Source organism: Haliotis cracherodii, unplaced genomic scaffold (genome assembly GCF_022045235.1).
Source record: "Haliotis cracherodii isolate W230 unplaced genomic scaffold, xgHalCrac1.p SCAF_2, whole genome shotgun sequence".
Classification (NCBI taxonomy): Eukaryota; Metazoa; Mollusca; class Gastropoda; order Lepetellida; family Haliotidae; genus Haliotis; species Haliotis cracherodii.
Window position 1 is genome coordinate 59,567,546 of NW_027266275.1, and position 72,089 is coordinate 59,639,634.

At 37.9% G+C, this 72,089-nt stretch overlaps 2 protein-coding genes across 2 annotated transcripts; both read left to right on the top strand.

Moving 5' to 3' along the window:
- The first annotated feature begins 7,301 nt into the window (after positions 1–7,301).
- Positions 7,302–51,526, top strand: LOC139469332 (tachykinin-like peptides receptor 99D). The gene is made up of 6 exons (XM_071251471.1): positions 7,302–7,382; positions 7,558–8,297; positions 37,383–37,598; positions 40,597–40,747; positions 46,780–46,976; positions 49,943–51,526. Exons 2-6 carry the CDS (start codon positions 7,819–7,821, stop codon positions 50,196–50,198), a joined length of 1,299 nt encoding a protein of 432 aa, XP_071107572.1. The 5' UTR covers positions 7,302–7,382; positions 7,558–7,818; the 3' UTR covers positions 50,199–51,526.
- A 10,991-nt stretch (positions 51,527–62,517) lies between these two features.
- On the top strand, positions 62,518–66,444 carry LOC139467708 (P2X purinoceptor 7-like). Its single transcript, XM_071249219.1, has 3 exons — positions 62,518–62,603; positions 65,324–65,551; positions 66,285–66,444. Exons 1-3 carry the CDS (start codon positions 62,518–62,520, stop codon positions 66,442–66,444), a joined length of 474 nt encoding a protein of 157 aa, XP_071105320.1.
- Positions 66,445–72,089: the final 5,645 nt, after the last annotated feature.

Consider the following 72,089-nt stretch of genomic DNA (forward strand, 5'->3'; position numbering starts at 1 on the left):
CCTGCAAACCTAAACCCGGTATGGCATAAATAACGGTAGATAAGAATGTGTGGAATCATGTCCTGCTATTGGCAGATCACACTGCTGCGTAATCTTGCAGTTCCGTAATTACCATGGCCCTAGGTCAAATCAGTGGGATGTGCTATCTGTCATTCCAATACGAGTCATGTTCAAGCTCGGTTGTTATGCAAAGGGTTTTGACGCTATTATTTACAGCAGAATCGACCATCTCAGTCTTTACTTGTGGTTGGGACTTTGTTGGTTACAACATAAACTGAGGAGTAAAAGAGACTATACCCCTAAGTTGATTTTATCGCTTGTTTGGTTTTCTTAAGTTAGCGATATTATATAAAAGATATATACACTGCCAGGGCGTTTAGTCAGCACTCAAAGAATATCTCTACATTATTTTAAAATGAAATTTGATTTAAAACTTAAAATAGAAAACAAAAAACAAAACAAAAACAACCCAAAGTCGCATAATACCCAACTGCTGATGGGTATCTTAGATATCTTATCATTGAAAATCAATGAATTTGCTTTTTCGGCACAAATTTACATTTCAAACTTGGCAGGGATCATGTTTGAAATTGCAAAGGTTGCAAGGTCATTTCTTACCCCCAGTCTTTATTGAACCAATTTATTTTTTCACAAAATTACCCAGCCACAGATTACTTTTTACACAACTGTTGCAGGAATGAGCGATGGTTAAATAGACATAATCAAATTTAACAACAGTTCTTTCAATTTCCAATTACATAAAATACAAATTCTGTATACTTTCTCCTGCCCTTCAGTTTATACAACGGATATTGGACCTTTTGTCATTGACTGACGACTTTGAAAGTTAAACACAGTGAACAGTGAATATAAAAATCAATTAGGGAATAATCATATTTATTAAACTAAATCGACTTTTACTGACTTTCTCTGTTTATCATACGTGATTAGATCATCAACAACCATATCAAGGGTAATGTTGCTACAGACTCAACATCTGAAACTTGATCCTTATTGAAGGCATTATATAATTACATCTATTTTTACAGGATATTCATGTGGCTTATGCAACCAGAAAGAAAGGAAGCAAAACAAAATGGTGAAAGAATAACCATATTGTCATGACTACGCATTGGCATTTGCACATGCTTTAATGGATTTCCCATTTCTGATTAAAACATAATCCGGTCTTTTTCGATTTAAACCCTTCTGAAAACATATTTTGGAAAAAGTGCGTGCCAAATGCCACATGTACATTTATCTAATACTCGAGCAATGTTTATACAAGTCAATGACTCTTGTTTCTATCATTCTTTGCTTGCCTTAAAGACGGTAGTTCGTTTATGTACCACCCCCTCCCTTTCACTCCCCGCCCCTCCAATGAATCCACATCATGATCACTCCACCTTTTACTCTTGTATTCCCATCAATGAACCCAGCCTTTATCTGGTGGAAATTAACCTTATCTTATGGTTGATGTTCACTGTGAAACGGCTCCCATCTAAATCTACTACACAAGGTATTTCCATCTTCTGAGGGGGGACACGGATGGCCCTGTCGTTTTAGGTGCCGCAATTCGCCGGAGTAAAATCTAAAATGGGGAAATTTAGGAATGGCTGCGAAAACCCACTGGCCCATTAGGTTCAAAATGACTCATATGATGATGGTAATCGCTTAGGGGGCTTACCTTGTCTATCGAACCCGTTATATCTATTCTTTCTACCGTACTGTATATAATAACTACATTACAGATGGGGGCTGTTGTCTAATAGAAGATCGCTGTGGTCGTACATGGCTTACAATTTTTCCAGATAAATATACTGCAGACACTTGATTTAAAGGACTTCATGCTGCGTGGTCATTTCAACTAAACAATGTATATTTAATTGAGCTTGTGGAAATTATTTTGCCACTTTAATTAGACTCGTGACAGTAATTCATCCGTATATGAAAGTATTGCCACACAGCAGTATGCGGTACCTTCACATCGTTTGCAGTATCCATATGTAGAGCAACCTTTATCTGTTACTTGGAGATCTTATACATATATCTATGTATATGTAGTCCTAATTTGATCTTAATATCTCTACTTGAAACATCGACCGGGTTAGAATAGGTCTTCAGCAACCCATGCTTGCCGTAAGAGGCGACTATGCCTGCCCTAGGAGGCGACTAACGGGATCGGTGGTCAGGCTCCAATTTGCGTAGATCAATACGCATGATGTCACTCACTGGATTGTCTGGTCCAGACTCGAATATGTACAGGCCGTGGTCGTGGCTATGGGTTTCACCAAAGCGTCAAATGTCTAAGACCTGGATCAAGTCGGGCTTTTCTCCTTAATCAAGCTTCATGTAACAAGCCGTAATATAACTGAAAACGTTTTCGCAGTGGCGTTAAACCGAACTAAGTCTCACTCAAACATATGCACACATAGCCCATAGAACAAAAAAAGCGAGAATATCGACGTCCTCGTAATATATAGAATTCTGTTTTTCTAAAAGTTATATCTTGACAATGATAACATATGACAGGTAGTGGTTCACAATGATTATAATATTAACTATTTGAAAATTAAATTACTATTCTATGCCTAAACTTTTTTTATTTTCTGTTGATGACAAATACAAAAAGAAGTTAAGCTTCACCCCGTCTGAATCGGATTTCCAGGCTTAGTTTATGCGTGCAGGATCATTTTACATATTTTATGATTTAGTTTTAATGACATGTTATGTAAACAGCAGGCTGTTGCATGGTGTCTGGCTATTGCAAGACAGTTGACAATTCAATGTCATTAGGGGACACGCAATAGTTTACATTAAAATTCCATATACTAAGTGCACATAAAAGGGCAAGAGCAAACGTTGTTCCCAGAAGGTACACGTGATACAAGATACAGGTACGTTGTCGAGTATAATGTTCAGACGTTACGCAGTTTATACCCTAGCCTGAAGACCGAGTCACACGTACACACTCACTCTACAGCCTATTACCCACTGAAGTGTTATATTGATGCCGAGGGTGGTACTGGGATTTCGTGTTGAATTATAATGCACCTTATGCTCCTTCATGATAGCATACCTAGTACCTTGGCAGCAGTTTGATTTGAGAGAATTGAATGGTGACATGTGTCTTCTAAGGAAAGCATCTATTTCACTCAAGATACACTTTCTTGATAACAGAGTGTATTTATGGCAACAATCAACATTGTTGTACCTGTGCCATTTTTACGAAACGCTTATAACTGAGAGCGGTCTTTTACATATATTTAAGACATATATGTCCATGAACCCTCGGTGTGTTTAGTCTACAACGAACACGCACCCAACTAACCATATCTTTAGTACTGAATGTGGAGTGTATGTAACCGTATTGTAACTACATGACCATGTGCATGTGCAATGGTATTAAAAAAGAGAGTGGTTGGTGCATCCAGTAGCGCCGGGCATACTTAGCCTTTTCACGAACACCTTAGGTCAACAATGTTTTTCACTGATCCATTCATATATTTGTCACCACTTCCTTTGCCTCTTACGTCCTATGGACTCTGTACCGGTTAGTAATCGAGACTGATTTTACTCTAGCGTTGACGTTTTGTACTAAAAGTCTAGATGTTTCATTCTGAATAAAGTGATGTTAAGATAAGTTTGAAATATGTGTTTGGCACACCAAACGGTGAGTTACACATGTTAACGGACATACATGGATATGATTAGGACAGACTGCTCGATGAAATACACATGCTGACTGATATATGTATAGATGATTAGGACAGACTTCGCAATGAAATACACATGCTGACAGATATATACGTATATGATTAAGACAGACTGCTCAATGAAATACACATATTCAGTGACATACATGTATATGATTAGGACAGGCTGCTCAATTAGATAAACATGTTCAGTGACGTACATGTATATGATTAGGACAGACTGCTAAATGAGATAAACATGCTGACTGACATACATGCATATGATTAGGACAGACTGCTCAATGAAATGCACATGCTGACTGACATATGTATATATGATTAGGACAGACTTCGCAATAAAATACACATGCTGACTGATATATACGTATATGATTAAGACGAATGCTCAATGAAATACACATATTCAGTGACATACATGTATATGATTAGGACAGGCTGCTAAATGAGATAAACATGCTGAGTGACATACATGTATATGATTAGGACTGTTTGATGAAATACACTTGTTCAGTGACATACATGTATATGATTAGGACAGACTGCGCAATGGGATAAAAATGCTGTCTGACAAACATGTATATGATTATGACAGGCTGCGCAATGAAATACACATGCTGACTGACATACATGTATATGATTAAGACAGGCTGCGCAATGAAATACACATGTTCAGTGACGTACATGTATATGATTAGGACAGACTGCTAAATGAGATAAACATGCTGAGTGACATACATGCATATGATTAGGACTGCTTGATGAAATACACATGTTCAGTGGCATACATGTATATGATTAGGACAGACTGCTAAATGAGATAAACATGCTGAGTGACATACATGTATATGATTATGACAGACTGCGCAATGAAATACACATATTCAATGACATACATGTATATGATCAGGACAGACTGCTCAATGAAATACACTTGTTCAGTGACATACATGTATATGATTAGGACAGACTGCGCAATGAGATAAACATGCTGACTGACATACATGTATATGATTAAGACAGACTGCGCAATGAAATACACATGCTGACTGACAAACATGTATATGATTAGGACAGGCTGCGCAATGAAATATACATGCTGACTGACATACATGTATATGATTAAGACAGGCTGCGCAATGAAATACACATGTTCAGTGACATACATGTATATGATTAGGACAGACTGCGCAATGAGATAAACATGCTGACTGACATACATGTATATGATTAAGACAGACTGCGCAATGAAATACACATGCTGACTGACAAACATGTATATGATTAGGACAGGCTGCGCAATGAAATATACATGCTGACTGACATACATGTATATGATTAAGACAGGCTGCGCAATGAAATACACATGTTCAGTGACATACATGTATATGATTAAGACAGACTGCGCAATGTAATACACATGCTCAGTGACATACATGTATATGATTAGGACACACAACTAAATGAGATAAACATGCTGAGTGACATACATATATTTGATTAGGACAGGCTGCGCAATGAAATACACATGCTGACTGAGATACATGTGCATGATTCGGACAGACCGCTCAATGAGATAAATATATTCAGTGACATACATGTATATGACTAGGACAGACTGCACGATGAAATAAACATGCTGACTGGCATACATGTATATGGTTAGGACAGACTGCTTCATGAAATACACATGTTCAGTGACATACATGTACTTAGTATATGGTTAGGACAGACTGCTAATTGAGATAAACATGCTGACTGACATACATGTATATGATTAGGACAGACTGCTCAATGAAATGCACATGCTGACTGACATATGTATATATGATTAGGACAGACTTCGCAATGAAATACACATGCTGACTGATACATACGTACATCATTAAGACAAACTGCTCAATGAAATACACATATTCACTGACATACATGTATATGATAAGGACAGACTGCTTTCTGAGATAAACATGCTGACTGACATATATGTATATGATTAGGACAGACTGCACAATGAAAGAAACATGTTCAGTGACATACATGTATATGATCAGGACAGGCTGCCCAATGAGATAATCATGTTCAGTGACATACATGTTTATGATTAGGACAGACTGCTTACTGAGATATAAATGCTGACTAATATACATGCATATGATTCGGGCAGGCTGCTCAATGAGATAAACATGTTCAGTGACATACAAGTATTTGATTAGGATGAAATAAACATACTGACTGACATATATGTATATGATTAAGACAGACTGCTCAATGAAATAAACATGTTAGCAGAGATACATGCACATGACTATCCAACTCTCTTTAATACACGTTCATCTGAAGAAAGCCTGGGAAGAGATCACTCGTTTAATTAACATGCAGCTGTATTACACATTGTGTAATACCTAAGCGCGTGCATGTATACTGCAGGAACACTTTTCTCGAACAAATGTTGAAAACTCTCATCATCCGTGGGTTTATTCAACGACATTGCGTGAAGAGATGATAGATCACTGAGAGGAGCTTATGCACACTTGATGAGCCCAGCAACCCTGTTGCTAGGCTGCCGTCATATGACATTGTTTCGCCGGTAGATCTTGCAACAAAAAGCCACAAATTACGTCATAGGGTTTATATTGTGGCGTGATTGTAAACATTGTGGTGCAGGGTCCCGTTCCACAAGGCGATCGCAGGGCAACGACTGTCCTAAGTCTGTCTATATATATGGGAGTTATGGATAACCATAACGTCACGATAGCTTTTGTGAAACGGACCCCTGAATTATAAAGGTGGGCCGTTGTTGGGTATCATATTAATAACTATCAACTTTTGACGTGTTTGAAGTATCATTATGTTAACGCAATTAGAATAAGCTTTGGATCGCGTAGATGCCTACCTATCCACACACGTCAGTGACATTCTTAAAATGTTATAAACGGAAAGTAATATTCGGGATACTGAACTCGCTTTCGTGTGATGCCAATTTTATTACACGTTTTCGCTCGTCAGATATCAGAACTATTTCATAAAATTGGTATTTTACGGGATCTCGTTTTGTGTTCTATATATATTTACCCCTCTAGGCTATTATTTTCAGTGTTTCAATGTCAACATTGTACAAAAAGCTGACATATAAGCAACCCCTTAATAACCAAACAACTAAAACAGCCATTAATCTCAATCTAATCAACCCTTTGGATGTTTATCGTCAGTCAGAACGTAAATTCATATATCTGACAAAATCTAACTCCACTGCTTCAAAACGCAATACGATATCTGTAGAGATGTGTCAGCTACAAAATGATAAATCGTTGCAGTAACTCAGTTATATTACGCTAGATAGCTAATTCGCAAATGAAGCTGTGTTTAACGTGATGCTTTACCCAATGCTTACAGGGTGTATTGAGCCTTTCTGTGAGATAACTGCATGTACACTGTACGCGATGCTCAATGCCGAACCGTCAACATTACCCCTCCAGCTTTCTGGGAGCTGCTGCCAGTGATTAATCCGCGGAGATCGGAGGTAGCAGACTGGATCAGAGAGCTTTGTGATTCCACCAGCGTTAGACAGGCTGTTTAGTAGCTGGTAAAGGCGCCGTGGGCCTTAAGCGCGTTTTGTTAGTAAACTATGAGAGCCTTGAAGAGTCACTGTCCAGAGGGAAAATTCTTAAGGTAAACGTTTTGTGAAGTAGGCATTTGCAGGCATCTAACGCTGAAGGAAGGTTATGTGTGTTGTGTACACGTTAATATTATGAGCAGATTTGAACTCTTCTTTCTCTTATGTATTAGTGTGATTCATAGACTCTACCATAATCCAATCATTTGAAACTATTCTTTAACATTTCAGACTACCTATTGCATATGAAGTTCGGTTTTGACTGGATACCTTACAAGCCCAAACGACTTTACTTTGGATATCTCTGCATCGCACGTTCAGCAGGCAGATCTGATTTTCCTTCAAGACTTCATTCTTGTCTTTGGAACTGGAAGGTTAATACAAAGTTCACTCCATTTACTGGAAATTCCATCAACTGCGCAATGCTCAACAGTTAGATATTGTTGAGAACTGATATTGTGGCCGGACACCTTCCGATTATTCAACTTCAAAATGGCAGAGTTAACTACTACTATCACGGAATTTAAATCACTGAACACTTCAGTGATTAACGCAGCACTCCCTATTTATTTACCCACGACAATATCGCCGACAAATACTACTAATGCTACCATGGACCTGAACGGGACAACTGAGGTGTTGTACGACAATAACTTTAACTTACCTTGGTGGCAACAACTTCTGTTCATAACAATGTTTGTGGCAATGTTCGTTGTGGCTGCTGGTGGCAATATTATCGTAATATGGATCGTTCTTGCTCATAAACGCATGAGGACAGTGACAAATTACTTCCTTGTCAACTTAGCTGTTGCTGATGTCCTGATATCATTGTTAAACACACCGTTCAATTTTGTGTACAATATGTACCAGGACTGGTGGTTCGGAGCTCACTACTGTAGGTTTTCTATGTTCATATCCCCCTGTGCCATTTCTGTTAGTGTTCTGACATTCACCGCCATTGCCATCGACAGGTAAGTGATCATATCTTTCATTTTTTCACTAAATAAGCATATTTGTATTATTTTGTAAGAGTTTTGCTTTAAGGAATTATTACAAATGATCTCTTGAGCATAATGATGGTCATATTTTGTGGGGTTGTTAAATTTCAGCATATCTAACGCCGTTTCATGGATATATATAATGATTTTTTTATACAATTCGTTTTCACAGAGCATGTCATTTTTAGTTTTGGATTTGATACCCGTGTTGTATTTATTACATGTAGGATCCCAACATTCTATTGTAGCATAACGCTTTTTAAAACAAAACCCCCATACCATAATGGACAGTTAAAGACACCTATTCTTACAACATATAACGAATATAGTAAATGGAAATTTGACCAAACAAAAATATTATACAAAAGCGACTATCTGTTAATATAAACCAACTGTGTATGACACCAACACACTGAATATATTTATTGGCTTGGCTCGTTGAAATGTCACTCAATATTATACAGATGATGTATGGTCTAATGCATACGTAAGGTATCTAGTTTATTTGGTTCCTTTTGAGCTTAATTAAAAACGAATGGCAAAGTAATGTAACAATCAGAATGATTAGATTTCTATATATTGCAAGCGATCGTATTCCCGTAGAATGGTAACAGGTGTCTCTGTGAAAGGCATCAACATTTTTTCCTGATGCTTTTGTTTGCGTATCATTGAAACACTGCGAAATGATCAGTATAAATTTACCATCATGTCATTTTCAAGCTGACACGCCACTCGAACTAATTTCATAGGCCAGCTGACGCAATTTTATAGCACAGAGTGTATAAATGTGTAAGGTTTATATGTATTGCTTCTGATGCGGATGTACAGAGTTCTGATGGTATGCTTACACTGTTAGACACTTAGCATCAAAGTCATCCAGCCGGAGTAGGCGCTTCTTTTGGACAATAAATGTGTCAGAAAAAACATCTAGACAAAAAATCCGCTGTATAATCCTGTAGATTGGCTGTTTTATACCACTGTATCTGATAGTGATGGCATAAATAGAACCATGTATATCTTTGCTTACACATCGTGGGGAACTGTTTATTGTAATCCCTCATGTTATCTTTCTGAGAAACAGCCCATATTATGATCTGAATAATAAGCCTGTGTTAACTGTCAAGTCGAAACAGCCTTATACTTCTAACCTTGTACCCACTTTTTCCCCGGAAAGGTGATTTGACCCTTTGAAGAGAAACTCCGTTCAACGGTCTGGTACTCAATTTCACCCTATATGTGTAGGTCTAGACATTGTAATTAGTAGACTGCGAAACTGGGTTATCATATCTCTGTAATTAGGATCATCATTAACTGCTAGATTGATATACATAATACATTTTTTGAGTTAGTATGCAAAACAAGTTCACTTGTCTGGAATCATGCTCGGACTGCCAATTTACGTGAGCCTAGTCCCTCTTTCAAGATAACGGCTTAAAACGCATTCCTACTTTTTATAGTTGGCGGTAAATACCTGTAAAAATAGTTTTTAAGCCTTTTAGTCTTTCTCGGGTTTTTTTTCTTAGGTAACCAATTCTATACACAATCTTATATGGGCGGCTGGGTATCTCGGTGGTTAATTCTCCTTCACGTCTGGCCAAGGCCAGGGTTCGTTTCCCGGGAATATTGCTAAAAGCGGCGTAGAATCGTACTCACTCACTCATTAAAACTTAAATTATGTATTAGGCTGTGAAGACTGAAGGTAACTCCTCTAAAATATATTTAGATACCTACATATGTGAGTAGTTAGAATTTCCTAATTGACAATGTCTTTGTTAAAGTATAGGGTGGAATATTTAGAGTGAGTGAGTATGGTTTTACGCCGCTTTTAGCAATATTCCAGCAATATCATGGCGGGGGACACCAGAAATGGGTTTCACACATTGTACCCATGTCTGGAATCGAACCCAGGTCTTCGGCGTGACGAGCGAACGCTTTAAGCACTAGGCTACCCGACCGCCCCCGGAATATATTTAGACAAGTAGTAGGAACCCCATATGTACTTTTCGTGCACTTCTGCTAGCTGATCTGTTTCATTTTGCGTCCGAATCGTACTTTTTACTTAAGTAAAATCCAAGAAAGGACACTTTTCCAACAGGTTTAACCTCAGTTTTAGATATACACATAGCCTCATTTCTTTCAACAACGTCAAAATATCTCCTTAATATCTGTCCATCGAGTTGGAAATCGAATAAACAACTAAGAAACCATACCAAGTGTCTTATCTGGAACTGTGCACAGAAATTATTAATAAGTTATGGGAGCCTTTGCAGTAAACTGTAAAAGAGGAATGATTTCGATTTTCAAGTCACTTCTGTGCCTAAAGTACACCATCAGCGTCATCTGATAGCCTCTGCATTTCTCAATTGCTTATGTAATAGCTTAATTAGACGATGTCTTACAGTACATTTTATTCAAATGTCACGGAAACACACATTTCGCTTACATTTTGCTTTTCTATCAATGTTTCACCATCATCGGTCAGATTAAGTCTTTCCTGAGAGTTTGTGGTAGACACTCAGTAGGATTCGCAGAATAAGTCACGTCTCTTGTCAGCATGATGCTATCGAATTTACATGGAGGTTTCATATCTCCTTAACCCCCTGCACTTGCTACCGGTAGAGCAGGACATACCTTCACTTTTTGCGAACACCTGATGTCATCACTGCCTGTTTTGTCATTTACGCCCTATGGAATCTGTTTCGGCAGATAGTCGACTGATTATTTTTCCGGCGTTGGCGTTTTGAATTAAAAGAAGCAATTACTCTTCTATACGTATATATTTTTTTTGTGAGAGTGAAAACCATGTTTGATATATGCCACGATAACTTCACGTGCAGACGCACAGGAGTTGCTTATCGTAACATAAAGCAGGTTTATTATATGTGCAGTGTTTTATTTACGATAAACAACGACCACGAGTATGTATTTTATGTGAGAGTGAAAACCATTTTTGATACATACCACGACAACTTCAAGTACAGACGCAGACCTACACGCACACACATACGCAAACAGTAATTTACTCATTGGCGCAAAGGGTATGTTTTCTTTCTGAACACCTTTCCCTACTCTTCATTTGATTACAGATATGTCCATCCTAAAAAGACAGAGTTCTTACTTTTAAGCCAACAAATTGTAATATTGCTTTTTCCACCTACTATATACATCATTTAATAATACGTGCATGTCCAGGGTGGTATGTAGCCATTATAGACAATTAATGTGACACCAACAATCTTTGATAAATAAAAACTCACTTACAACCTTTCTACTAGTAATTGCTGCCCTGTACGTTCACAGGACACTAGTCTGTAACAGTCATTACTCTAAGAAGATTTATTAAGACTTGAACTCTTGAACTCTGGAATATAAACGATTTACGAAGAAAACGTCACACTTACACTCGTGGAAGTCCGGAATGAATGCTGTAGATCGGTTGTAACACAGCTCTGGTATAAGCCAAGACTTTGCAAACATAGTACATATTATTTTCTGTGCCCTCTTAACAACGCACGCTCAGCAATATACAGGTACCACATACATGTCAACCTTTTTACCTTTCGGTTACTTTCATACTCGGACCTTAGTGGATGTTTGGAACATTGTAACACTTATATACTCTTTTGTGGTGTTGTTCGTGTTCTGTTTCTTTCTGTAAACTTGATATATAATGGGTAGGTTTCTCGGCAGGATAAAGCCAACGGATAAAAACGATATCCGTTGGGGGCATATGCGGATAGAGATGCAAATATCAAAGGTCAAGTAGGGACTACTTTCACTGTTTAGTAACAAACATGGCGTCGCCCTCGTCATTCGGCGATCGAGTCAGAATTAACCATCGGGAATCTGGATAAACTACAGGGATAATTGCTATCATTATCAAAAGAACAGTCTAATATATTGAAAATCAGTGTCTAACTGTGACGTAGCTAAGGCATTTTATAAGTTTGGGCAACTTTAGAGACATAAATTTCGAAACAATTTTGCGAGGGCACGAGGCCTAGCCAAGCGGGATCAGTAGCCATATATCTGTGCTTGTAGACCTCTGCGGCTTGAAACCTTCTCCACAAATTAAAATAGTTGGATTTGGCCGAAATATGTTTGAATTGTTACCTTGTTTCGTTTTGTCGCTGTGTGTACATCTGACTACACTTCTTATCGTTATGACAGGACAGACCGACTGTCAACGACGTCTGACCGTGGCCGTGATGTCTCATAGACTAGGGTTAGAGTAGCTTCCCTTTGACAAAGGGCAGTTGCTCTAGCGGACAGACCGAAGGATTGCCGCGAAAGGCAATTAAAAACTATTGTTGTTTTGCGTTTATGTTGCTTCGCCACTGTATAAGAAACAGATTTCAGTTGGAACTATATTGGCTACTGTCCCTGTCCGACTGACACACCACTTACCCTGTGACGTAATAAATATTAATGCGCGCATTCCAGGAAAACTCGCAATGTTTCGGTAATGTATGTGAGAGAGGGAAAGCGATTTTGAAGCACAGAATTAAATAATGACATTATATGATAAAGAGGTTATCACGCTTGTGTGTTTGGGGATGGTAAATATCCTGTATTAGGAATAAACACTATGTATTTAGCTCGCCAAGGCTCGCTAAATACAATGTTTATTCCTAATGCAGGATATTAACCATCCCCAAACACCCTCGCGTGATAACCTCTCTCTCTCTCTCTCTCTCTCTCTCTCTCTCTCTCTCTCTCTCTCTCTCTCTCTCTCTATATATATATATATATATATATATATATATATACTGACGATAGTGTTTTCCTTTACGTGATGTGAAAAGGTATCCTTTAAGCGAGGTCGTTTAAGTGAGTTTCATTCACGAATGGAATATTCTCAATATGAAGGGACTATAACACTAAAACACATTCCATAATAACAGGGCAGTGGGTTAGCCTAGTGGTTAAAGCGTGAAGTAAACACGATTCAAGATGTTCCCGAAAAAGTGAGCGTATCCTGGCACACCGGTAGTACCCGTCAGAAACGCTTGCAAAGGCTCGTCAGTTATTCTTGTGAACCAACACTGGAACTTATGTTACACGTCAAAATAGGGACTTCATTTCAGTCACAGTTGTGTTAAATTTTGAAATACTCTGACATGCCAACCATCAAACGTTTTGAACACTTTACTTTAGACATAAACGAAGAGTGGGAGTTGTTTATCGTAACATAAAGCAGGTTTATTCTACGTGCAGTGTTTTATTTCATGCACAGGTTGGTATTTCCCTAACATTCTCACAATCCTCACGTTGATTTTGACCTGTACCTTTTCCCCCAATAACGGTTGTCATATCTCTCCCGCTATTTGGATGCGATCGTTCGGCCATTCTGTTGATATACGTTGCCCGGCTACATCTATGGGTAACAACTCACGACGTCATAAAGTTGTAAGCGCATGTTCCAATCTCCAGAAATGACGTCACGATAGAACAATGTTTTATCGTGAAATAAACCACACTTCTTTGTTCACTGTGATTTATCGCGTAGCTTTTAAGTCCTAGAATGCTGTTACCCTGTTTAAACAACCTTTGAGAAAGAGTCGTATGACTCTGTCTTTGAACTCGTCTTAGAAAGAGCGTGTTCGAACCATAAAAAGATGTGAAATGTAGATACCAAAGACTGCTGGAATAATGTTCAATATAAAGGGAAAGTTGAAAGTTGACTACTGGAAAGCTGGTGTCTAGCGATTAGTTTTTTGACACTCTGAATCAATATGCAAAGACTAAAATATGATACAAATTCCACTGGTCTCTGTTTTTCTCTCAGGGGTGTAAATCAGCGAAAGGGAATTGGCTGTGTGACAATAATTTAACGATGTCAGACCATCGATATTCCTGAAACGTCTTGGCCAAATTCCCGTGTTTATATTTTGCCAACCAAAGAAGAAATTCCGACTAATATGCGTAAAGAAAGTTGGTGGACAGTTGGAGCACATATCAGAGGGGTACACAAAGTACGTGATCTAGACTACCAGTTGTTGTGCTTTCATTTTTGTGGAAGACTCGGTGGCTGAGTGGGTTAGATCGCTGACTTTGAGTGCTGGCGATTAGGTACCTCACTCTGGCAGTGTGTGTTCGAATCCCGAACGGGACTAAAAAAAGAATTACGAGAATCTGTACTTTACTCAGAAAGTGCTATTCCAAATATAACATTTATTACACATGATTATGCTACATTCGGAAAGGATAATTTCTCTGGACTCAAATACTTTCTGTGAATAATTATAAAGACAGTTCCTGTTTGTAATAATGATTGTAGTTACTCTCTGTGATAGGGATTTGGTGGTCCATTTTCCTGGACCCTGCAAAATATCTCTCCCTTTGTATGAAGCTTTGAATCCAGTACAAAAGAGGAATGGACAATTCATCAGGTCACGCCACAAGTTGATAGTATTGATGGGTGTCTTTGTCGACTTTAGGAAACTTAAGGGCAGTAGTTTAGATAAGACATTTGACAGATCATACAATGAAATGCATAACAGACGTGCAATATATGAGGACATTCTTTCACCTAATGTTCTAAAACTAGAAAGTATGTACGTAAAAACTTCCGGGAACAAAATTAGGTGTAAAGAATTTGGATAAGTATAAATGGCATTATCGATTAAAAACGCATATTTCTTCAATGGACTAAAATAGATGTAATGTGATCTTGGCTTCCAAATCCCTTTCTTCGTACTCGGTTCTTCACGAATAACATAACATAAAAAGACAAATTACCTTTCTATTAGTTCCTTTTCTTGGCGTACATAGCCATTCAAAAGTACTTTACTTTTAAATTGCTCTCCCTTGATATAAACTCGTAGCAATTGTTTTAAAAATGCACATTAATACTGACATACAGATGAGCCAACGTTTATGAAGTACACATAATCATACCCAATTATCCGTAATCTGTGCCATGTTTGCTATCGCATCTCTCTGAAGTCGGACAGCAGGTTGTCTAGTATTATATCTCAACAGCCTGCAAGGTGCCAATCGCTTGCTTTGAAAGCATGAAATTTCAGGAAAGCATCTTTGTTTCCGATCGGCAGAGCGAAGGGATCTCTTTTCTATCCCCAGTTAACCATAAACTGCATGAAATTTATAGTTATGTCAAAACTCTTTCATGTGTTGTGTATTCATCCTTTTAGATTGATGTCTCGCTTTGCCAAAAAACATATTGATTTCATTGTTATATCAGAGACTCGGAACCATTCTGAAGATACCAAGCAGAAATGATAATCAGTGGTTAAGGGGAGTTGAGGTGGTGACGAATTACTCCTCTAAATCAGGAAACTAAACTGGTCAGTCATAATGATATGGGGCTGATTGCATCGTAAACTGCCTCTTGAAGCAATTCCCAGGGGGGGTGTTAAGCCCCGGGTTTGTAACAAGATAACACAGATCTTGAATAACTACACTGGAATAACATGGATAAATTCTCTTTGATGCAATACTTTGATATTTGTACCATACCTATTTCAAAAACAAAACAAAAGGAGCATCTTCCAAACTTTTAATCGTGATGTACTAAGTAGATAAATAGTATCCCTGTATCCAGTATGAGCTTAAAACAAACATCGCAAGATATCCTTAATACATGTATACGTGTGTATTCTCTGCCGCAATACTGTTCAGGCGGTGTTAACCCACACTCGGTCGTCCTTCTTAAACAAAGGAAGATGATGTACACATATGTACATATGGTTATGTCAGCATCTTATATGTATGTGGGGATCTAGGTGCCAGAAAGGAGTGTCTGTAATAGATTTTACCCATAATCCTAACACGGGCGAGATAACATTCATCACCTTGAGTTTTACGAACTTAAGTAGAGTATGTACAACTTTTAAACATCTTTATCATGTAACCAACGCATATGTAAATGTGAGACTTGGTCACTTGGTATTCGTTATTGATGTTAGACCTTATACCTAATCTACCGTTACCCTACATACCTCTCCACCTTCAACATTGTCCCCCCTCTCATAGTTCAAGCCTCTAGACACCCTCGCATTTTTATCTTATCTGTGCATTGGAACAGATATAGTAATAGACACATTAATTCTGTATGAATAAAACTAGAGGATATCTGACCAGAGACGTCTGGGGATGCGGCTGCCGTATGTGAGGTCGTCGTTACTTCGACCTCGTCTGCAGATGGTAATTGATTAATCACTTGAAGTAAGGCTCATGATAAGAAGTGAACTAGAAAACGCACTTCACTTACACGAGTTCTTTCACTAATGTCATGAGAGTTGTTGTTGACAGAAGCTGTGACTCAAAAGGAGAGTTGGTACAAATGGCATACAGCACGTAGTAGCATTACTGGAAGTATGCACAGCAAGCCCCGGCACATGTAGGCTAGCCTGTTGTAGTTATTTTGAGGTATTTGGCAAGCTGTAGAGTAAATCTTCCTGGTTTCACATTTATACGTCTAGATTATATCATAATGTTCATAAATCTAGATGGTATCATAGCCATTGCCTGGCGTGATCCATCATGCTTGGCGGTCTTAAAGTTCTTTACGAAACGTGGTTAGATGGTCTCCTACTTGTACTTGTGAAATGAACTACATGTGCAAATTGCCTTCACTCAAGTGAAATGTGATGGGATCAGTAGAAATGGGACATTTAAAAACTTAGCTCAAGAATTGAGACGATAATACATAATTCTATTGGATTACTACAATTTAACATGAGTAAAGGAAATGAATTGGGCATTAAGTAGGTGATGAAAATTCTTTAAAATAATTATAAGTATAATGGGTGTAGTTAGATTCGAGTAGGCATTTACCATGTCGTTTACAAAGGTCAATATGGTATAGCATTGTTTTATCTACCAAAGACATTCAAATAACTGCACCTCTGTTTACCGCTTGATATGACGTCTTATTACTTCGTCAAATTATGGCTAAACGTAACAATCCACATTTTGTTGTTTTGTAATAGTAGCTCCAAATACACCGGACTCGTGATCACTGGACTAAAAATTATAATGGAGAGTCAAATGGTCACATTGATGTCTGAAGAGCTTATTCCCAACATATAAATACCCCCACTTCCGTTATCAGATGAGTAAAGAGTAGACATTTGTTAAGCAAAACATAGGTAACACTCGCAAACATATACTACTATATATTACGTTTTAAAAGAGAACAAGTTCTTTCTTTTCGAAAATATCTAAACATATATCCTACTAAACGGACGACGTTTTAAAAAAATAGAGCAGAGACTAAGCGTGTCGATGTATAATGCTATTAGAAAAAGTATGTGTTATCTCTGACACAACAAGCAGACTTTGACAAAGGATAATGCGAATTGGAATAGAGTGAAGTTAGCACTGATGCACGACTTCCTTTGGTGTTAATCTAGCTTCATTCAAAGATAGATCGTGAAAGCGATAACAGTCACGAAATGATCTGTAATGTTGGAACAGAAAATGTCCTTGTCAGACTTGTAGAATCTCGCTGTGATGCATGTATGTATTTGCATACCGTTCGTTAGTGTCTTCTTAATATACGTATTTCCAACATTTTCGTTTCACAAAAACGTGGATGTACTCGATACCACTGAATGTGAGACAGTTACAGTTACACGTACGTTTGTGTGTGTGTGTGTGTGTGTGTGTGTGTGTGTGTGTGTGTGTGTGTGTGGCTGCTTCTACTAGACGATTTTATAGTGTTAGCCCACTGAGATACCTCGCCGCAGTATTCTGACTCCGAGCCGACCAGTCCTTGTTTATCCCAATAATGCCGAGCGCCAGACGGGCCAACAATGAATACCATCTTTTAACGTCTTTTGGTATGACGCGACCGGGGATCAAACCCCCGACCTTCCGCTCTCCGGGGAGATGCTCTACAACAAGAACACGGAGGCGGTCTCAGTACCATGGAAGTACATTATATGTGATAGTGAACTGTATGTGCTATGTGTAAGCCTTTTTGATCTGTTTGAAGTGTTGCTGTAACATTTAATAAAACATAACATAGAAAACGAGTACACACGACAGTTTCGAGTTTCGAGGAAATGACCCTACCAAAACATCTTCCCAATCAGACATTCATTGGCTGTGCGCAGATGCGACCACTCGTGAAACAAGCTTACCGTGGTGTACTTATGCTAAGAGTAATCAGTAACATAACAGCTCTGGTGCTGTAGCTGATCTGCCATATGCCAATTCTGAGGAAACACACACACAAGAATAATTGTTTGTTTCTCAGCTGATTACCACTGAATCGTATTTCCGTATATTTACCCTTAGCATACTTTTGTAAAAGAGATGCGATACTTAGAAGGTGCTGGATACACGGACAAAGGCCCAACGGGATATACACAGGATGTGTTAACATATGTCGATGCTATGTCAACAGCACTCGGAGATGTGATTGAACATCTAGACATTTGCATACTTGTTTTCATAGTGTATCCATGTGTACTTGGGTATTACTTTCGTTACGCATAGATGACTAACGTCTCACTTATCTGACACTCGATTACCTATCACGTATGTTAAGACCTTTGACTTTGTATCTCTGTGTATATTGTTGTTTAACGCCATACTCAGCAGTATTCCAGCCAAATGACGGCGGCTTTGAATCAATTGGACCAGACAATCTAATGGTTGACATATGAGCTAAAGTGTACATATAACATGTAATTAAACAAGTCACCGAGCCTGACTTCCCGATTCTTTAAAACGCCTCTTTCGACCAGCATAGTTTGGTGGGGTCCTATTCTAAATAGACTCCTCATGGGCCTTTTGAAATGGTAGAAATGTGAATGTTACGGTGTTGCAGTGTGTAATATTGGCATTGTAAAGGAGTAAGGGTATTCGTTAACATTTTGAAAAAGACCGATGCAATTTAATGTGCAACTAAACGAGCCTAACCAATTACCATTTAGTTTAGATTTCTAATCTTTTAGATTTCTCAAAAATGCCAAATATGCTCACAATAGCAGACATCAATTAACCTGTAATTTACGAGAAGCAGATGCACCGCCGCCCTTTTGACACTGACACTACACCCGTATATGCCTATCAAAGATATATTCAGCCCTATAAACGAACACTTTATTATCAACACACTATTTTAATGTAGGTCGAAAATTAAAAGATAAAACACTGTAGAGCGTGCAGTTATCAAATGTAATAAAACTATGCCCTCCTGTGGAGTGACATTAGAACTGACGGCCATCTGTTGAGATAAAACTGGGCAAAATAGTAGACCTAGTGCAATATCCATGCTTCAAAGGATACCGATCTTCCTAAGTAAATATGTAGGTGCATGCATGTGCCAAGTTTGTGTATTTGAGTTTTATGAATTTCAAACAAACAAGATAGATTCACATATATGGAATGGTGCACGTTAAAACTAAGAATCACGGAAGGTCTTTTAAGTTCAATAAAAATATACAGTTCACACCAGGCACAGCTTTGGTGTATTACAGTGAAGCGATCAGATCAAATCAGTTCGGGCACAGCCACTCTGTGGGAGGTATTATGTAACTTCATGATTAAACCCTTTGCACGTGTTACACGGCGCAATTGCGTCCCTAATGTGATTTGTGTGTTCATTAAAGTGAAACAAATCTCGTTTAGAACAGAGATGGATCTCTCCTGTTTCTAAAGATAGAATTTGGGTGCCCGCGTCAAATATTTCAGGCCGGGTGTTCTTTCACATAGCCAAAGTTTGAAGTTCGTGAGAGGGTCAAGCGTCAAAGTATATCATGGCCAAGGAGTATGTATAGCCCCCCCTCCTCCCCCCACAAACACACACACACACAGACACACACACCCTCAATTCCACACTGCCAGGTAACGTATTGAACAAATAACCACCCATGTATACACTACAGATACATGTATGTAGTTTCCAAGGTTAGTTTTCCTATCAGGCCCACATTAAAAAATCCTAAATGTACGATTTATGTTTAATATGGGAAATGTGTCAAAATTTAGCCATTTGGGTCTGACATCTACAAGGCCATACTAACGTTCTACCTAACTGACAGTGCAGAACTTCCCCTGCTGTAGCTACAATTATCCATCGTTCATCAATAAATGTTAAAAGTTCCTCAGTGATTGCTTAAGGTTGGTTCTTCAACCTACATCTATATAATACCGACAAAATAATCAAGCCGCCAACGTGGGAACCTTGAAATTATATCGCTGTCTAAACGAAAAAATCGATTAATTAATCTACATATGCTGATACACTGGAAAAATCGGACGCGAAAGGACACAGATTCAAACAACAGCGAGGAACATATGTATAAATGCCAAATGTACTGATAAATATACCGAGTACAAGTGCTTCTTGTTTAAATGCAAACATTTTGATATGTGCTACATATTATACAGCTGTTGCAAATGTAATTTATAAAATTAAATTAAAATAATAAATTAAAAGTGAGAAGATTTTAACAATTAAGGTTATCATGTTACGTGGAAAGATATATACAAATTTCACACTTTACATGCAGGTTATTTTTTACTTCACGCTTCCAAGTGAACAAATAACAAACATCCTTCAAAGCGTTGTTATCGAATCGTAGGTTAAACGTTGAGACAGTGAAAGGATTGTATTATTAAGTAACACTTTTACATACTTTAAAAACTTCAAAATTTGAAAATATTTTCTCTAATTCTAGGCTGTTAGTTGGTTCATCCATGCTACTGATGATATGAGTAGTCTAAAATATAATTTTGAGTCAGCATAAATTCCACTTATAAAAAAGCAGCTGTGGCACAGTGTTTTCTAAGCAAATGAACCCCAAACCCATGTTCATCTATAAAGGCATCCAAGCTAAGAAAAAACAGTAACTTCAAGTGCAATGCCATAGTTTTCTCCGCATGGTCAAATAATCAAAGGGCACAACTCAACAACCAAATCGTAATTACCTTTCGACCTTGACTTCAAAGTCCAAATAAATGACAAAACCCACAATGACCATCAACAGCAGAAGCTTCAAATACAAAACAAAAACATAACATAAATTAGTATGTCTGGGAGCGAGTCTTTCACCAACTGATAAAACACAGCTGTATGGCTTATACGTCAGTTGGCGGGCACAAGTAGATGGTCTACAGCAACCTTTATTTGACAAACATGTTTAAAATCCAAGGTATCATGCATCCTATCTGATTCTTTTGACTGCGTTTGGAGTTTAAGCTTAGATGTCATGCTTGCGTGCCTTATCTTAACATTCGGTTCAATTCACCTTATCCCATGATTGCCGACCTTCAGTGGTTAAACCCAGGTCAAGTCGTGCACATGTACATTCATTTGTAATACTGCCAGGGAGGCGTTATAGATATTCCTGTTGGAGATAGAGAGTTTATGGCGCGAAAGAACACGTTAATTGTTTGAACTTGTACATACATCAAAACAAGCCTTATGTTTATACGCTCTTGATGATTCTACGTGTATTATTTCATCGATACTCTCTACCTCACCTAAAGTGTATTGCACCTATGTAGCGACGCGTGGTGTCGCGTTGCGTGGCGTGGACTCTCGTGTTTGTGTGTGTCTGTGTGTGTTCACGTACTTAGTGGATTCAATACATTATCATCGGTTTCGTTATTCCCGACCTTTCAAAATTTGACTGTGAGTTGTCATTTGCGTTTAAACGATGCTGTTAGATTATCTCACAATGCAATTTTGACTCTGTAACATCTTTTCAGACGCTGACGTAATATGGAAACTGAACGTTAGCATGTGTGTTTCTACTTTTGATGACATATTTTGTTCAAATCATTAGGATTTTGTCATAAGGGCTTTTTGTTGAAAAGTGTGTGACAAGAAATCAAATTTCACCAAAAGTTCCTACATTTCATTTTAAACCATCACAAGGATCATGGTGCTGATAATGGCTATGAAAAATTCAAAGTATCATGAAAAGGATGTTACTAAAGCAAAATGTTTCTCCTTTTTCTAAAAAAATACGTTGAACCAAATTTGCTGAAACTGAGAATTAAAGTGTTTTAAAAGTAACCAACAAAGCGAAAATGGTACCTGTTTTTTCGTACAATGATTTCTGTCACTTGTTTCATGTTGTCAATTAGTCATCAGTATTTATGTGAACACTCTGCCTTCATCCTCAGCAGGTGCCACTGTAAAGGCAAAACATTGGTAGTTTGCAACAATTCGGAAGTGAAGCCTGTGAACTTGTCGCTTCAAGTTTGTTTGGACTCTATTTGCTTCGTTTCAAGTGGAAGGAATTCGAGTATGAATGTCCCAATGGATTTCGTGGTTTGATTTTCAGTTCGTTTTAGTTCGATCAGGGCACAGTTAGTGTCAAACTGTGTAAACGTCAGAGCCTACCATCTGACACAAAGGGGAAGTCCATTATTTACAGATAAAGCGACCCTTGGGAAGAGCATTATCTCAAGGTTCCCAGTGAAAACTTTACAATCTCCAGGTATTATACCGAAACTATAGTGTAAGAATGTCAGTATTTGTCTGACCAGAAACGATTATTATGTACGTTATATGAAATATGGACTCCCGGGATTGCTCAGGGACGTTGACTGCAGTCTGGGAGTATTTACGAATCGTAATAGAATTCATTCCGATAATGTATTATGTCTTCATGACAGGCAATGGTGTTCATTACGCTTATGAATGTCAATGGCGGTCAGCCTTATCTGCTCCACTGGAAAAGCCGAAAATCGAATTTCATTCTCCCATAGTCATTCAGAACCTGTTAGATAGCCGTAACATAAACCGAGAACAGGAGCATTATTCAGAAATCTGTTCGAGTAAATATATTTCCGTGTAATTGAATAAAGCAATATCCTTGTTACAGCTTGCATTTTCTTTGAGTAATAAACACATTTTTTAAATTGGTTCATTTGAAATTATAACCAGGAAGCCTTGATATATTCTATGAAAAGTTGATAACCTAGTTTTGTCTCACCACAATCCGTAATTACATTCGTTAGCAGAGTCTTTTCATGTGTGGTTTCAGAAGCCATTGCGTCGACGAGGCAATCAAACCTCACAGCGCTATGAAAGGTCTGCAAATGCTTTTAACATGTTTTGGACTAAGTTATGATACGTGTTCTTCACCACACCGCATCTGTCATGAAATTACGAGGCGCAATTAAACTGTTTTATTGCCTTGGAATTATTTACGTATACAGCACACATTATCATGATACCTTCAGCAATCTAAACTAACGGTAGTTTCTGTCGAGACAAGAGCTATTTGTGGGAGATGGAATACCTCTAACAGCGACACATTTCTTTGTGTACTATGTGTTTATAAGCTGTTAAACCATATGCATTACTAATACATATAGTCTGACAAAGGTTTTAATACATTATTGCCAATATCGTTAACTACTTACATGTAATACTTTCACATCTGTATGTTCAGCACACGTATCCCCATTCACAATTATCGAGGTTATCAATCGAGTGTCTTTTGTGATGGTAATTACCCCGTATAAGGAATCAGCTACATACATAGTGTTTATTCCCAATAGAGGATATGTATCATGCCTAAAGACACAAGTCGTATATCTTCAAAATAAGTATTTTCAACTATCACAAACGGTATATAAACATGGCATGGATATATATCACGTAATAATGTCAGTGATGAGTCAGTCGGGCAGTGACACCAGTTCCAAATAAGAGAGAGAGAGAGAGAGAGAGAGAGAGAGAGAGAGAGAGAGAGAGAGAGAGAGAGAGAGTAACCTGTAGCCTTAATACAATCAAGGATGAACTAACGTTATATTCACGGAAAGTATTTGAGAGGAGTGGAAATAACACCATGTGGGTTCTAAAAATGTCAAAGGATTTGCTTGATTTGTTGCAATCTCAATAATCAAGTTCAATCATGTCAAAACATTAAATTTTTAACTAAAGTTTTAATCTCTATCCCACACGACAAACTTCGCGATAATTCATTCCTTGATCCATGATCCATGACAGTTTCATCTCTATCTTCAAAGGTTCAGATTAATTTGGTAAAACTGAAAGCAAATGACATCTGCAATTTAGGAAACAATATGTACAATGCTTGACTTCCTCATAAATGACATCAACGTGAAATGTGGGGATAACATGCATGTAGGTATGAAATAGGCATTGACACCAACTGTGTTCCACTCCTTGCTGATCTGTTTCGTGATGCTTATGAGTCAGAATATATTCGCGGATTGGTAAAATCAAAACAAGGGAATTTGGTCAAGAAGTATAACTTAAGCTTCTCGTGAATCGATGATCTCCAATAGTTCAAGAATGGTTAAATAGTCAATTTCCTTCCACCTATTTACCCTCCTAAACTAGACGTAAAATAGACCAGGGATAGCGCATCGTGTGAGATACAATTGAGCATGCTCTTTTCACGATGATTTCAAAACGTGCTATACGACCCTTTCTCAAAAGTTGTTTTATCAGGGTTACAACATTCAATGTCTTAGTACAACTTTAAAAATGCTTAATGGTAGACGTGAAGGATATTTCCAATTTGACGCATCAGGGACAAAATGATTTCCGATGCAATTTTAAATCGGACTGTATGTCCCCGTGTTTGTTCAAGTGAAGAATTGATTTGCCTCTGCATGTGATTGTGACAGTTGCCGTCGGTGGGGGAGGACACGCTCGACTGTGCGCGAACACCTGGTGTCATCACTGTTTGATAGTGATTTATAAACGCATGTTAATGATGCCGTTTGGATTCCGTTTCAGCAGATATGTTCTTATGATTATGGAAATGGTTCTATCGCTTTAAATTCTACTTCTGAAAAGGATGCCCAACGTGTACACCAACTGTGACAGTAAATGGCATATATCGTCCAGTAGAAATAACCTGTATGATGATTGTGACAGTTCATACAGTTTTGGTGCAAGCTGATCAATCTTAATTTCATCTATGTACTAACTTGTTGATTATCGTATAATCATAGTTTTAATACAACCATTTGCACAAGTATTGCGTACCATCTTCACCGACCTTTGTGTAGATGTATATACACAGTTAGCAGTTCATTCAACTGTATGTCACTGAATTCAAGCCAGGAGTCAACCTTCACAACAGCGCGTTACTTTAATAGTTTCTGTAAGACATGGACCTAACACAATTGACTTCGTGTGTAACCTGATCGCTGGGGGAGTAAGTATCGATGTTAGGGCTTTGCCCCATTTGCACCGAAGGAAATGAAATATCTTCTGTATACGTGAATCTGAACATTGGTATCTGGCACCGTGTTGTTTGGCCATGGACACTCTATTACAACCCACGGCACCTAGCTTCAGCGAAGTATAAGTTTCCCCTGAGGAAAACTGGAGATCTGTACCCTATAAATATGCATTTCGGTCACCCGAGTTGAACTTTGGTCTCAACGAAATTGCCACAAGACGCATTTGACTAAAGGGCAATAACCTGACGCCTGTCGGCGAGGAAACATTAAACTTTTATTCACAGTATTAACATATATGATAAGGTGACATCTACATGTAAAAATCGAATGAGTTATAACTTGAGTACAATTAGACAATTGAGAATAAGTTAAGAGCTACGAGATATGACTTTAAGACTCGGTATTTATAATTCACTCGGGGGATAGAAAGGTAGTTCCTGGTGTCGATGTCGCCGATACTAGTAAAAGGCATCTTCAGGTTCAAAACTATACGTGAAATGCACCACCCCAGAGATCATCATCCTGAGATTTGTTGCTGTTGTACGAATGGTAAAACCTTTGTTTACAACCTTTGGAACTTCATACTATTACATTACTTAATGTATTCTATGTACTCCCAACCTATCACTTATATATAATTAATCATGTGGCCGACAACAGCCAGTGCCTGTGTGCCTTCAATGTACATACATAAGACGCAACTTTTCACACGGTATGCAAACGCAAACAAAAAGAAGTATTATGTCGCCACAAATTGGGTTGACTGATCTGAAAGTGAATCGAGTTTCATTTAGCGGCATCTTTAACCACTTTATAAATTAAACCTGGATGTTTCCGAAGTAGTTGATTATCTTATGGTAAATTCCATACATGGCACTAAAACGTTCTTTAGAAATAATTTGACCGTTTTAATGAAAATGAAATACGTGTAGTTTATTTGTTTTCATTGTTTTTTCACCATTCTTTACTCAATGGCACTTACTTCAGAGTAGGACAGGCTTACCTTCTTTGCAAACGCCTTATGTCATCAGTGATTTTCAGTGATCCATTCATATTACGCGCATAACAATTTTGCCTTTTATTCTCAAGAGAGTCTGTTGCGGCAGATAACCGAGACTGATAATTCTCTGGCGTGGTCGGGGCTCATTACAATCAGCAAAGTGCCTGACCATCCGATCCCCATTTCACTCGGTTCATTCGACGAGCATGATATACCCATTCTGGACGGAACTCCAGGCACATAGGAAAAATAAAAAAGATGCAAAAATGCAATATTAGAGAAGATACATTTAGTCCATCTTCAAAATAAACGAGAAGGTTTTAATAATAAAGAACACGCATTGTACGATCACATTTTCTTCGAATGTTCTTGTCTTCATCGAGTTCCTGGAATGTATTCAGATTCATGTATTTCAACCGCTGTTCATTTAACCAATAAGATCAAAACATGTTTTATTACTAATCCGATTTCGTATTTCCAATAATTCAATACCAAAACAATACCAAGATACACTGAGCTAAAAATCAAACCTTGCTTGCAACTAAATATTGTTCAATTACAAGGGAGCTTTACAAAGTCGCTGTCGTTTTACATTTTTACTCATGTCTAAAAAATAATACCGAATTCATGACCATTTATTCAGTTATTAAACTGATATGTGAGTGTGTGATTGAGTTTGTATTTGAGCAGTATACCAGTTATATCACGGCGTGTAAACTTAATTCTGGAAGAAAACCCCAACGTGATGGAGGTCTCAGATGTTTACCACAGATATGGTGTTGACAAACCTAGAATCATAATCGAGTTCGGGATTCGAACTCACGATGATATGTTTCTGGCATACCCAAAGGGACGCAACTCTGCTCAGCGAATTGCGCTGTTTTAGACACCTGGGCCACTCGTGCACCTCCCCCTAAAAAAATCTAGCAAAGCAAAAAAACAACAACAAAAAAACACACAAATATAACAAAAACAATTCTATCAAACGTTAAACGTTATATATATCAAACGTTAAGATCTAACAATTAACCATTACTTATATAGTTGAACCAAATTCCAAGCTTCCAAGGTCAAATCTACTCAACGCTTTCGTTTGCAAAGGCCACTCTTTCACACGATCATCAAAAGGATGTTCTCACTGTTTGTGCGCCAGTGTATTATAACAATGTATACGCATTTGACCTCAACACGTAGACGTAAATATTACTTTAAGAGGCTGCATTAGCCTGAAGTCCCAGATATGTCTCCAATACAAAGGCAGTGCCGTGTATTAAAGGAACAATCTATTGCCACACTATTCAATATACCCCCAGTATCTTGACAGCTGTGGTGAAACATAGACGAAGAAACCGTATACAATATCGTATTAATCTTCTTATACGACCCTATAATCTGTATCTATGTTTCTTTAAGAAGAGGTCTCTAACTTCGCAATGTGATTATCGTAATATTCAGACATCGTAAGTCACTTGTGCAAAGGATATGTGTCAAAGCATTACATGTTTGACTTGTATTTGGCCTGAAAGTCAAAGCACATGGTTAGACAGAAACTCGTTGGCACCTTGGCTTCCTATGCGCGTCTTTAATATCTTTTTCATATGGCATCTTTATGTACATTTACACAATTGCAGTAATAGAATTACAATTTCTTGTCGTTGAATCTCGCCTAAAGGTGTTGTGGTTGTCCTCTGTTCCCGAAACTGGCGACAAGAATCTGTTAATGTTTACGGAATGATTTCAAACAGTGTCGAGTTCTGAAATTAGAAAATATTCAATGCTGCAAAGATTATGATTATGTTTTTTTGATGACGAAAAACATTTTGATAGAACATATGCATGTAATTGGCACTTATAGTTATACCAGTGTGACTTCTTGTAGCGATAGTCCTCAAATGTCTGTTCTGGTTTGCTATATGGTTGTTACTTTTATCTGACAAACGACATGTTTCGAGTGTTTCGTTTATTAGTGCATTTGTGATTTGTTTTTCAATTCTAATGTGACAGATATATACGAGACTTGAAGTCCGTCTAGGGAATATCTTAAGTAACTAGTGGGTTTTACAGTGTATGTTGCGTGATGTTTATGCAACGTTACCCCGTCAATGATTGAAAAGACAAGAAGAAAGAAATACCAAAATATAGCAAATGAAATTCGTCGTTTCCGAAAAACACCAATCTCCTCATAAAGTTACTTTTTGCTACAGAAACAAACAAGAACATCAAAGATTAATTGAGAAAGTGTTCAAGCCACAATCTGTATCCATGATTAAGGATCACTCTTTTACTAAGGTCAACAGATAGCACCATTTGTTATGCACATCGTCGCTACCATCAAATGGAAATCAAATCCAAACATGCCAACGTTCAGATAATCACCTTCTACATTTGAAATAAATGACACTAACCACCCAATTTCTTGCTGGTGTTTCAAGTACTCGCCTAATACTTGATATGCAAAAAGCATTAATTTGGATACAAGATCTCATTCGACCGTTAGTTGGGATAATGATCAGCCAGTAACAATCAACATAGGCCAGAGAATGTGACAGAACCGGAACAATTGAGACATACGTCTTTCTTTCACAAGAATGGGCTATATTTCTTGAATAAAGCATTCCATGATTAAGCTGTGAAGTATTATCTATATTGCTCTGTAATCTCATTTATGTCGAGTCAATGCAAAAACAGCCTTCTAAATGCCGAAATGAGATGCTTCTATAATGCCTCCTGTCACATATCTGCCAAGACGCCTTTGGTGTTTGATCGGACGGAAAGAGATTTTCGGCAATTGCACGGGGATGCCTAATCGTGTATTCATGCAGACATCTTGTAGTACAGGCAATTTAGCTGAGAGTGTTACCCTGTTTTTGTAGAATCATTTTGGCAAGGTTCATAAATGATCCAAGAATAATGCGTTAAATAGCTTCAACATGAGTATGACCTAATACTATCATGGTGAATTTAAGTTCATGACACGGATCTGATGATTCAAAATTATCAATACATAGACGTTACCTTTGTTCCACATTCAGTAGCTTTCACTGAGTGATTTTACTCTCATTGCAGGAACCTTTAACAGTCAAAAACGTATTTTCCGTCTTACAACATGAAGGGAGGATTTCACGACGGCATGTAGAAGCCTGACTCGACATTAATGAGATTACTGTGTCTGGTTATTTAATTTCCACAGTATCAATTACTTAGATGTGGTAAACCATAGAGCGCAAATTAGATGACGTGGCAGTTCATTTGTAAATAAAAAGTTAACGTGTAGTGTGCATCTACACACTCTTGTTTTGAATCAGGTGAACAAACTGTCTTGGGACTGGAAAAAATTACTGGCAACCGCACATCTGTGCAAAAACAACAACATTGACACCACTGCAACTTCTTTTATCAGTGAAATTTCAGTTTTGATCATATATCCCATGAACCAAATAGATCGTTCATTAACCAAGTATAATTTGTCACTTATAATAATAACAATTCCAAACCATTCCATCCCATTCCAAACACGGACCGAGAAGATGACATCATCATGATTCTCAAAGACATTCTCATGACATTTGCAACATATCGGTGTTTAAGTGTCGTAGAGCGAGGACTGTGGAGTAGAAGACAAAATCCCCGATATCGTCACAGTTTAACCCTTCACATTTGTACATCCTGCATGGTAATATCTGATAGTCAATGAGAGAAATCTATAAATGCGTCTCACGCATGTTATCAATTTGTTAGTCTGGATTCTCGTCAGTGAATATTTCCTCTACTGATTTATCGTCATCGACTTGGGCATATATTTTTAACTTGTCGTGATTGCTTGAGACAGAATAGTACCGCTTTGTGTGGCGCGATCACCGATGATATTGAATATGAATGTGGTGTTTTAAAAGTGCAAACGTAAGTCCTTTTGAATGAGTAATTTCTAAAGCAAAAGAACCATCGGTCTCTGCAGTTTTAGTTAATATAAACTTTACAAAAGAAAACACTTCGTTGAACATACGGTGGCTGTAAAGTTCTCACCCCATCGATATAATACCATGTTGTGATCTGACTTTTTTCATCTTTAAAGAGGCTAATTACAATATGCCATACATTATGGAACTTCTGTCAAGCCCAGGTTTTGTTTTGAGTGAGCCTGAGACACTGCCGTAGCTCACGGGTGGCCAGTCGTGTTAAGTGCCACAATTCGCTGTGCAGAGTTGTAGCCCTTAGTTGTTCCAAGGGCCGCTCCACAAAGCGGTCTTTGCGCCAAGGTGATCGGTCATCATACCAAACTTCAATATAGACATATGACAGTCGTAGCTCACGGGTAGCCAGTCGTGTTAAGTGCCACAATTCGCTGTGCAGAATTATATCCCTTAGTTGATCCAAGGGCCGCTCCACAACGCGGTCTTTCCGCCAAGGTGATCGGTCATCATACCAAACTTCAATATAGACATACGACAGTCGTAGCTCACGGATGGCCAGTCGTCTTAAGCGCCACAATTTGCTGTGCAGAGTTGTATCCCTTAGTTGTTCCAAGGGCCGCTCCACAACGCGGTCTTTGCGCCAAGGTGATCGGTCATCATACCATACTTCAATATAGACATACGACAGTCGTAGCTCACGGGTGGCCGGTCGTCTTAAGCGCCACTATTCGCTGTGCAGAGTTGTATCTCTTAGTTGTTCCAAGGGCCGCTCCACAACGCGGTCTTTGCGCCAAGGTGATCGGTCATCATACCAAACTTCAACATAGACATTCGACAGTCGTAGCTAACAAACTGATACTCCAATACGTATTCCAACTCACCTGCGTAGGTATTCCCTCCGCCATTCACTGCTATACTGGTGTGCATTAAGGCATGCCAATTGCCTAGCAAATAATGTGGGATTTAAATAAGACTTGTGCTCAAGGATTTACAATTGATTCGAACCAATCTCGTTAAATCAAGCACATTATGACTGTAGGGGTCTGTTCTGGCTTGAAATGAGCTGAAGCTAATGTTTTTTCTTCGCGTGAAAGATCAGACGGATAGTTACTTTTACCATATCTAAATTATTCAGACCCGAACGATAAGAAGTGATCACGATACTATTGAATACCCTATCAATCTTTCGCTTGTGCTTGTGCACAAAGATGATGTAAAACATAAACCATCTCGCCTGACAATGGCCGAACCGACTCATTGGCCATATCAGATTCTTTGGATATTATGCCTGAACTTCACCACTCGTAAAACTTGATAAAATAGCCAGCATGTAACCCTCGCGAAGCCAATTTCTATATTAAGTTTACAGGACAAATCATGCTTGGCACACTTTTTATCTTGTTATTTTCGAATGCCAGGTGCACAGTTTACCCTGACAGGAACTGTATGCTAATTCCAACAGACATTTAGCTACTGCCAGGAGTACTCGCTGTCTGGATTATCATATACCTGGTGGAAGGCGCTTGATTTTCGCCGGACTGATGTGCTTGCTATAACAGTGCCGCCTCGGATATTTACTTAATGCGTATTTGTTTTAATGGCTTGGCAGATAATGCTTCCAGGGCTAGGCGGGAAGTTGATCCTCAGATAGTTGTTTATTGAGGAGTAATGAAAGTGTTCCAGGAGCCGACGAAAACCAGTTCGCTCGGGAATTTCATTTATATGTTTTGAATGACAAGTACTGACCACGTAATGTGATATGCAAGCCACAGATGATTCCTAAATGTTGGCTCAACAATCGTTAGCTTCATGATCTATGCCACTGATGAATAGGTATTGCTGTTATTCATATAAAGAACAAAAATTGATAGTTTTTTTTGTCATGTTATTCATTTGCATTGGATAGTCATAACAGATACGAGGTACAATTTCCAACCAAAATATATTGCCAACACCAAAATTAAGTCTTCAAGGAGCTATGTGTTATCGATTGTGTAGACGATGGAAAGGACACATTCCACTGAGGTAATAGATGAGCCCAAAACGGCGAATTTAATGTACCAATATGTTGAATCTGAAAGTTGATTAACCTAAGTTTTATCCCGTCACTTTATACGTCAGTGCTCTTCTAGACCTGTGGCATCAAATGCGGGGAAAGAAATAACTCCATCGATCCATTGTTTTCGCCCGCCTTTCGTACAAGTGTATAAGAACGGTTGTCTTATATTGATTTCTATATGCATCATTGTGTTAAATGGAAGTCATACCGAAATATCGTATATCAAGAATACCTAAAGGTTAATACTGAAACAATCTGCTTAAGTAAACGAAGATGTATGTCGTTACGCACAACACACAGGCGCTCAAGTCCATTCAGTGGATCCAATATGACGCCCAATTCTTTAGGGCAGAAGACGTTAGCGTGATACATCACATTTAATCGCTATTAAGACCACCCTGGTATCTTCAAAGATCAGATGAAGAATGAAAAAATCAGTGCATTGCAAAGATCAAAATAAGGTGCTCTCTCGTAAACCTATGCGGGAAACTTAAATGTTTGGAATCCTCTTTGTCCCCCAGAACGAGCGGCGTGTTGTTTATGAGATGCATACCATCTTCTGAAACTTTGAAGGAGGGATCAGCTTTACAAGAGCACGCACTCCAAAGCCCTATTCGTTCTGAAGGTCTACATAGATTTCATGTCACTGACATGCACACACTTTCGCTATTCAGACTAGAATATACGTGTGGAATCATTGCACCATTGGCATCATATCACTCATGGTACAAGTGAGTTTTGTTTAACACCGTTTTGAACAGTATGTCAGTTATAACACGCTGTGTCAGCTTGATGTGGGAGGAATGCCACTATTGATCAGTTCTTAGACGTTTACCATTTTGGTGAAACACATGAGTATTGGAATGGTTCTGACCAACGGGGAAACATAACCAGAGCGAATCTTGGATTTGAACCTACATGTACGACTCAAAATATCAGGCGCGATATAGGCAATTACCTTTGTTGAACAAATAGCTTGCACTTGCATGTGGGTTGGACACGTTCACCTTTTCGAGAACACAGTCATGATATCATCACTATTTTAATGGTGATGCATGAATGAATGAGTATGGTTTTACGCCGCTTTCAGCAATATTCCCGGGACACAAACAGTAGAGACTCATGAACATACGCTTATGATATGGACGGAATGCACAATGGACAATAGAAGAGATGTCTCATGATTATGGACATGATTTTTTTTTCGCTTTTGTTTAAGAATATCTGGTGGAATAATCTGGGATTAAATGCGCAAGTCAAACTCGCGCGTATCTGGGGTCTTTTAACGAAATATATTAAGTTTGAAGCGGTGCAGCCGAGAATTTAAAGACTAAAAGTCGAATCGTGAAAGATACGGCGTGAAACATGATGAAATATCAAACACAAAGTGAATTCCGGGTAAAGGCGGCGTGCCATTTATGGCCACAAAGACTAGTAGCGTACGTACTTTCCCAAAGCTATGACGTATCATGAATATAGTGTATTTATATATTTGCTCAAAACGTAACAAGAAAAATTATTATGTTTTCTTAGAAATAACGAGCTATCCATATGTGGCTTACATATTTCCAAAAAGCAAAATACTGTTAATACTTTTAAGCAACTTAATAACTCGGTATGTATTTTCCCTAAATACCGGTACTTAGGCGCCTATAGCAATAATATGTACCAAATCCTCTTTTTCATTTGGACAAAGTAAATGCAAACTATGATATAAAATATCAAGGTTAAAATGTTAAGTCCTCTGAATACATACCAGCGGACATATATTATATGACACAATGTCCCAACAAGCCACAATGCTTATTACTTATTTTAACAAGATGCAAATCAGTAATCATTATCTTGTGTAAACACTGGGTGAGATTTGAATGGTGAAATAATAGTGTTTTAGTCACTGAATCGCACCTACATAAGGTCTGTGTTGACGTCCATCTATCTTAATATTGATTTCCCAGCATATCCATGACTACACCTTGTACATATACTGTGATAATACCTTGACGATCTGGTTCTGAAATTATACATCACTGCTTTCTCCATGAAACTGCTGTCATAAATAGCAATAAACAGCATTGGGTTTATCTTATTAACGTCAGCGGCGTATGGATATTAACGTCCCCTTGTGACGGGGTTCATGCCTGACCTCGTCCCAGGGGAAGGTCAGACGGTGATTAAAGTTCCCTGATAGGAACTCTGACACGGCACACAATATATGTAGACTTGTATTGTTACGTCATATACAGTGAGAAATTCACGCGGTGCTGGAATAAATCGTTATTCAGCTGCCTTTAATTAAATCAGCCACACTAATTATGGTTATGATGGGTGGTGATAAGTGATCGGTGGGAAAGGGAGTTGAATGCGGACGGGGATGTTGTGGTCATGGTGTGTCTGTATGTCCATGTGTGTGCTCGCGTGTTTCCCAAGGCGTTTGTGTCCGTGTTCATGTCGATGCAATATTCCAGCAACTTCAGCCAATGGTGTTACATTTCACAACTTTTGAGAAACAATCGAGCATACTCTTACTACCAAGATTTCAACGAGAGTCATACGACTCTTGTTCAGAGTGAGTGAGTGAGTGAGTGAGTGAGTGAGTGAGTGAGTGAGTTGGGTTTAACGCCGCTTTTAACAGTATTCAAGTTATATCGCGGCGTGTCAGCTTAATGTGGTAAGAGAGCCCGAAGTAATGCAGGTCTCAGACGTTTACCATTCGGTGAAACCAACGAGCATGGGTATGGTGCTGACAAACCTAGAAACATAATCGGGGCGAACCGGGATTCGAATCCACAATCATAGGTTTCTGGCGTGCCCAAGGGACGCAACTCTGCACAGCGAATCGCGGCGCCTTCGACGACTGGGCCACCCATGCCCCCTCTTGTTCAGAAGTTGGGACAGGATACGCTCATCTTTTCGCGAACACCTGGTATCATCACTATTTGATATTGATTCATAAACATATGCTCATGATATAGTCGGAATCGTACAATCGACTCTGCTTTATGAAGAAATTTCTATCAGATATGAACTGTTTTTTTATTTGAGTATCTTGTTGTTTGTGTATCCATGATCTGGTGTTCAAATGAACTGGTCCTTCTAATGGTCCTTCTTGTGCCTTACTATGCTAAGTGGGTGAATGTCAGATCGCATTTCAGAACTGACTCCCCTGTCTGTCAGGAATCGTTGGCTAAGGCGTTCGATTCCCAGATCCATGGGACAGTGAGTCTTGGTGTATGTCAGCAACAAGTGGTCGGAAATAGTGAACGTATACCAACTGTCTTTCTTCGTATTATCCTTCATTACAACTGCACGGCGTCTGAGACCACAATGTCACCTGATCACGCCGTTCCCCAAATAAAGACCATCAAAGGTCACACCTGTCTGCTGAGAAACTGAAAGAATGCCTTAAAGAATGATTTCGTTTAGACAAGTAACAAATTAATCGCCATGATACATATTGCACCTATGACGTCATGCCAGGCTACGTGGTACACTTCGATGCGGGACTTAGAGTGTTGATTAAGAGCCCACGCACTCTGACATATCCAGTACTCCATATACTGGCGGAGTCATTTCGATTCAAGACTGAGACTAATACAGTGAGCGGAAGAGTTGATAGTGTAACGCCGCATGAGCAGTTTTCATTTATTTTCGGCATTTGACGTCCAGTACATTATATATAACACAACTGTCACTCACATACTGACATCAATGTCGTCGGTTAATATCATGTACACTGAGTTGAGAGATAAGCGTTTGAAAACATTTTGAAAGGTAATCATCATTTCTTCCCACCGTTCTAAAAAAATATTATTGAGGTAAAATATCATGGTATTTGGTCTTGAGCAACGTGTGAACTTTTGACTTAGAACATATTTACTTCCTCTTTTGGGCGATACAAATCCACATGTATTGAATTTGATTCCATGTTGATGCTCGTATTAATCATTGATAATACTGTACATTTCAGCGCGTTATCTGTAGTTAGGTGTGATTTAATTGATTTGACAGAGTAGGCTACTGAGCTTCTCTGTACTGTGTGTCTGTGCCAAGGGGAATATTGGGCTTGGAAGCCGGGCCTTGGAACGATGCTCCTCCAAATTGTTGTTGATGGCCTACGAGATAAGAAGTTCCAATCAATACTATTGAACGAGATGTGTGCTTGTGTCCTGGCAGAAACAGACTAATGTGGTTATATTGAGTATAAACGTGTTAGTAGCTCGTAAGGTTTTTCACCAGATAGTCTTTTGAATAAATCAACCTGAAAACACTATTCATGGTTTATACTATTTGATAGTGATTCATATACACATGCTCATCATACATGCAGAATCGTACAATGGACACTGCTTAAAGAAGACATTTATTATGATTATGGAAATGGTTTTGTCGCTTTTTGGACATCATATATTTCTAAATTGCATTGTTCTGATATTTGTTTCTGTTTTCACTATGTACAGTGTTATATTATATGAATGATTCATAGCGTAACATAACTCATAACGTAACTCCTGTTTTATGGATGATTACTTTTAGTGTGAGTGAGTGAGTTTAGTTTTAGCAATATTCCAGCAATATCACGGCGGAAATGGACTTCACACATTGTACCCATGTCGGGAATCGAATCCGGGTTTTCGGCGTGACGGGCGAACGCTTTAACCACTAGGCTACCCGACCGCCCCGCTTACTATAGAACCTACACTCCATACACATCATGCTTTCATTTGGAAATACCTTTTTAACGTTCTTATAACGAACAATCTGCAATAAAAAATCCTGTTAGTGATCGAATCTGGACCACACAAACCAGTGGTTGAGAACTTGATCTATCAGTGTTGGGGACTGTCATTGTTAACGCATACTTCCCGTTTAAGTCCCACGGGACAGACATAGATAAATACCATAATACAATTGTTCTCTTTTCCTTTCAGATATATGGCCATCATTCACCCCCTTCGTCCACGTCTTACTGGCAGAATTGTACTGACCATCATCGTTGCAATATGGAAGGCGTCGTTCCTACTTTCCTTGCCCAATTTGCTGTATTCTTCCATTTATCTTCAACCGTTCAAAGACGGATCCTCCAGGAGTATATGCTTCCTTCAGTGGCCCGATGGCTCAAACACTCAGAGTAAATCGGATATGGGGCAAGTATTTGTATTTATCATGTACCAACAGGCAATTAGCAATCAAGCCTTTAATATTCTAGACAGGCATGTGTGTGTGTGTGTTAGTCTCTATCCCACAACACATAAAATCTTTATTTCTCAGCGCACCTAGCATGTACAATGTTCAATGTTTCATTATTGGGGAAAAAGCCGAGAAAACTGATATTTACCAAGCAGGTTCGGGAACAGGTTATGTTTTTAAATAAAACAAATACCCTTCCTCCCTACCTTGCTCAACAGCCCCGCTCTCTGGAGCTATATCAAATGATCGCCCCCTTATAACCGTTTGCATTAGTATAGCATGCAAGCGGTATCTTATCAATATGAAAATAGCACGTCTTAATTAGAAGTAGTAGGTGGTGGGAGTTATTGCATGTTTCAACCAAAAAGACATTTAACGTTGACGCCGATGCGGTAGTGAAAGGAAAGAGCTATGAAATTGATCATCATTGTTAAAGTAAACCCATCTCCTGAAAAACGAAATTCTTGTGTTTTTTAGCTGTAACAAATAACGTTCGCGTGACTAACAAATAAGAATCTTGTTAAAGCGCCCTTCGACTAAAATAAATGGTGTAAAAAGTGTCCATCAGTTCATTATAGTGTAGTGACATAGTAATGCGTCACCACATCGAAGACTGTTACCCGTTACCGTGCAAATGTCGGCCACATTCCTCTGTGAATTGGGGATATAATCGTAGCTCGATGCATGTGGGGAACACAGGTGACGTTCCTCACAAGTAGCAATGAAATACCAGTGGGTGCAGTTTATCATGATACATAGCTTATTTGATAAGTTTAGCATCTACACGTATCTGGATACTCCATGTTACCTGGCAGAGGGGAAATCATAAGATAAATGATCTTTACTCTCCTCTGAGTAGCAGGTGTAGCCAGGTGTGGTCTATTGCCACAGGTGCAGCCTGTAAATCCACAAAGAGACTCCTCCACTACGCGTGTAGGTATATGTTCAATATCAACACGCAACACTTCGCCAATGACAGGGCTGGGGTTAGTCGGTATCTGTTTACAATGGTACGTACTCAGCAAGGAAATGTAGGATTATTTTCAGATGCGGAAAAACGCACTTTAGTTACATTTTATTTTTGCTATTTTAGTCCACATCATTTTTGAAATACAAATGCAAAAAGAAACAACATACAGTTTGCATGATTAATTATTTTACGCGTGCTAATAAGTTATAGTTCTCACCTATCCTTGTATGTTTATCGCTCCCGAGCCTGGTATATTTATCTCATAGACTGGTGGAGCTCATCCTTGCTAAGTGTATTTATCAAACATCCTGCTTTGCTGATGTACCCCATCCTTTTAGAATATGTATTCATTTAAGCCTAGCATATTCATCTAATAGTAACTTGATATAGTCATTGCTTCCTAGCATGTTATATTGTTCTTAACTGGTTACCTTGGCCTGTTCAATAAACATATGTAAACCAGTTAGCCTTGTTCTAACCTGGGCCCACATGCACAAAGCGATCTTAGCGCTACAACTATTGTAAGCCTATGTTAAAGTATGGGAGTTACGATCATCTTAGCGCTAAGATCGCTTTGTGCAAGAGGGCCCTGGTTTGCTGATGTCATCCTCCTTTGCATCCCTTATCTGACATGTAACGTGCTGTATGTATAAGATTCACACTTCACCAATATATTGCGTCCTAGCCTGGTAAATATATATCATACTCACTTAGCATATTATGAATCGCATCCTAGCCTAGCCTGATCTTTTTGTTTCACCCTAGCCTAATTTAACATATTTCCTTATTGTGGTCAGACCTCACCCGAGTCTAGCTCATATTTTATTCATGTCAAGTATATTCATCTCATCGTAGACAGGTATATATATATATATATATATATATATATATATATATATATATATATATATATATATATATATATATATATATATAAAATTCTCACCTGGTACATTCCTCCTCTTGTCTGGTATATGTATATTATCCTAGCCTGGCATCTGTGTATTTTATCCTTGCCTGGTACATGCATCATATCCATCCCGTTTTTATCTTATTCCATCCTGTTTGTTATCTTAGCCCGGTTTCTGGATATTATTCTAACTTGGTATGTGTAACTTACCCGAGCTTCTGTATGCATCTTATCTAAGCCTGCTATCTGAACATTACCCCCGCCTGGTGTAAGTGTACATGTATCTTATCCTAGCCTGTGTGTGTATCTTATCCTAGTCTGGTGTGTGTATCTTATCCTAGCCAGGTACATGTAACTTATCCGTGTTGTATGTATGTCACCCAAGTCTGGTACATGTATCGTATCCAAACCTTCTGTATGTATATCCCCCTAGCTTGGTATATGTATCTTATCCTGGCCTGATATATATTATTCTAATCTGGTATATATAGTATATCCATTTATTCTGTGTTATTGTATACTAGGCCAAGCCTGGTACATGCAACCTATTCGAGCCTTCTGCGTGTATCTTATTCTAGCCTTTTATATGTATTCCATCCCCGCTTTATATATGTATCTTCTCCTAGCCTTGTGTGTGTGTATATTGTCCTCTCTTGGCATGTGTATATTATCACAGCCTGGTATTTGTACATGTTTACCTTCATAGCCTGGCATATGTATGCATTCCTAGCCTGATCCTGGCCTAGTATTTGTATGCTATCCTAGCCAGGTATTTATTACTCTCCTTGCCTAGCATATGTATACTATCCTTTCCTTAAATATGTACATTATTGTACCTTTATGTATGCATATCATCCTAGCATGGTATATGCATAATATCCTGCCTAGCATGGCATAAGAATAATATCCTGCCTAGCATGGTATATGTATAATACCATGGCCTGGTATGCATGAATGCATGCATCTCACCCTTGCCTGGCATATTAAGTTCTTAATGTGCACTCTACACATTGGCCTACTTTTCAATTATTATGACACTGTTACAATTCGTCATATCGTGTCTTGTCTCTTTCAGATATAACATTTTACTGATGATTCTCAACTACTTTCTACCAATGGTGACCTTGGCAGGAACATATGCTAGAATAGGCTGGGAGCTTTGGGGCAGCAAGGCCATTGGAGAGACCATACCAATGCAGGCAGAACGGATTAAAAGTAAAAGAAAGGTATGGAAAAATATGAAGCGCATACAGACCTTTATTATTTCATCCTAACATTATAACGACAAAACCAATTTGATGATCATTACAAATCTTTGCAAAACGCATTGTCCATTTTACGATTCCGACTTTATCATTGGCATGTGTTTTTGAATAAATGTCAAATTGCGATGATACGAGGCGTTCAGGGAAAGGTCAGTGTATCCTGTCCCGTCTGTGGCACCCACCACACATACATACAAAGGCAAGGAAATTGTTCACCTGAAAGACACAGAAACATGTGGTTCACGTCTAATTGGGGAATTGTATCTAACATTATATTTGTCAATGGCGCGTCAATTTTATGTACATGAAGAACACAGAGAAGGCTCTGTCAATATTCACATTCAATGTAAACATGATACATTGCTGACATTGCTTGTGAATGACGTATACAGATATTAATATCATAAAACATGTTCTGTATATTTGTAAATGAATACGGCGTCAGGAAACAAGCATATACTTTTTATGGAAATGGTGTGGATGCAACCGGTAAGGCAGGAAATGCCTTTCCTTTTCGCGAACACCTGGTGACATCACTGACTGATATATTTTTATACTTGACTTGACGTTTACACCCAATGGAATCTGTTTCGTCGGATAAATAAGACTAGGTTTGTGGTTTGATACTAACATGTAAGTGACACTTGAAATCCACGTTTCAGAGAATGACATGCGCACTGCGTAGTTACCTAAAATTACACTACTTAAAAGAAGCTAAAGAACACTATTGTTAACCTGTCAAGGCATGACGGATTCAGTATGGATAATAATATGAAAGAATGGTGTGTTCTTTAACTTCTATTGAGCAGTCTATTCTGGTTTATGAAGATTGGTAATATGACAATATTGCACTTTTCTTATGATCATAAAGTTACCATTATTATTGCTAATATATTTACACGCACAATTAATGTGATAGACATATAGTTAATTTTGGAAGTGATAAACACTGTAAATTCGTTTCTCGGCAGAAACAGTAAAAGATTCATAATGATAATGAATAAGCTTTTGGATGGAAGAAGAACGTTAACGATAGATGAAAAAGGAAGGAATGATGGACATGTGTATCATTATTGTGACAGTTAGCTTGGCTGGATAAAGACATGATAATAAATTCCATGAGATCAAGGAAAGGTTCCCGATGTTATCTGTGCGGTTTTCTTGTATATCACGAAGACTCTTTTCGAACGCCAGGACAAAAATAAACATTGCGGTAAATTTATTTAAGACCACGAAAAGCACTGTGAAATAACGATATCAGTAAGGTTTTACACGTGAACATTATTTTCGACTGCTTTGTAATGAAGGAAAGCACTTAAGTGGTGTATCTATTGAGTTGTAAAGCTTTTCAGATTCCAAGACTCTGGTTTATACGCGCGATAAGAAGCCGATGCAAACATTTTGCAATCTCAGACATGTTTATAAATGAATTGTGATAAATGAATCAGAACGTGAATGCATAATGGGTCTAAACTTTGAATTCGGATAGTCCAAAGAATAATTAATTTTGTTCCTTTGCCAACTGCTGCTGATAAATCAAGATTTAGGAGTAGTTGCCTTACAACGCTTTTGTCAGATAAAGTCAGTAAGCAGGTGGCCCCTTGATGCGGCAGGGGAACGAGGTGCCCTCACATGCAACACTTCCTCTGATACAAAGATACTTAGCTTCTTAAAATCAGTAACTTTTTTTTAATTATCTCGGATGAAACATGTAACAAGATAAAAAGTGAGTGAGTTGGTGTTAACGCCGCTTTGAAGAGTATTTCAGGTATGGCTCATCGTGTCAGTTTTAGGAAAATGGATCAGCGGATTAATGGCACGACTAAGAAAAACAAACTCTGACTGTGTAAGGCCTAACTAGCAATTGCTCGAACATTTAAGGACTCAGCAAAGCTCTCCAAAGGTTTTGTGGTGGAGTTGGGTTTTTTTCAATTTGACGCATCAGTGACAAATATTATGTCAGATGCAATCCCTCATTTTAACTTGTACCACATGTTCCCATGTTTTAACTTTCATTTGTTTGTGTTTGTGTAAGGGAACGATACGCCCACCTTTTCGAGAACTCGTGGTAACATCAGTATTGTGATTAATAAACACATACTCATGATTTTGTCGGAAACGTACAATGGACTTTAATGGGGTTTCCTTATTGTCATGGAAAGGATGTATTCACTTATATTTTAAGGTTGCTTACAACAACCGTTTTTTGTTGTTTGTGTATTTATTTATTTTTGTTGTTGTTTGTTTGTTTGTTTGTTGTTGTTTTGTTGTTGTTTTTTTTGGTTGTTTTTTTTGGGGGTGGGGGGGGGTGGGGGGGTGGGAGGTTTTATCACACACACAGATCAGACAAAGCATATATATTTTGGTCAAATGAAAGGAACGAATTATGAAAGGTCCAGATCCCTCAATATTTGGTCAGTTTATCATTTTTGAAACCTGTTTCAGACTATTGTTGTTACAATTCTGACCTCGGTAGATTTGAGGGATTTGTCTGTTCTTGTATGAATGATCGTTCAGAGACAAATTGGTTGAAAACCTTCAATATTTCTTTACAGTTGTCATTCGGAAGCAAGTCCAAAATCAATTCTATTGTGGACATGTGACATTTGAATTAACTGATTTAGGCCTATAAGGTTGTTTATCACTCTTGTCCTGTCTGTTATTGAGGAAAATAAAAAACTATTGCGTTGAAATCTGTCATTATTTGTCGAGAAAACCAAACGGTATGGCGGGTGGTCTGGACGAACAACATTTGGAAATGTACTCCACATGTCTACATATTTTTGAAAGCTATACTAAGGCCTTTGTTGCTGATCAAACAACTTTCGAGCAAAGTCATATGACGCTCCTTGAAACCTTCGTTGAAAGAGAATACTCGATTGTACTTCAAATGTTGCGAAATGTGCAAAACCAAAGGCTATAGCCGCTGGCATATTTTTCGAAATTGGGGAAAGTTGAATATAAAACGTCAACTCCAGGGGACAATTAGTCTCGATTGTCTGCCAAAACAAACTGCATTTGGCGTAAAAGCCGTAAAAGTGTTTGTTTCTTGCCTTCTCCTATAAACATTCGAGTCTTGACCAGACAATTCAGTGACGGTGGCAAAGACAATCCAGTGTCTCGATAGCGAGTTTACTGATTTTGTTGAAACTAAAAATGATATGTTAATTCTGAGTTACGTTTGATGCGTACCGGTGTAGTGAAGTCATCCATATTGTCTCTGTTGTAGCTCAGATGATGTTGCTTTTACATCCAGTTCAGTGGAATTGAATTGGCGAAGTGATCGTTATCGAACGATGTCAGGCAGATCATTGATCAAGCTTAGATAAAAATCTTGACCAAATTCGCAGGTTTTGTTTTTGCCAATCCGAATTTATATTTCAATTCATATTTTGGATTCATATTCAGGATGTGCACAAATGGTGGCGAGCATTCCACATATTGTTTTCTCAGTCATCGTCAGGTATTTGCGTTCACATTTGACAAATTGTCCTGATCCTTTTAATGTAGATACGGTCACCACGTTTAATGACAAATGCCCTATGGGTCAAAGAAAGAATTTGTCGTATGGATAGAAGTCTAAAAAGTTGACATGTGACTGACATTTTCTGAGATTGCAAAAATCCAGCAAATCCTTTAAGCTTTTGGAATCCACATCCATTTTTTCTCAAATACTTTCTGAGAATATACTCTCATGCAATATCATGGCAATATGACCAAACGCATTTATATCAGTTATGTACATGATATCTGTACAATTGGTTTATATGTCATTGTATCCTTCCTCGTCGACAATCTGAAAATACACTCTCAAAGCTCGTTTGAATTTTCCCCTGATTTACCAGAGGGCAATGCGTTAGAAGGTCATTAGTAGTCAAAGGTTTTTGATGACATGATAAAAGCCTTGTGCATGATCCATCACCATTCTGATTAACGTCAGTAAAACAATATGAAACAAAGTTTAAAATCGATCAAATTAATTAAAAGACTGGACCAATCCACGTGGAGTAGCTTTTATAGTGCCTCTGTGAAATATCTCCTAAAACATTTCAAATTAGGAGAACAAAGCTGTATCCTACAAGAACACAATTAACAAATTTCGATTACTTGTTTAAATACTCTTTCTCAATGCTCTGACATGGCTTTGATGCCTAAACAATAATCAGTTCAAACATGTACCTTGTACTTTACATTTTAAATCACATTCATTACATGTGTACGTCATGTCTCAACGGTTAAAGTTTGTAAAGTTTAAAGACTTCAATTAGTTTGTTTCTTTAGTTACTTTGTTGACATGTACTTTACATTTGGGCGTTTGAAGGGATCTTAGAAAGCACTTAATACAACCAAACTATTGCTTTTTTTCTATTTAGTGTATTACTCTATATATATTTACATTTAAATTTTCCTATTTAGCGTAGGGACAGACTAGTGGTTAAATATTTCGCTCATTCCACTTAAAAAAATGTGTGAAGACAGGTCTATACTGGTGTCCCCTGGCGTGATATTGCTGAAATATTGCTAAAAACGTCGTTACGCATAGCCCAGTCATTCATCCAGTAAGTATATATATTGAGGGTATGTGTTAGTGAGTAGGTTTACAAAATGATTATGACGAGTCTTCTGACTAATTGTCAATTATTTCTAAAAGGCACCAATTAACTGAACCATGTTCATGTTTGGTTTCTCGTATTTTATGTTAATTCCCCTTGAAAGATACCTCGGTTAACACAGTTAAGGAGAGATGCTCTTAGCGTTGCCTGTCAGTTGAAAGGCTGGTCGCTAGATATATGTATCCTGCACTTGCCATTACCATTATTGTGGCTATATAAATATTGAAATGGGACGATAAAAAGTGTATTACGGATATTGAAAGCAAGGATCACTCATGCTTTAACACAATGTCTTACGTTTCCTTAAGGGCAACATAAGTGTACGTGAGGGGCGAAATTGTTCAATTTAAATCAAAAGCATTTACGCTTCTGTTAAGATATTGATTCAGTACGAGATCGTGACGTGAACTTTCACACACATATCGTGATGGATGGTAGCACGTACCACTGGGATCAAATATAACAAAGGCAACATTATACATAGATACACGTACGTGTGTATCTGACATTTCATTTGGGAACAATCACACAAGAGTCGTGTTTTGAGTAAAGAAATAAATTATAATTTCAAATATAATCAATCATCTGTTATACATTTAAGGGCTTGATTTTCTGTATGGTATAAAGAAACTAGAAAGCTCTAATACATAACCTAGTTCAAGTTCAAGCGACCCTTTGTGAGTCTACTCAGTCGAGTAGGTGTTAAAGCTATTTAAACTCTGATGATAAGAGGTACAACAATAACACATTGCTAAATGCGACCCCTGATAAGCTATATTGAGGTCGTGTTAAAAGCAAGTATTCACTAGAGCCGGTTTAGAATCACGCCATCAAATTGTAATCAGAGAGTACTTATCGCTCAAGAAAAAAGAGAAAAATATGGTAAGCAGGGAGGGAGGTGCAATTTTGTGTAAAAAGGAGATTAAATCAAGTCACGAGTACCAACAGAGCCTTAAACTGTATTTGAAAAGATTTCAACCAGCATTACATCAGTGGAAGATTGAATATTAAAAAGAAACAGTATATTGTGTATTTCACAATTGGCCGCACACGCCCTGAGAGGCTGTGTCCGCTTTGTGAAACTGGGCCCGGTATCACAAAAGCGATCAAAGGGTTACTACCTAAGTCTGTGTTTATGTATGTTAAGTGTGCTAATAGTACCGCCGGGGCATCTTTGTGAAACCGGACCCAGCATCATTTCGTTGTACACAGCACTGCCTCTAAATGATCGGCTGGAATTACACCAATAATTAGGCATGGGCAGTGGTCCTATCGCCTCATGACATTTGGGACACTGAGCTAATAAAAGGAAATGAATAGAGAAGCCGTCAGAAATATAACATGATTTTTATCATGACAACTCTGCTTTCTCTTTTTCAGGTGGTGAAGATGATGATGGTCGTTGTGGTTATCTTTGCCGTTTGTTGGCTTCCTACGCATCTGTACTTCATCATTGGAAACATACGTACCGATGTTGCCTATTTCAGCTACATTCAACAGATTTACCTCCTCATCTACTGGCTGGCGATGAGCAATTCAATGTACAACCCAATCATATACTGTTGGATGAACGCTCGGTATGGTTATCCTGCATTGATTTCTTTCGTTTCATGTTTGTATCCTTGGTAAAATATTGCAAAACTGAATTATTTTCTATATTTTAACATTTGTAAAGTTGTCAAACTGACGGAGACAAGCCTTACATACTAAAATAAATTTTGTGTTTGTAAATATGGATCTTAGTCAACAGTCCCACCCTTAAAATAATTGTCTTGTCCATCTAAATATGTTTTTTCAACTTTCAACCTTAATTTGCTTTAATCCAAATAAAGATAATGTATGTCTTACAAATCTACAGTTTGCAAGAATACAAATTTGCTGTTTACTATCAAGCACATGGATTGAAAAGGATTGTTAGTTGAGATAAATAATATGTCCACAATAATTTCTGACTATTTTTTAAATACCAACAAATATGTCTTCTGGTTTGTTTGTTATTTATAGGACTTAAAGTATTTACTATTCTCCATATCTCGTATATCCGTGTTCAGATTTAATCAGATATATCTTCTACGTGAATCCATGGTGAGAAAGCAAATTTACAAATAACTTAAGGTCGTCATTCAGCTTTCAGACATGTGCAGACAAATTATGGAGCACTCGTGCCCCATATGTCGTTAATTATGTCACCATGTAATTACAGTACTGTAGTTATTGACCATGCACACAGATAATTATGATCAAGTACAAGACATATTCTGTTTTTCAATGCCATCTCATAACAAAAGTAACTCGTTACAGCTCAGTTGTCTACGTTAAAAATCTATACAACTATTTATACAACTATGCTTTATTTACACATAGCCAATATGCACCTTTCAATATCTCACTATATTACCGAAATATGAGGGTATAGACATAAGTACGAACAAATATTGAGGGTAACGGAACCTGTGTGTTTTCTATGACGTAAATATTGTATGAAGTATTAACTTCGATTACCAGTGGTTTCCATCGACTAAGCTAATTAAAATACTGTTTGTTTTTTACTGGTAGTTTGGAGCATAAAATATGTTTCTGTTTGGATACGTAAGCTAAATCCGGTGCCAGTTTGATGTGTTGGAATTTGATCTACATGTACTGTTGTGATATAAAGATTGCCTGATCACTGTCATTGAAACAATAATTACATTCCTCAGCTATATGTCTCGTCTACATATTTGAGAAGCGGTCTACTTGAATCGATTTGAGAAGAGAACTGGTAACATGAGGCTGACTGAATCCTTGCATAAGTATCTTTTGTACCATTAGTTCCAGTTTTTCTTACTGTTTAAAAGTGGTCTGATTGTATTTGATATAGTTCTTGCAAATTGTAGACGATATTGCTAGTTGATGCAACTAAATCTTCGAGAAAATGTCATCTTAAAGTTTAAAGATACTCCATGACGTTTGAAGTCAAGGGGTTTATTTGCACACCCCACATGTTATATTTACACGAAAGTACTGTAGGTGGATAAGCCGGTACTTCTGATTAATATCTGAGACTCTGAAGGACGTAAATACATTTTTTCAAAATTTTCAATCACAATCCAGTGTTTTTTCCTCGTGGTTATTCATAGTCTAGTGCTAGTCGATATTATTCCATCATTTTACTTTTAAGAAACCATATCGGAATCGGTGGATTCTTTACCAAAATACCGTTAAGTCCCTGAATAAACAATAGCGTCTCGTATTAATCACCGAAATGAAATATTGGTTTTATAGTGTGCTTCGTGACACTCACGTGTACATCTCATCAACATCTGATACATCAAACTGTGTTTTAAGTGCAAACCGTGCAATGAGTCTCTTTAGCTGTAGTGCTTGCAACTCTGAGTGGACGTAATGTCTGTTTCGTTGACGAGAAATAAATGAGATGCATTAACAAGAAAAGGGTTAGTGAAAATTACTAACTCAAGTTCATTTCATCCAAAATCTGCTTTACAGATTCGTACGTAGGGTTCACAATAAGCCAACCATGTCGTAGTGGAGGAAGCCATGACACTGAAGTATTAATATCAAACGGTTGCTTATTTGATAAAAGCTTTGTTGTACTCTGTAGCACAACAAGTAATTCACAGAGGTATTCCGCATAATGTGGCCAACAATGAACATTATGAGACAATGGTTACACCATTAAATGTACAACGCGCAGAAACAAGATCACGCAGTACACGATTCGGATTAGGCTTATGTCAGGAATCCTAAAATTTGTGAAAGCACGGATTCCTAAGTAATTGATTCTGAACTTAAGTACCGAAAGCTCAATATATGATGATGATGATTGGTTAATCAGTCTAGATTACATGCCATGTATGTCTTGTTCCAATCTGCCGTTGTGTCACGGATATCAATGAAACACTTCGAGTAAGAAATCTAGGACTATAATTACGTAAATCTATGTATATTTAGACATGAATGTATGTAAATATATCTGTGATTTTTAAATGACATATTTGCAGCAATTATTAAGCCTTGTAAAGAAGTGATATATAAGCATTTACATGTAAATACAGATAAATATTTCTTACAATGTCACTTTCTTTGTTTGGCTGGTATGTTTCTGTCAATTTGACATGGAATAAACTAATGTGTCTGGTTCAGATGCGGTTATATAACACGTAAAATGTAATTTAAAATAATCTAAATTCCCCCCAAAGGCTATGATGACAGACTAAAACATAATTTTAAACATATCATCTTTACAGTAACTATTTTAAGGTAGATTAACGTGACGCAGGATGAGTAGATGGACCAAATGCATGCGCCTAGACTAAAATTGTTTTTAAGACTATGACTATGCTTTTCCGTTACTATTTCAGATTCAGACAGGGATTCCTGCACGCATTTCACTGGTGTCCCTTTCGCCCATGTAGGAAACTACGGAGGATTGGTTCTGTAACCCTTGCTTAGGTTCAGACGTATTGGTTGATAATGTGACAGAGGACACCAGATATGTTGGACTTTGCAAGAGAGTTATTATGTTTTCTCGTTAACATTTCAGATTCAGACAAGGATTTCTGCGCTTTTTTCGCTGGTGTCCATTTCGTCCGTGCAAGAAGACGCGAAGAATGGTTAGCCATGAACGAGCCTTCTACTCGACCCGTACGAGTATGACTGCATCGGAAAAATATACTTACGACAGAAATGGCTCTTTGATGCACACGACCATGGACAGTCTTGATGACACAACGTCGACACCAAGCGTGTACAGGATGCATCCCATTGTTTCAAAGAGGACGCGGGATGATTCCGTTTGAAGGACATTGGTGTTATATTGTTCAACTACAACCAAGCTCAATCACCACAGAGAGACCATATATTTGCACAGATAGTCGATCAAGGTGTGCCCATGTGCACCATATGAAGGATGCACTTCGTTGCAATACAAAGCTGGGAAGAATCGCCAGAACCTGCAATATAAAATGGCTTATATGGACAAGTCTGTGATTATGATCAACGCGAAGGCAATGCAGTGCGTCAATTGACAATAAAAGTGAAATGAGTGTTCATATTGACTGGTCTTTGTTTGGAGACAAAATAAACACCTGGTGCCAGTTGGAGTCAAATGAAATATGAAGACAACTTACATCAAACGAATGTGCTGTTGATGAGAGTGTTCCTCAAGGCGAGGATTCTTGGTTTTAATGCCAAAATATCGGTAAAAGGATTGTTTATCATTGTTTAGTCATAGGTGCAGATTATGCACGTCAAGATTTCATAGACAAGGCAAAATGATTACATCTTTTGCAATGTCTTACCAACGTACAAATTAGAACGATTACTTTTTCCATGTTAAGATATGAATACCATCACAACTATTAGTATGAAAGTTCTTCATGAGTCCTTACAAAAAAAATAAATATAAAAAATGCATGTATTCGACAACACCAATTTAATTTACATAGCAATTTACTTTGTTCCTTCGTGTACCTTTAATTTCTCTTAGTTGATTTAGTTTGCGTGTATATATCAGTCTTTTCGTGTTACCCCCGTTCAATGTAGCTACATAGTAAGTTTTTATGCAGTTGTTTGACATAGGTGATATTGATAACGCCGAGGTGAGACACGAGTGATGGTGCTGTAGAAAGATGAAATACGAACTTGATGATGATTATAGTTAAACCTAAAACTGAAATGGGCAACAGCAAGCATGTACCTATATTGAGAAGATATGTTTGCATTGTGGTGTAGTGTCTCCGAAACTAACAAATCATTTACTACATCATAACTAGCCAGCCTCACCTGTGAATGTTTTCAACAGTGTGCATACAAACGAAGGATGGTACTGCTGACCTAAGAAATGGTCACCACGAAGCTTGAAGAGCAGGTTCCCTTTAAGTTAGACGGTGGCAGTGACTTTCGGAATCCGACAGACAAATGTACTTATCTGTCGATTACTAAGCATCTGACTTGTCCGACGTCGCATTAAGACAGGCGGAAATCTGTCAGCAAGGTATTATTGGAACCTATACTTTCATTAGTTTTAGAGAGTTGTTTTGCAATAGTCTGATGCCTGTCTAGCGGTCTTCTCAGTGCACGGTTTCTGGTGGTCTATTCTAATTTTGTATCTAAATTCTTACCAATTATTGACAGACGTATATGATGTCCTGGTGCAAACAGCATCCCAAACTTCTACGATGTGCGCCGGTAGTTTCAATAAAGACTTGACTCGCGATATCCATTTTTATTTTAGTCATATGTTCAGGAAACCAATAATACTGGAATATGGATTACCATTGTGCGTAGTTAAAGAATATCAGAGGACGTAATCATTAATATGTTCATCGTTCCATAGCAACATCTAGGGAAATATTTCATCGAAATATTTTGGTGAAACATGTTCGGTTTTTGAGTTCTTTTGATCTCTGCAACAGAACAGCTATTAATCATTATTGTGTAATAAGGACTACACTTCCTGATTATCCATTATCTTTTGTCGCATGGACAATAACATACGTACTCTTGTCACAATCAAAGTCACATGTGTGTTGTAATGATTGTAACCAGGCCTAATCGTAATGTTTTATTATGCATATTACATGTTGGCTTTTGTATAACCTAAGGAATTTTTCAATGTACATGTCCACTATGTTTTACGAATTGTCACGAAGTGAAATGTATTACATGTATGTGCGTGACATCGATATTTATTTGTTTTATGATCGAAACGTTTTACTGTATTGTAACATCTATATTTCCATTTGCAACGTAAATATTAATTTGCAGATATATTTTTGGGATCAGTTATTTTAGTGAATCGATTGACGATGAAACATTACTTGACTGAATAATATAGAAATGATCAAATAATCACTGGGATTAACAAGCACGCCTGTCTTTATATCAGCGTATTATTCTATTACTATTCAAAGATTACGCTAGTAGATTCAATTTGATTAACTGCATTTAAGATAAACATTTGTTCGTTATTGTTGTCCACAAAGAACGTCAAACATGTTCATGAAGAAGTGGCATCAGCATGTAACAGGGATAGATTGCGAAATTGTTTATGAATTAATGATTATAAGTCTCGGTAATGCCCGTCATAATAATTAGGATATAACACATGCTGACGCGCACATATTGATATGACACGGTCTTACATTGCATTATACATGCACTTCATTGTACGTGACATCACAAGCAGTTACAATGACATCACACACATATATAAATTGAAAACAACTCCAGAGATTAATAATAGTCTGGAATATCTGCAGATATTCATAAGGCGTAGAAGTGAGGGAAATTGTGATGGATCACTGAAAATCAGTGCTGACAACATGTTTTGCAAAACAGTGCAAAGAGACCACATTTACTTGGAATACCACACGAACTGACAATGTTGAACAGACATTGTCCGTCTACATGTTATGGATACAAATAATATAAACGCTCACAATATGCAGCACAGGCCAAAATAGTTACAATGTATAAATATATTGTTCTTATGAACAACGGTACCATTCAGCCATACACAGAAATATATATACGTATATTTTCTACTCCCCGTTTACCAGTGATACTTTTATCTTTTCATGATTCACAAAACTGACTCACATATATCACGTGTATGACATATCTGATTATCCTATTAAAAATTGAGTCAAATAGAATAACACCCACTGTATGGATGCAGTGATAACGCAATCGCATGATCAAGTTATGCATACATTAAGATATTCCCGTCATCTTGTTCAATTCAGAAGTAAAATAACCCCCAATAATGTTGTAGTATATAATTATTGATGTGCACAAAAAGAGCTTCCAATTACCCTCACTAACATCACACACCTACGTATATGCTATCATACGACTTTGCAAAAGCTGTTAATCGAAGAGGGGGAATGCATACTTTAGAAATTTAATACATTCATGTTTTCAGATTCGATTGAACGGGGCAAATAATTAATAATAACAGCAAACCTCGCGCACAGTCAAAATCAATATCACATCCGTCAGATCCGTATTTTTAAGTTTCTTTAATAATCTCTCTCCTACTCCTTATTTTTAAAGCTTCACCAACTAAAACCAGATGAGAAAGATTGAATGAAGAGAAATAACTTTCCATTTAGATATTGGAGATAAAATGCATATATTTTAACATTGAGGCATCACTGCGATTTGCTTGAAAAGAAAATTGCTTTTTCTGTTTATTTTTATCTTGAATTAAGTGTTCTACTGAACGTTTTATTGTTTGTATACATTGTAATACATATGTTTTTCAAAAGTGGATTACAGTATGTACGATGGTATTGGAAATAACACTTTCCCCCTTTGGTTGGTGCATAGGGATAACGTGTTCTCTTGTGTTCACGTTTGAAACATTCATCAGGATATTTATCATCCGAATATTTACTGTTAAACCAGCTTACTGATATGTTGTTAATTCCGTGTATACGTTGCTACTGGTAAGCTTAGATTGTTGTTATTTGCCCTAAACCATCATGTCAATACGTCCTGAATAGTACGTCACAAGCCAAGTGTAGCTAAAGTATTTATCGAGACATCGTTATTGTTTGACCTGTATAAAACTTCCTTCCATGGAATATGTTGTCTGTCCTATGTTCTATTAGCATGCTCCAGATTTGACCTACATGTACATAACATAACCAAGGGAGCTGTTCTTAAAGGATATAGAACATAGTACATTTAATGAGATATGATATATGTTTCTGAACATGGTCAGGGTCAAACATTTCTCGTACAACGATTGGAGTGTATCCATTACATTAGTTGCATGTGCCATGAGGCCCCTTTAACCGTTAACGCGAAAACACATGAGCCTTCTCGGACTTCAATGAGTGTGTTTCTTCAACCAGAGAGATCAATGCGAATATTGGGCAGAAATACGAGCTTAATGGCCCATTTCCTTTTGTGATATATTTTTTTCCGTTTTGACTTTGATGTTGTAGCCATTGGGACTTGGATGTCCATTGCCATTTCGACATTGATTTCTCTGTTTTGACTATGCTCGACATACGAAACAGTTCTCAAACGGTATACTGTAGAAATGTGTGTAGAATACATGCCCAAGAAAACGTCCTATACTTCAAACATTCGTCTCCACTCACATCTTGCAGTAATCTAATACCCCCACCCCACATCATGTCATGAGTTAAAATCCAAACAGAAATCGCGGGCATTCCTCATCATGCCGCTAGTCCCATTTGTTAGACAACTTAAAATGGATAAAGGCACTTCTAATCCTCTGCCACTTTATTGTAAGAAATGATTGAAATCAACCCTTGTGACTGACAGAAACAGAAAAGAATTTGTTTAAAGAAACTATATTTACAAACAGAAAATCTAAAGCGCAAGGAAGGATAAGAATCCTTCTTTGGCACACTACAAATGTTCAATTTTAATGTTCCGGAAAACTTTGAAATGTTTGTTTAGAATATTATTCGGCACGAAATGGCTGACAACCTTTTTTTTAAACATGTTAACATTTCAATCATGATGCTCGACATGTTTGGGACATAACGTTTAGGCCTGTAAAGTGTTGGGGATATTGTGGGTTTCTCGCGTTTCTTTCTTTCACGTGTTCGCCTAAAATTCGCCAAAAATTGTGTCTTTTAGGACTCATAATACATCCTAAACACGTTTAAACCTAAACATGCATAACATCTGTCTGATACGTACCCAATATATGCAGTCTGTGTATCTGCGATTCAAATGCTTTGTGGTCAAAAGTATCCGTGAACCACTGATTCCTTTTCATAGGAGTTTTGTCTTGTTTCTGTTATTTATGGATTGTCTATTCGTCTTTGTAAACGACAGTTGGCGTTTTTCGTGATCAAATACAACCCGTCACTTGTATCAATACCGGAGCTCGGCAGAAATTGACATTCTGCTCTCTGCGTCATGGGTGATTAGAAGATATGACGTCAAAGATCAAAATTTTCTAAAAAACATGACAATCAATCATAATGTTCTGATTTTTTAAATGATTCTGAGTTCGTATCTCTACGATACAGCCTAATCGACTGTGCACGAAAGTGAAATTGACAGAATCAGCCGATAATTTTGTCAAGTAGATTTGCAAAAGGACATTCTTGTCGACGACAACCGTCACTATATCAAAGAAACTGAAATGCAAATCCTATCTGATGCTATTTTGTCACGCAACAAAATGGAAATATAAAGCCAAGCAGTCCGTGGATGTTATGGTTTGACCCAAACATAACAGCCTTTATGATGCGTGAACTGAAAGCAACACCGACATGTTCAAATAAACCTTTTCTGCGATTATTTACATGTAAATAGCTTCTTGAAATAACACGCATCCCTTGCAAGTTGGAAAACAAGACTTGATTCACTGTTTGACGTTCCGGCGAGCAGACTCCCAAGAGTAACATTTCCAATGAGATACACACGCATTCACATAAGATGCACACATGATGTCTAGCATTGAAATTACACTACAATTCTACATTAAAGGAGCAATCGTATCTAATACCATACGTCAAGGTATTCCTCTCTCGTTGGCTATTCCAAAATGTAAGGCGCATGTCATGGTTCTTGCAATGACAAGATATTAAAGATATGTGGCAATATTAAGAAATACGTTTGTTTGGCACATCTAAATATGATTCAAGGACACGTTATTTTGGCTGACTGATATATTAACTTTAATGTTTTTAATTTATCTGATGTTGACTTGGCATATAACCCGCGCAATCTGCTAATATGTGCCTTGACGTGATATCATCTGGAAGTATGTTTTCATTTGATATGATCAGGGAATGTGATTTTATTTTACGCGATCGGGGAATGTGTTTCTATTTTACGTGATCGGGGAATTTCTCTTTATATAACGCGTTATGGAATTGTTTCTTTGTGTTCAGGAAGCAGAATACATCTTAACACAATGCGATAGAGGAACGTGTCTTAACGTTAAGCGATCTGAGAATGTGTAATAACGCCTTGACATGTTGTTGAGAAAAGTGTCTTATCAGATAAAGTGCCATAACGGTACGTAATCTTAAAGCAACCTACTTTTAGAGTGTGTCTTAGAGTGTTACGTTATCAGGGATGTGCCTGCAATCTTGGAATATTGTATAATTAATAACCAACGAGGGTAAACACATCAGATTTCATAAAAATCATATGTGCCTTATGGTCATATCACGTCCCGATACAACAGTTTATTTTCCCGCCATCTTGACGGCTTTGTTGACGTCATTCGAATCGTACTGTGACGTGAGGTTGAAATGACGTCACACTAGAAACACCGTCATAGCTGAAGATGTTTGACGTCATTCGACAAATTGTGGTTCCACTTCTGTTGCGATTTGCAGTATAATCGTGTTCTTGTCATGCTATGTTTACGACACTAGTGCCTAAATTCCGGTATTACCCGTGCGAAAGCGAGGGAAATACAGGAATTTTGACACTCGTGTTCGGAACATAGTATGACAAGAACACGAATATACTGTATACTGTATACTGTGCCGTTGCTGGATTAGAGAATGAGTCTTGACCGCAGGTGGTCTGAGAAAAGTGTATTGACGGTACATTATCAAAAGCATCGACAATATTACAGCCAAAAAGCGATGAAAACGTGGTATTTATAATAAAATATATGTCGACAAAGGACATTAAAACATCGAGGTGTATCTCAGTTTTAGAATAAAACAAAACCTGATCAAAATTAAAAATACGTCAATTTACGCCTGTCCAATAGATTAAGGCTTATCACTTAAAACCAGGCTATAGTTCACCAATAACCAAAGCCAGATCACCTTACTGGGGATCATGGGGACTTACAGAACCAATACTTCCTGAATGATTGGTCACCATTAGCTGTGCGTTATGCTATCCAGAACAATATTAAGAAATTAAAACAATCAAAGTTCTACCGGAACTAGTCAATATTATATCCATTGATCGGGAATGGAATTACACGTACGTATTACACTACTTTACCCCCATGTGACATCACCATCTAAAATCTCATTTGATAACAATATTATTCTAATTTTGAAACACACATCAACTACTTAAAATGTAGCAAGCAAATTCTATTTCTCTTATATTTAAGAATGAAATGAGCACTGACATTATTAAAAAGATCACGTACAGAATTTGAATGATGATAGATGTCCCTTGGGAGAGAAAAACCTGCGCAGTCAAGGTATATGATCAGAATGTGTCTTAACGGTACGTGATCAGAGAATGTGTCTTGAAGGTACGTGGTCAGAGAATGTCTCTTGATGGTACGTGATCAGAAAATGTGTCGTGACTTTACGTGATCAGAAAATGTGTCTTGAAGGTACGTGATCAGAAAATGTGTCGTGACTTTACGTGATCAGAGAATGTGTCGTGACTTTACGTGATTAGAGAATGTATCTTGAAAGTACCTGATCAGAGAACGTGTCGTGACTTTACATGATCAGAAAATGTGTCGTGACTTTCAGGATTAGAGAATGTGTCTTGGTGGTACCTGATCAGAGAATGTGTCTTGATGGTACGTGATCAGAAAATGTGTCGTGACTTTACGTGATCAGATTATGTGTCTTGAAGGTACGTAATCAGAGAATGTGTCTTGATGGTACGTGATCAGAAAATGCGTCGTGACTTTACGTGATCAGAGAATGTGTCTTGAAGGTACGTAATCAGAGAATGAGTCTTGATGGTATGTAATCAGAGAATGTGTCTTGTCGGTACGGGATCAGTGAAAGTGTCTTGATAGTACGTGATGAGGGAATGTGTCTTGGACGTACGTGATTAAAGAATGCTTCTTGACGGTACATGATCATAGAATGTGTATTGATGGTACCTAATCAGGGAATGTGTCTTGTCGGTATGTGATCAGAGAATGTACCTTGAAGGTTCGTGATCACAGAATGCGTCTTGTCGGTATATGATTAGGGTAAAAAATGTAAGCAATGCAACCAAGGAATGTGTCTTGATGTTACGTAATAAGGGAATAAGGGGATGTATCTTGACGTCATACGTTATGAAATTATATTGATAATATACAGTTTATAATATTTATTGAAAGCGTTGTAATGTAACCGTGATTTATGGGTGAACAAGCTAACAAAGTAGTCATCCAACTGTTATCACGCAGTGAGGAAATTACCTTAAAATATCATCAGCACCAGGCTGTCAGAAAAGCAGTATCAGAAGCCATAACACATAAAATACTTCGTTTGGTCTTAAAGAAGTCGTATGGTTTTCTCGTTCGGCGTCTTTACTAATACAGAGGACATTCAAGACTCGTCTGTTGGGACGGAGACAAATGGAAAAGATCCCATTTGCCAATCATCGCTGTTCCATTGTGCTCGTTAGTACCACAGGAACAGTCTTTTCTTTGTCGTTATATGCATTACAACCCTGTAAGGCAAACCTATCTGTTAGTGCCTAAAACAAAATCAACGTCAGAACCGCAAGATACTGGAGTGTTATGTCCACGAGACAGCAGTGACAGAGAAGCTCGGCTGAATTGTATTGGACTTGTCTGTTAGCTTGCAGAGCACCAATGTACTGGTCATTGAAAGCAATTTACATCGTCTCTTGTGTGCCATTATCAATCACACTCGAGGTCTCAAGACAATATCACTTAACGTAGAGAGAGTAGAGTCAGTGATGGTTTTGTTTTCATTACCACCCTTGCTTTTTGAATGATAGAAAGAGTGAGTCAGTGCGTGAGTTCGAAATTTAACGTCGCATCGGCAATATCTCGCCATAAATCGATGGGTATCGAAAGCCTGAATTCGTTTTTAGTACAAAACAGTAATGGAAGTAAAATATTAAGTTAATGATGTTATATAAGTTTTGTGATGTTAAGTCATCGAAGTAAAACATGCAGATAGTTGGATTTTCTTTACGAAAAGCAATCGAAAAGCTTTGAGAGATTATTAACGATTGTATTAATTTTGTTAAGATTGAATGTTCTCGGATACCACTCGAACTGAGCAATATTTAACTCTTTCTTCGAAATTGTGAACGATGAAAACGATCAAATAAAGACTGTACTTCTCGAGAGATATTAAATTAAGACCATAGCTGAAGTAATTTGTTGAACATTAAGCCTTCAGTAAAACGTTAAATACATGTGCATGTTTTAAAAGGATCCGACATATTGACTAAATTAAAGTGGTAGGTTACAGGCACATCAAGGGACCTTATACCTCATGCTTGTGCTGAGGGCCGAATAAAACGGAGATCGGACCTCTAGGCTCTGTGACTGCTGTGTCATTGTTTCCCGATGGTAGTATTGAATGACATGCGTTGCGTTACTAGTTGGTCTGGTTTACATGTCGCCGTAATACAACTGGAATATTGCTGACAACGGGGTAAAGCAACAGTCCGATACCAGTGGTCTTCACTAACATGTGCAAATTTTAAAAGTTTGAAGGTAATTATCTTTGATTGCTTCAGTATACCTACTATTCACTTTGTAACAGACAACCAAAGCTATCAACTATCAACTATCAACTTCTCCGTGTTTAACAACCGACCTCCATTCATACAGTGAGTGAGTGAGTATGGATTTACGCCGCTTTATTCCAGCAATATCACGGCGGGGGACACCAGCCAGAAATGGGCTTCACACATCGTACCCATAACGGAATCGAACCCGGTTCTTCGGCGTGATGAGAGAACGCTTTAACCACTAGGCTACCCGACCGCCCCTCCATTCATACACTTTTGCATGAATTAATTATTTCAACCCTCCCCCCCCCCCCCCCCCTCCCCCCCAACATATTTCGTTGAGATGTTGCTATCTTGCAGCACTTATTTCTTCGACCACGACAAGCAAAAATTTGATAAATGATGAAAAAACATCATTCAAAGTGATTCATTTGTAAGCAGTTTAAGAGGATCGACACGAGGACCTCTAAAGGGACAGAATAGGAACTTCAGCTTAGAACAAAATATTGTCCATTGTCACGGAAGCGACACAGCATATCACTTAAGTAATAGGGGTGAAAGCAACAAAGTCAAGCCGCCAACTGACTAAAGCTTGCGATTATATATCTGCATTAGAACACACGGTGATAGCTTTCTTGGAATCAGTCTGTTAACGAATCTCTGGGGAACTATTGCGACAACTCTGTAAAGGTTAAGGGTAGCTCGGGATTTGTTGGATTACCATGAAGGTCTTATGAGGTGTCTTTAGAGTAATGAACGCAGACCCTTACATGGAATAAAGGGAATACATTTGAAACAGGCAATGTTGCTTTTCAATACATGACTTTGCAACTACTGAGTCAGTGGAGTTCATGCTATGTCCTTCCACTGGTCCCCAGAAAGGAAATCTAATAGAGTCATTGTCTGAAACTAAACGGGCGGACAAAGAAAAGCAAATAATGAATACCTGTCTTTTTTAGTTCATTAATAAACTCGTACGAGCTCGAGGTGATTTGTCCACTGTCGTTGTGTATGCTATTAGGTTTACGAGTAACAGATATATCTCAATACAAAAAGGCATACATGAAAATTAACAGTTGTTTAATGTGAAATACAAATATCACTATGTCTAACTGCTGTCCAAAACGAATCTCATGATATCACAATGGACAGTTGATCTTTGTTTACACGTGGTGAACTTCACATGGTGCGATTTGGACGTTTATGTTTAGTTGGGCTTTTTTAGATTGAGTTTCCAGTCTAGTAGCCCAAAATAACTACCAATGAAGAATTCCTCCCTTGTTATCATTGAGTATATTCATAATTTATAAACTGCACATGTCTTTCGTGGGCATTTTTAGACCCCTATAATTGTCTCACATATATCGGTGAATCTTAACTCTACATTGCAAGATCCATATCCGTTCACAAGTTCTCCGCATTAAATTGTGGTTGTTACATAGTCTAGTAACGTCGTCTTCGCAGGCTTTCCTCTCGAGTTGTTGTTTTCTTCGGATTACATGGATAAACGGATATTCTTTGCTTCTGGTGATCATGATGGAAGAAATGCTGTTGGTAAGTGAGACGAAATCGACTGAGATTCTTCAGTATGCCTCATTCGTCTGATTCAAATTGATGCCACAACACTAACTCAACTGATTGTGTGTTTGTTGTTTAACGCCGCACTCAGCAATATTCCAGCTATATGACCGCGGTCTGTAAATAATCGAATCTTGATTGTGGTGACTGACATCATAAGCATCGATCCACGCAAGTTTGATACGATATAACTCAACTGAATATCAGGGTGAAACAGATGAGAAGACAGATGGAGAGATATGACAGAGAATTTATTGATGTCACTCACTCACGTACTCACATTTGTGACTGGCATGCAAAGCAATCACGACATTTTTAAGCAAACTGAAGAAGCCTGAAAGCTGCAGTTGCCTTTCGGATGGCTAAGACCCTCATTACAAGGAAGCGAGCATCAACTTGCATGTCTGGAAAGACAAGGAGATGAAGGGTCACCTTGGAGCAGTGATGATGATATTGACGTTGACATTCAATTTTGATTAAATAACTTGATGGATCACTGAACACATGGCATTTGGATTATCAATATGAGTGCATCCTGGTTTAGATTAGTGTTAAAGGATGACCAAATGCATCATATATATCTAGATCCGTAGGTGGATCCCTGGAGACACAGTAAACCATAATATATTATTTCAAAATAGTGGTAAAAAATAAGAAGCTGATAATAATCTCTTATTTCTTTTAATCGTTTTTCATGTGACTAGAGGTTTAGGGTGTCGGTACGTTTAGCACTAAGGGCAGGTTTAACAGCTTTGTTTCTCCTTGAGTTGTTTATGTGACTTAATTGGATAAACTAAAGCACTATTGATCAAATCATAATATGTGCTATCATGAAGTTTGACGGGTCATTACTCAAAGTTCAAGGCTAGTCGTCATAGGTCGAGGGCAGGATCGTCGAAGCGGTAATGCCATGCCATAGCTGGAAGACACCACTTAACGAATTAAGAACTAAGGCGACGCGGAAGATACCAAAAAATGCCCACCTTCTTCGTTGACGGCCGATCTAATTTGACCACGGCGAAAGATATGCGCACGAACGACAGTGACAGCGTGTACATGTCTAGCATTTACAGAGAAACCAGTGCAACAACAAAAACATACATATTGACACGGATGTCGCTAAACAATCTGATGCAAATGAACAAAGCAAGCAGTGATGTCACCTCCAACGCTAGATCTTCCGACGGTTCCGACTCAATGTGAGCAGGTCAAATACTATAGGGAAAACATGTTGACAATCGATATAAAGGTAAATGGAAGTGGCTATATTTCAACCACCGCAAGAAATAATAAAATTTCTGTGAACTCTTCAGCTGAGACAATGATGACACTTTGCTCAGTAACAGAATGGTTGATATTGGGACACACCCATCACGAAAACTGAACACCGATGAAAATAGCAACACTGCCTCGCGGAAGAGCGGTGCATTCTATTCATGATACAGAACTGGTCCGTTGTTGATGTTTTTCATTCACAGGCTTTGGAAAATCAACGCAGTAGATTTGCATTGACGATAGTCTTTAACGTTACGAACGTCACACTTTTGCATAACTGTTATGGTATTAAGCATGTTGCAGGTCTTGGTGTGCATTTGAAACTGTCAATAAGTAATGCTACATATATTTTATCCATAAGCGTTTCTGGTGAGGTGTGCTTAGTGTCGCTTTATATAGTATTGCGCTTATACCATGCCGCCGTAGTTCTCATGCACACCCCCTCAGAATCAGTATAATAACTCCGAGCCGACCTTTCCTCGTATGCCGATTCCCAGGCAGGGTATTAAAATAGTGGATGCAATATCAGATTTCTGTCTTGCAAAAGGCACTGATGTTTCTCATATTAGGTTTGTTGCACTTGATCGCACAAATGTGATGAATAGTGAGAGGGTTCATCGAGACAACTACGGCACATGTCAAGTTGTTGTCAAGTATTCCAATGAGTATTACAATATATGAGCCGTAATTAAGCAGATTTGGGTGATCGTTCACAGTACTGGCTGCTGAAACGATATGTGATGTCCGTGATATTGTCACAATGTTGTTTCCCAAAAGGGGCATAAAATCAACTATCTGGACCTGCTATTTAAAAGTTGTCTGAGGGAACATTCTTACAGTGATTCAAGTAACACTTGTGACGTTTCCTTCCCGGTTACCACGGATAATCTGGAAGAGTACGGAGAGTACGATTACAACTAAATGCATGACATTCACGAATCCACTTCATTCACAAAATGGAAATTCCTTTCATTGGTGACGTGAAGAAGGTAATCACAAATGCACTCCTATCTTCATCCTTACCGTGTACTTGATGCAAAAAGCTTCCCTCCTGGAAGCTGTGGCAGACCTAGCTGGTAGAGTACGACAAGGCAGGCATGAACTGCCTTGCCAAAACGTTTTCAGAACAGAGGCACAATACATCCCAGGGCCATGTGACAACATGCAAAGGGCATTGATAGCAGATTGTTTTTTGGCTGAATGTCAGGCATGCAAACGTCATGTGTTTAAGGCAACACTTTAAGACATTCTATAAGCAAGATAAGTAAATACAAGTGATTTGTATCATAGTGTGCATAGTGAGTGTTTTCCAAAGATGACCGATCCTATACATGTCAAACCTTATCCCTTGCTCCACTGCATTGGCTGAGCGAGGATTCCGCTCAATGATCCAGGGTAATGTTAATCACACACATCAATAATCTTTTCGTGTTTATTGTTTATCTGGGCATGTCGAAAAGACATTTTGTGTTATTACCATATAGGTTAAAAGTAAACATCAGCATTAAAGGATTCGTAAAAAGGTTTTTACACATGCATTATATACACTATTAATGAATACTTAGGTATATATGTTACACACTCAAAGCAGTTTGAAACAGTAACACTTCGTTATATAGCTTGAATTGACAATCTAAAAAGGACGATCATCGAAAGCATTTGGCAATTACATAAGATAGTGAGGTAGCGAGTCACGTGATCGTGTGACGTCATACCGGACAGTTGTAGCATCAAAACACACAAGTTGCGCAAATGTGCCGCGCCGAATCGCTCTCGGAAATCTACTTTTATCTTCACCAATAATTCGACCCACAAGGTCAAAAATGGATTTGGAAGGTCTACCCCATACAGATACTTACATAGAAGTACAACCTTTTTCAATTTGAACCTATTCTGGCAGCAAGAACGACCAGAATACTGACGACGATTCCAGCAGTTCTCAAGAAAACAATGACGATCCCGATTTCGACGATGTTTTGAATAGGCCTCACACAGACTGGTATGCTAGTAATTAGCGTGCCATATATTCAGGAAAACAGATTAAATATGGAATCAATCTTTCAGCTGTCACGGTAAAATGTGTGTAGTCACAATTACCACAATGTTAGACCAATAATAATATGCGAAGCCACGGCTATATATGTGACAGTAAATGCTCAAATCGCGAGTTACAAGTAAATCGTTTCAATATAATATGTCAGACTTTTCACCTTAATTATTAAATGTCATAAAACTTCTGGCTAAATATACCCAAGAGAAGGATCGAACATGGGGATCAACCTTTCTGTGAAATACCATTACGTACGTCAGTCAATACACGTACACCAGCACAGTACCCTAAATTCGTTAGTGTAACATTATCAATGTTGCCGGTGCATCGAAGTTCAATTTTATAACACATTCAATTTCCATAGACGTCTAGCTATTGGTAAGCTGTTGTGATAGTTATTGTGGAATATAAATTTTCAAAAATGGGACACATGAAATGTTAAATAATTATGAACTTCTACAGTGTGAATTTTAAAAAATTGCCATAAATAAGAAATAAGTGAAATGCTATTATTTTTAGGGAACTGTACCATAAAAAATTGATAGGTTTGCATTTATTTATGTATTATTAGCTATATCATAATTTTGTTGATAGGTGTGACTGTGGCAACTGTATGCCTATGTCATCCCGACCTGAGTCGAAATGTTGCCACTTTTATGCTGGGGCGAGGGAGAAAATGGAAGAAGGAGCCGAACCTTTGGATTGCATCACCCAACATGAAGGATTCTCAGTAAATTTCACCAACATACACGTCCTACAGTTGGCTCTCCTTGAATTTGTGAGCTTGGCTGGCCCACTAGACGATAACGAACCAATTCATAAGTATGTTCCTTCTTAACCGCTGATAATTACTATAGTAAATGTAGCTGCATCGATTAAAATTGACATATCCTTATCATTGTAATCCATCAAATATTCTCCTAAACTGTCAGCAAGTGAAAAAGAACATTCTTCAATGCCTTACAGTAATCATGGTAATATATAACATGAAAAGGTGTGATCAGTTCCAAAGAAAGACCTGCAATCAAATTAAGGAACAACTAGAACAAAACTGAAGGTGTAAATAAGTTATTTGCATACTACTTTTTAACATAATGTTAAAAAATTGATCAATACAATACAATGTCTAGACTAACATCACAAAGACGTGTTGGAATAATAACAGAAGTGAAGTAGCAATAAATTTTGTTTGTCTGTTTGACGACACACTCAGCAATATTCCAGATATATAACGGCAGTCAGTAGATATCGAGTCTGCACCAGACAATTCAGTGATTGACATCATGGGCATCGATCCATGCAGTTGGGATACGATGACATGCATCAACCAAGTCAGCGAGCCTGACCACCAGATCACGTTAGTCGCCTCTTACGACAAGCATAGTCACCTAATATGGCAAGCATGGGTTGCTGAAGACCTGTTCTGACACGCAATGAATTACGACATCTGAACATAGTATGGTAACAATATTATACAATTTCAAGTCACCGATTAAGAACACTAGTCAAGTACATTGCTCATTCCTAGATCCGAAAGAAATCTTTCAATTTACAGAACGTATCGCCATGTGGCATTCCGCCGATTTTCAAGATGGATCCATGGAAGGCTAAGAAAACATGATCGTCGTCCTATACCATCATGTGTGGTGACTGCAATTAGGGAACACTTTCCATCTGAAGAAGTGGCAGGGTTCAAGTACTATAGACCTTCTTAATACATCAGACACATATGATTTCAGTTTATACACCATGCACCTATGACTCAGTTTATACACCAGTGACTTATGACTTCAGTTTCATACATGAGACACTTATGACATCAGTTCATACATGAGACACTTATGATTTCTGTTCATACATCAGACACCTATGATTTCAGTTCATACATGAGACACTTATGATTTCTGTTCATACATGAGACACTTATGATTTCAGTTCATACATCAGACACTTATGATTTCTGTTCATACATCAGACACATATGATTTCAGTTCATACATCAGACACTTATGATTTCAGTTCATACATCAGACACTTTTGATTTCAGTTCATACATCAGACACATATGATTTCAGTTCATACATCAGACACTTATTATTTCTGTTCATACATGAGACACTTATGATTTCAGTTCATACATGAGACACTTATGATTTCAGTTCATACATGAGACACCTATGATTTCAGTTCATACATCAGACACTTATGATTTCAGTTCATACATGGGACACCTATGATTTCAGTTCATACATCAGACACCTATGATTTCAGTTCATACATCAGACACTTATGATTTCTGTTCATACATCAGACACTTATGATTTCTGTTCATACATCAGACACTTATGATTTCTGTTCATACATCAGACACTTATGATTTCTGTTCATACATCAGACACTTATGATTTCAGTTCATACATCAGACACTAATGATTTCAGTTTTATACATGAGAGACACTTATGATTTCAGTTCATACATCAGACACTTATGATTTTAGTTCTTTCACCAGGAATTTATGACTTAAGCTTATATATCAGACATTACATTAGGTACTTATGATTTCAGTTTATATCTAGATGTCAGAGAATTCACCAGTTCCTGTTTACTTATTCTAACAAAACTCTGTGTAAGAAATCCTGGACAATCAGCTGTCAGTCTTTCATAGTCACTTCCTGCCATCTTGTAGGAAGGAAACTTGTTTCTTCTCTCCACAATTGCATTGAGCAAAAATTCCACATACTCTGTAACTTTAACATTGAAGGTATTAAACAACATTTTGTAACACAATTTCAGTATTATTGTTTTTGCAACCATAACAACAACTCTTGTTATGAATCAATTTCCACTATAATAACATACCAAGTATTGCTCTTGTCTGAACAAAAGCTGAGATGAGAATAAAGATGAGGATGAAATGCAATTGTCCTTAGTTGATTAATTAGTTAGAAAAATAAGAATGAAACGGGGATATGTGATTTATCCAACTGGAGAGCACCAGTTCAACACAAGTCACCAATTGTCAAAAAGCGAGAAAATGCGGGTCAAATTACAGTTATGATTGATTGTTTGTATTATATTTACCATGTGTTGGTCCCTTGTTTACTGGCTTGGCCACGGGGGATGTCCCCTTTTTGGCTTTCGGGTAACTGATTGTCCACCTGGGCTCTCCAGCCTTGGTCACTGCTTGGGTATTCTGGATGTTTTCATTGTAGTGAAATGCTGCTATGTACATCCTGAAAAATATGTTCATGAATCTTTAAAGGAGCATACACAGATGCATAAACCAATACCTATTCTGACTTGACTTATAAATATATTTTTGTGCAATATATTACCTTCAAATATAACTCTGTTTTATGGCAATGTTTGGATAAGTGATGTGACTTTGGTGCAAAGTGGTTTACCACATTGTGGAAATCTTCAAGTGAATAGGTCTGATAGAGAGGGGACAATTTAGGTTGTTGGTTGGTTGGTTTGTTGTTTAACGCCGCACTCAGCAATATTCCAGCTATATGACGGCGGTCTGTAAATAATCGAGTCTGGACCAGACAATCCAGTGATTAATATCATGAGCATCGATCCACGCAATTGGAATCGATGACATGCATCAACCAAGTCAGCGAGCCTGACCACCCGATCCCGTTAGTCGCCTTTTACGACAAGCATAGTCACCTTTTACGGCAAGCATGGGTTGCTGAAGACCTATTCTACCCCGGAATCTTCACGGGTAGACATAGCACGCAGCAGATATTTGCTTTCCACAACTTCCTTCACTGCCTTGTAAGCACGGCTTCCTAAAAAGAACAACAAATGAAGGAACTGTGCTGATATCAAAAATTGCCATCGCACATAAAAACAGCACAAATATTCTTCAAGTTTAACTAGAAATTTCATATATATTCACTCACATCATTATTTTCTGCTAAGATGCATTTTCTGCATATGACCAACTACACTGTTCGTTTTGAGGACAAATGTTTTAGAAAGTGCTTATATCATGTATAGTACGTCTCATTACCTGGCCTGATCCAATCTCGCTCTTGATCAATTGGTCCATGTGGGCATTCTGTGTACAGCTTTGCTTGGTGTGAGTGGATGTTGGAGACATGGTTGGTAACTGTCTGCCACTTCTCCAGCATGTACTGTGCCTCTCCCCTACCAGCAGCCACCCAGTACATGTGGTTAGAGATGGACTTGATCCAGGGTCTTATCACATCACAGTCCTTCTTCTTTGATGCTGATTCTAGTTTATTTTGTACTCCTGAAAAAAGCATATAACATTTTATATTTTCCTCTCTTTAAAACTGTAATGTTTAGAAACAGACCGAAATACACTCCCGGTATACTGTAATCGAACTAAGTGCACAGTTTATTGAAGCATTCTTCCAAGTTACATACATATCTTTAGCCATGTTAGCTACATGCCAGACATCATAAAGATGGGTGATGTGGGATTGCTCCTCCCTCATGAACTTTTGCACCTGTACATGGCGATCAGTGACCAGTTCTGCGATGTGGCAGCCTTGCCCTTCTAGCAGTGAAATTGCCCTCATCAGACTAGCCAGTTCCATGTTGCAAGAACTCTTTACCTCATTGCTCTGACATAAAAATAGACATGGTAAGTGTAGCAACAATATTGAAAAACTTGTCAAATGCAAGTAAAAGACTCCTAGGTTAAATTTATTTTTAACTGACAAGTAAATTCCTTTAAACTTCTTCAGTTAATTTCCTTACTTGAGCTGCATTTATAAATGGGATAAGTTCAAACGAGTAATTTAAAGAAATAGAAGCTAATATTTAAGGCTCATTGACCTAATCAACAAAATGACTACAATTAAAAAAACAATATATTGCGGTTACCTGCACCAATTGAATATCCAGTATGAGTTTTTGGTCCAAGTCCATCAGGGTGTAGGATCCATATTTAGCAGAGTAACCAGGTGAGTCACACCTTGCATCTCCACCAACAACCACAGCTTTTCCTGCCAAGTGCTCAAGTAGTATGTCTTTGTATTTGGGCCATATGTCATGAATTGAAGGCACAACATAGCAGCTTTGCAAATTGCAGTAAGTCTGGCTGGTGAAAACAGGCATATTCAATCACTGGAACAGGTGGATCACCTTAGCTGCACTGCTTCCTGGCAGCATAATACCAGAGGCCAGCATGAGGTTACCTAATGGCATCTGTCCATCTGACTTTGACTTGACCACCATCGCCGACCACAGAACAGACTATTTCAACTTGAACCATGGTTCCAACAAGCTTTCGAATGTTAACAGAAACATTCATACTGTCGCATATATTGCAGTTCTTTAGCAAACTGTATAGTGATGACTCCGCAACAAAGAAGTACTTCTCATTAACTGGATGGGTGTTTTCATTGAGGCTGGCAGTGTGGCAGTGATCCTCTTGTTCGTCATCTGAAGTGAAGACGTATGAAGTGAAACAAATAAATACTAATGTACTTTAACTTTTAATATAAGATTAAGTTAAGAGTTATAAATACTGTAAAACGTGAAATTAATGCATCTCCAAGAGAATGCGACCGATGGCCCCTAGCCAAAAATGTGACTCAATATCAATGCGACACACCCTCCTCTCAAGCATCAGTGGATTTATATCTAAACAAAATGTCCTCTGTCAGGTTTACAGGAGAATCCTCATCTTAATCCAACCTTACATCAATCTAATCACACACCAAATAGCACCGAGTATTAGTGTTGAGTAGAGTTCATCAGCTAAAACAATATGTGTGCGCTGGCTCGTGTCGGCCTTTGATTCAGTCGCTAAGAGCAAAGACACCGTGTTGGGTGGCGACTGTCTGGGCTTGCAGGCGTGATCAGTGATGACATGAGTGAGTAGAACGCTTGTCTTGACCCCAGCAATGACAATTCATAGGATGTAATTAGTGTTTGAATAACATTGTTTATATACTTGTTACATAGTTGTTTGTTTTCAACGTATGTCTAAGTTGGTATTTCTGCTATCCAAAATGTCTTATTGTTGATATAAATGCGATGTTTAATAACGCGAGCAAAGACAACTCTCATTTTTCGCATTTAATTCACGCTCGCGTTAATTTCACGTTTTACAGTATTATGTGTCAAACTGAACATAAACTGTCTATCTGTACACATCCATGTTGTGACAAATTTGAATTACCTGACAGATTGTTGTTGGGAAGTAATCTGGATCAGATGTGATTGTTTCCTCAGCCTTATCTTCCTCTATGACCATGTCCTCTTCAAACACAATCTCACTCCTCTTGTCCAGGTCACACTGTACCGCCACGGTTTTGGTCAGTGGTCTTGCCTGAATGCAGCTTGTCATTCTTCGGACAGGTGATGTCTGAATCCGTCTTGTGCGAAGATGTATTTTTGCCTTGGGAACTGCCACTGTAAATAAAACAAATATCAAAATCATATAACATAAATCAACTAGGATAAACCAGGTCAGACCTATGGACATAATCTCTCGATGTTACTTATTACTATATATTAGATATCCTTAATCATAAATCTCATTATATCCCTTCCACTATTCAGGCTTACATGTCCATTCCATTGCGATAATTTCCCTGGACCAACTGGACATGCTGGCTTTGATTAACAGGATTATGTCAGCAGGGTTTTTTTCCAATCAAAAGTATAGCATGTCGTTTCTTTCGCCAACCTTGATTTGTCTCCAGATATGTATACATGTGAAACAGATCAGAGTGTGTAGGAAGCCATATATCATATTGAGTTGATACAGTGTATTTATCATAACAGAATGGCCTGAATTATTGGAAGAAGGCATCCCTCAATCAATCTATAGTATTTTCTGTCACATTTGTCTAAAATGATTATCCATATATTACAATGAAAGCTAAAATAGTTACAATTATGGAATTAATTAATCAAATTTGATTCTGAGCAGAATCAATATATGAAATGTTAGAATAAATCACTTACATGACACCTGACACTCGAAATGGTGTTTTCCACTGCCAGACTCAACACAAGTTTGAACAGGCTTGAATGTTGACATGTCCTGCTGAATATCTGTACCTCCGGACTGTCCACAATCTTGTGTTGCTTTGAAACTACCATATGCTTCTTTCAGATCCTAAAACGGGAAAATAATTAATTTAGACTTCGTGATTTTATTTCACATTCTATATCTAATTAATTTTACAAAATATAAATTATATAAATCGTAGACAATTATGACAATTCTGATTTTTTCTTAAACTAAGTAACCTTGCGACTAGTGTATGTAGGAGGAATGCCCAATCCCTCATGGGTGACAAGGCACAGTGTCAAAACCTACGAGATGCGCGAAAACTGTGACATAAAAAAAGCTAAAAACAAAGTACA

What these genes read in the sequence shown, in the direction of transcription:
- LOC139467708 (XM_071249219.1), top strand. Translation starts at nt 62,518, where the DNA reads ATGTCGCTAAACAATCTGATGCAAATGAACAAAGCAAGCAGTGATGTC. An exon ending in TCCGACGGTTCCGACTCAAT is followed by an intron (nt 62,604 to 65,323) that starts GTGAGCAGGTCA and finishes TTTTGTTGATAG; the next exon opens with GTGTGACTGTGGCAACTGTA. An exon ending in GATAACGAACCAATTCATAA is followed by an intron (nt 65,552 to 66,284) that starts GTATGTTCCTTC and finishes TTCAATTTACAG; the next exon opens with AACGTATCGCCATGTGGCAT.
- LOC139469332 (XM_071251471.1), top strand. Translation starts at nt 7,819, where the DNA reads ATGGCAGAGTTAACTACTACTATCACGGAATTTAAATCACTGAACACT. An exon ending in ACCGCCATTGCCATCGACAG is followed by an intron (nt 8,298 to 37,382) that starts GTAAGTGATCAT and finishes TTTTCCTTTCAG; the next exon opens with ATATATGGCCATCATTCACC. An exon ending in CAGAGTAAATCGGATATGGG is followed by an intron (nt 37,599 to 40,596) that starts GCAAGTATTTGT and finishes TGTCTCTTTCAG; the next exon opens with ATATAACATTTTACTGATGA.